Raw genomic sequence first — 72,089 nt, 5'->3', positions numbered from 1 at the left:
TTGAATAAAGGCATATTTATTCTTGAAATGATTTATCACATCACACATACAAGCTTCCTTATACAGTCTAGTTTGTAGAGATATTAAAGTTCTTTAAAAAGTTACCACATAACTAATTAAAAATGGCAGACAAACCTGTGACGTGGTGACTGTGGAAGGTAATCTGATGTAAGCTTTGTGGTGGTGAAGAAGATATGCAGATCCTCGAAACCTCGAGCCATGATGCCATGAGGGGTGTGGCCCAGGTCTAGGGTATGTGCCAACTCATGTAGCACAGAGCCCAGATGTGTGCCATAACATGCCCCCCATGTACCCCTGTGGAATGAATAGTTTAACAAAAGAGGGCCATGTTGCAAAGATAAACATACATAATTGAGCAAGGAGGTTTTAGAGTGGGTAGGGGATGTGTAGATCAAGTGTTTACATTGAAGTATATAAGTGAACAGTGTTTAAATAAAGGTAGGGAAGTTTTTATTGCATTTATGGATTTAGAAAAGGCATATGATAGAGTGGATAGGAGAGCAATGTGGCAGATGTTGCAAGTATATGGAATAGGTGGTAAGTTACTAAATGCTGTAAAGAGTTTTTATGAGGATAGTGAGGCTCAGGTTAGGGTGTGTAGAAGAAAGGGAGACTACTTCCCAGTAAAAGCAGGTCTTAAACAGGGATGTGTAATGTCACCATGGTTGTTTAATATATTTATGGATGGGGTTATAAAAGAAGTAAATGCTAGGGTGTTTGGGAGAGGGGTGGGATTAAATTATAGGGAATCAAATACAGAATGGGAATTGACACAGTTGCTTTTTGTTGATGATACTGTGCTTATGGGAGATTCTAAAGAAAAATTGCAAAGGTTAGTGGACGAGTTTGGGAGTGTGTGTAAAGGTAGAAAGTTGAAAGTGAACATAGAAAAGAGTAAGGTGATGAGGGTATCAAATGATTTAGATAAAGAAAAACTGGATATCAAATTGGGGAGGAGGAGTATGGAAGAAGTGAATGTTTTCAGATATTTGGGAGTTGACGTGTCAGCGGATGGATTTATGAAGGATGAGGTTAATCATAGAATTGATGAGGAAAAAAAGGCGAGTGGAGCGTTGAGGTATATTTTTTTATTTTTTTATTTTTTTTATTATCACACTGGCCGATTCCCACCAAGGCAGGGTGGCCCGAAAAAGAAAAACTTTCACCATCATTCACTCCATCACTGTCTTGCCAGAAGGGTGCTTTACACTACAGTTTTTAAACTGCAACATTAACACCCCTCCTTCAGAGTGCAGGCACTGTACTTCCCATCTCCAGGACTCAAGTCCGGCCTGCCGGTTTCCCTGAATCCCTTCATAAATGTTACTTTGCTCACACTCCAACAGCACGTCAAGTATTAAAAACCATTTGTCTCCATTCACTCCTATCAAACACGCTCACGCATGGCTGCTGGAAGTCCAAGCCCCTCGCACACAAAACCTCCTTTACCCCCTCCCTCCAACCCTTCCTAGGCCGACCCCTACCCCGCCTTCCTTCCACTACAGACTGATACACTCTTGAAGTTATTCTGTATCGCTCCATTCTCTCTACATGTCCGAACCACCTCAACAACCCTTCCTCAGCCCTCTGGACAACAGTTTTGGTAATCCCGCACCTCCTCCTAACTTCCAAACTACGAATTCTCTGCATTATATTCACACCACACATTGCCCTCAGACATGACATCTCCACTGCCTCCAGCCTTCTCCTCGCTGCAACATTCATCACCCATGCTTCACACCCATATAAGAGCGTTGGTAAAACTATACTCTCATACATTCCCCTCTTTGCCTCCAAGGACAAAGTTCTCTGTCTCCACAGACTCCTAAGTGCACCACTCACTCTTTTTCCCTCATCAATTCTATGATTCACCTCATCTTTCATAGACCCATCCGCTGACACGTCCACTCCCAAATATCTGAATACGTTCACCTCCTCCATACTCTCTCCCTCCAATCTGATATTCAATCTTTCATCACCTAATCTTTTTGTTATCCTCATAACCTTACTCTTTCCTGTATTCACCTTTAATTTTCTTCTTTTGCACACCCTACCAAATTCATCCACCAATCTCTGCAGCTTCTCTTCAGAATCTCCCAAGAGCACAGTGTCATCAGCAAAGAGCAGCTGTGACAACTCCCACCCTGTGTGTGATTCTTTATCTTTTAACTCCACGCCTCTTGCCAAGACCCTCGCATTTACTTCTCTTACAACCCCATCTATAAATATATTAAACAACCACGGTGACATCACACATCCTTGTCTAAGGCCTACTTTTACTGGGAAAAAATTTCCCTCTTTTCTACATACTCTAACTTGAGCCTCACTATCCTCGTAAAAACTCTTCACTGCTTTCAGTAACCTACCTCCTACACCATACACTTGCAACATCTGCCACATTGCCCCCCCTATCCACCCTGTCATACGCCTTTTCCAAATCCATAAATGCCACAAAGACCTCTTTAGCCTTATCTAAATACTGTTCACTTATATGTTTCACTGTAAACACCTGGTCCACACACCCCCTACCTTTCCTAAAGCCTCCTTGTTCATCTGCTATCCTATTCTCCGTCTTACTCTTAATTCTTTCAATTATAACTCTACCATACACTTTACCAGGTACACTCAACAGACTTATCCCCCTATAATTTTTGCACTCTCTTTTATCCCCTTTGCCTTTATAAAAAGGAACTATGCATGCTCTCTGCCAATCCCTAGGTACCTTACCCTCTTCCATACATTTATTAAATAATTGCACCAACCACTCCAAAACTATATCCCCACCTGCTTTTAACATTTCTATCTTTATCCCATCAATCCCGGCTGCCTTACCCCCTTTCATTTTACCTACTGCCTCACGAACTTCCCCCACACTCACAACTGGCTCTTCCTCACTCCTACAAGATGTTATTCCTCCTTGCCCTATACACGAAATCACAGCTTCCCTATCTTCATCAACATTTAACAATTCCTCAAAATATTCCCTCCATCTTCCCAATACCTCTAACTCTCCATTTAATAACTCTCCTCTCCTATTTTTAACTGACAAATCCATTTGTTCTCTAGGCTTCCTTAACTTGTTAATCTCACTCCAAAACTTTTTCTTATTTTCAACAAAATTTGTTGATAACAGCTCACCCACTCTCTCATTTGCTCTCTTTTTACATTGCTTCACCACTCTCTTAACCTCTCTCTTTTTCTCCATATACTCTTCCCTCCTTGCATCACTTCTACTTTGTAAAAACTTCTCATATGCTAACTTTTTCTCCCTTACTACTCTCTTTACATCATCATTCCACCAATCGCTCCTCTTCCCTCCTGCACCCACTTCCCTGTAACCACAAACTTCTGCTGAACACTCTAACACTACATTTTTAAACCTACCCCATTCCTCTTCGACCCCATTGCCTATGCTCTCATTAGCCCATCTATCCTCCAATAGCTGTTTATATCTTACCCTAACTGCCTCCTCTTTTAGTTTATAAACCTTCACCTCTCTCTTCCCTGATGCTTCTATTCTCCTTGTATCCCATCTACCTTTTACTCTCAGTGTAGCTACAACTAGAAAGTGATCTGATATATCTGTGGCCCCTCGATAAACATGTACATCCTGAAGTCTACTCAACAGTCTTTTATCTACCAATACATAATCCAACAAACTACTGTCATTTCGCCCTACATCATATCGTGTATACTTATTTATCCTCTTTTTCTTAAAATATGTATTACCTATAACTAAACCCCTTTCTATACAAAGTTCAATCAAAGGGCTCCCATTATCATTTACACCTGGCACCCCAAACTTACCTACCACACCCTCTCTAAAAGTTTCTCCTACTTTAGCATTCAGGTCCCCTACCACAATTACTCTCTCACTTGGTTCAAAGGCTCCTATACATTCACTTAACATCTCCCAAAATCTCTCTCTCTCCTCTGCATTCCTCTCTTCTCCAGGTGCATACACGCTTATTATGACCCACTTCTCGCATCCAACCTTTACTTTAATCCACATAATTCTCGAATTTACACATTCATATTCTCTTTTCTCCTTCCATAACTGATCATTTAACATTACTGCTACCCCTTCCTTTGCTCTAACTCTCTCAGATACTCCAGATTTAATCCCATTTATTTCCCCCCACTGAAACTCTCCTACCCCCTTCAGCTTTGTTTCGCTTAGAGCCAGGACATCCAACTTCTTTTCATTCATAACATCAGCAATCATCTGTTTCTTGTCATCCGCACTACATCCACGCACATTTAAACAACCCAGTTTTATAAAGTTTTTCTTCTTCTCTTTTTTAGTAAATGTATACAGGAGAAAGGGTTACTAGCCCATTGCTCCCGGCATTTTAGTCGCCTCATACGACACGCATGGCTTACGGAGGAAAGATTCTTTTCCACTTCCCCATGGACAATAGAAGAAATAAAAAAGAACAAGAGCTATTTAGAATAAGGAGAAAAACCTAGATGTATGTATATATATATATGCATGTGCGTGTCTGTGAAGTGTGACCAAAGTGTAAGTAGGAGTAGCAAGATATCCCTGTTATCTAGCGTGTTTATGAGACAGAAAAAGAAAACCAGCAATCCTACCATCATGCAAAACAGTTACAGGTTTTTGTTTCACAGTCATCTGGCAGGACGGTAGTACTTCCCTGGGTGGTTGCTGTCTACCAACCTACTACCTATTGAGGTATATGTGGAGTCAAAAAACGTTATCTATGGAGGCAAAGAAGGGAATGTATGAAAGTACAGTGGTACAAACACTCTTATATGGGTGTGAAGCTTGGGTTGTAAATGCAGCAGCGAGGAGGAGGTTGGAGGCAGTGGAGATGTCCTGTTTAGGGACAATGTGTGGTGTAAATATTATGCAGAAAATTCGGAGTGTGGAAATTAGGAGAAGGTGTGGAGTTCATAAAAGTATAAGTCAGAGGGGTTGTTGAGGTGGTTTGGTCATTTAGAGAGAATGGATCAAAGAAGAATGACATGGAGAGTATAAATCTGTAGGGGGTAGGAAGGCGGGGTAGGGGTCGTCCTCGAAAAGGTTGGAAGGAAGGGGTAAGGGAGGTTTTGTGGGCAAGGGGCTTGGACTTCCAGCAGGCGTGCGCGAGCGTGTTCGATAGGAGTGAATGGAGACGAATGGTATTTGGGACCTGACGATCTGTTAGAGTGTGAGCAGGGTAATATTTAGTGAAGGGATTCAGGGAAACTGGTTATTTTTATACACCCGGACTTGAGTCCTGGAAATGGGAAGTACAATGCCTGCACTGCAAAGGAGGGGTTCAGGATACTGGCAGCTTGGAGGGATATGTTATGTATCTTTATACGTATATGCTTCTAAACTGTTGTATTCTGGGCACCTCTGCAAAAACAGTGATTATGTGTGAGTGAGGTGAAAGTGTTGAATGATGATGAAAGTATTTTCTTTTTGGGGATTTTCTTTTTGGGTCACCCTGCCTCGGTGGGAGACGGCCGACTTGTTAAAAAAACAAAAAATCCACATCATGAAGTGATGAAGTCCTATAAATTTTAAATCTGCCTAAAATTGAAAGTACAAGTGACAAACTCTCTACTCTCAGAAAATGCAGGTATGCAATGTAAAGTTAACCACTATAGTCCAATACATATACAAAACTCATATGAAACAATATACAGGAATTTTTATGATTATCATAGTTTGCTTAAAGACAATTATCAATTATGATACTTATAAAAATATATATTCAAATTTACTAAAACAAGAGGCCAACAGTTACTAATTTTCTTAAACTTTTTAAACTGAAAATATAATCAAAAGCTCAAGTAAAAATCCCAGGACATTTTAATTCTGCTGCTAAACTATGTACAGTAATACACAAATAACTAATTCATCAGTAATCCTCATGTGAAGCCAAACAGAAATGTGGGTTCAGAAAAAAATATTCCTTACTAACCTATTTGAATTTTATGATAGGAGGTCTGAAATAAAGACAAAAAAGGGAAGCGTAAGGAGACTGCATATTCCTTTACTGTCAAAAGGTATTCTGTACAGTGCTGCAGATAAGGACAATCTATCAATTGAAATGTTTAGCATGGTAAATGATAGCTGAAAAAAAGGAGAAATTTTACTGGATAAAGGAATATCAGACCAATAGGGAGAAAATTACATTGTGAGAAGGGAGATAATGGATTTAGAAGTGACATCTGAACTATGATATCTGTGTGCCTCTGCAAAGACAGTGATTATATATGAATGATGGTGAAAGTGTTTCTTTTTTTGGGCAACCCTGCCTTGGTGGGAGGCAGCTGGCATTTAAAAAAAAAAAAAAAGTTACCTGGAGAGGGTTTCGGGGGTCAACACCCCAGCGGCCCGGTCTATGACCAGGCTTCATGGTGGATCAGGGCCCGATCAACCAGGCTGTTACTGCTGCCCGCACGCAATCTGACGTACGAACCACACCCTGGCTGGTCAGGTACAATGGACCCCCGCATAACGATTACCTCCGAATGCGACCAATTATGTAAGTGTATTTATGTAAGTGCATTTGTACGTGTATGTTTGGGGGTTTGAAATGGACTAATCTACTTCACAATATTCCTTATGGGAATAAATTCGGTCAGTACTGGCACCTGAACATACTTATGGAGTGAAAAAATATCGTTAACCGGGGGTCCACTGTACTGACTTTAGGTGCCTGTCCAGTGCCTGCTTGAAGACAACCAGGTATCTATTGGTAATCCCCCATATGTATGCTGGGAGGCAGTTGAACAGTCTTGGGCCCCTAACACTTACTATGTTGTCTCTTATTGTGCTAGTGGCACCCCTGCTTTTCACTGGGGGGATGTTGCATCGTCTGCCGAGTCTTTTGCTTTCATAGAGAGCGATTTTCTTGTGCAAGTTTGGTACTGATCCCTCTAGGATTTTCAAAGTGTATATAATCATGCATCTCTCCCACCTGCATTCTAGGGAGTACAGGTTGAGGAACTTCAAGCGTGCCCAGTAATTGAGGTGCTTTATCACAGTTAACCAAAGATCAGTTCCCAATTTCATTTTCTTTAGATATGGCAACGGCATGCCTAGAACAACTGGTTACTCCATGCAGATGAGAAAAATAAAAATGGAAGATTGCAGGAAACTGTAAATGAAATTGCAAGAATGGTTCATTAAATGAATCCCTAGGGATGTAGATAACACTAAACCTATTGCTACAGGCTTACATGGACAGGATAGTGAAAGCATAAACTACAATATTAACAGTACAATCTGAACCAATTCAGAATATATGCTCCCTAACTGACAGTAATATTAAAGTATGCAACACTAGTGTAGAGCCCACACTGCCTCAAACAGGTTAGGTAGGAAATTCGACCAGCTCAGAGATATGCCACCAGGCTAATCCCCAAGATTAAGACCCGGAGCTATGAGGACAGGCTTAAATAATCAAAATACACAACTACGGAGTAACAAAAAAGCAAAGACAGGAGCAGCACTAGAATTTTTGTACTGGGGAAGATTTAGGGGTGGCTATATAACTGGAGGGGGCCTGTTTTAAAGCATTATCATTATTACTATATAAAAAAAAAATATACATATACATTTTTTTTTTTTTTTTCAACAAGTCGGCCGTCTCCCACCGAGGCAGGGTGACCCAAAAAAGAAAGAAAATCCCCAAAAAGAAAATACTTTCATCATCATTCAACACTTTCACCACACTCTCACATTATCACTGTTTTTGCAGAGGTGCTCAGAATACAACAGTCTAGAAGCATACACATATAAAGATACACAACATATCCCTCCAAACTGCCAATATCCCAAACCCCTCCTTTAAAGTGCAGGCATTGTACTTCCCATTTCCAGGACTCAAGTCCGACTATATGAAAATAACCGGTTTCCCTGAATCCCTTCACTAAATATTACCCTGCTCACACTCCAACAGATCGTCAGGTCCCAAGTACCATTCGTCTCCATTCACTCCTATCTAACACACTCACGCACGCTTGCTGGAAGTCCAAGCCCCTTGCCCACAAAACCTCCTTTACCCCCTCTCTCCAACCCTTTCGAGGACGACCCCTACCCCGCCTTCCTTCCCCTATAGATTTATATGCTTTCCATGTCATTCTACTTTGATCCATTCTCTCTAAATGACCAAACCACCTCAACAACCCCTCTTCTGCCCTCTGACTAATACTTTTATTAACCCCACACCTTCTCCTAATTTCCACACTCCGAATTTTCTGCATAATATTTACACCACACATTGCCCTTAAACAGGACATCTCCACTGCCTCCAACCGTCTCCTCGCTGCTGCATTTACCACCCAAGCTTCACACCCATATAAGAGTGTTGGTACTACTATACTTTCATACATTCCCTTCTTTGCCTCCATAGATAACGTTTTTTGACTCCACATATACCTCAACGCACCACTCACCTTTTTTCCCTCATCAATTCTATGATTAACATCATCCTTCATAAATCCATCCGCCGACACGTCAACTCCCAAGTATCTGAAAACATTCACTTCTTCCATACTCCTCCTCCCCAATTTGATATCCAATTTTTCTTTATCTAAATCATTTGACACCCTCATCACCTTACTCTTTTCTATGTTCACTTTCAACTTTCTACCTTTACACACATTCCCAAACTCATCCACTAACCTTTGCAATTTTTCTTTAGAATCTCCCATAAGCACAGTATCATCAGCAAAAAGTAACTGTGTCAATTCCCATTTTGAATTTGATAACCCAAAATTTAATCCCACCCCTCTCCCGAACACCCTAGCATTTACTTCCTTTACAACCCCATCTATAAATATATTAAACAACCATGGTGACATTACACATCCCTGTCTAAGACTTACTTTTACCGGGAAGTAGTCTCCCTCTCTTCTACACACCCTAACCTGAGCCTCACTATCCTCATAAAAACTCTTTACAGCATTTAATAACTTACCACCTATTCCATATACTTGCAACATCTGCCACATTGCTCCTCTATCCACTCTATCATATGCCTTTTCTAAATCCATAAATGCAATAAAAACTTCCCTATCTTTATCTAAATACTGTTCACATATATGCTTCAATGTAAACACCTGATCTACACATCCCCTACCCACTCTGAAACCTCCTTGCTCATCCGCAATCCTACATTCTGTCTTACCTCTAATTCTTTCAATTATAACCCTACCGTACACTTTTCCTGGTATACTCAGTAAGCTTATTCCTCTATAATTTTTACAGTCTCTTTTGTCCCCTTTCCCTTTATATAAAGGGACTATACATGCTCTCCGCCAATCCCTAGGTACCTTCCTCTCTTTCATACATTTATTAAACAAAAGTACCAACCACTCCAACACTATATCCCCCCCCTGCTTTTAATATTTCTGTCATGATCCCATCAGTTCCAGCTGCTTTACCCCCTTTCATTTTACGTAATGCCTCACGTACCTCCCCCACACTTACATTCTGCTCTTCTTCACTCCTAAAAGATGGTATACCTCCCTGACCAGTGCATGAAATTACTGCCTCTGTTTCTTCCTTAACATTTAAAAGTTCCTCAAAATATTCTCGCCATCTACCCAATACCTCCATCTCCCCATCTACTAACTCCCCTACTCTGTTTTTAACTGACAAATCCATATTTTCCCTAGGCTTTCTTAACTTGTTTAACTCACTCCAAAATTTTTTCTTATTTTCATTAAAATTTCTTGACAGTGCCTCTCCCACTCTATCATCTGCTCTCCTTTTGCTCTCTCTCACCACTCTCTTTACCTTTCTTTTACTCTCCATATACTCTGCTCTTCTTATAACACTTCTGCTTTGTAAAAACCTCTCATAAGCTACCTTTTTCTCTTTTATCACACCCTTTACTTCATCATTCCACCAATCACTCCTCTTTCCTCCTGCCCCCACCCTCCTATAACCACAAACTTTTGCCCCACATTCTAATACTGCATTTTTAAAACTATTCCAACCCTCTTCAACCCCCCCACTACTCATCTTTGCACTAGCCCACCTTTCTGTCAATAGTCGCTTATATCTCACCCGAACTTCCTCCTCCCTTAGTTTATACACTTTCACCTCCCTCTTACTTGTTGTTGCCACCTTCCTCTTTTCCCATCTACCTCTTACTCTAACTGTAGCTACAACTAAATAATGATCCGATATATCAGTTGCCCCTCTATAAACATGTACATCCTGGAGCCTACCCATCAACCTTTTATCCACCAATACATAATCTAATAAACTACTTTCATTACGTGCTACATCATACCTTGTATATTTATTTATCCTCTTTTTCATAAAATATGTATTACTTATTACCAAATTTCTTTCTACACATAGCTCAATTAAAGGCTCCCCATTTACATTTACCCCTGGCACCCCAAATTTACCTACTACTCCATCCATAACATTTTTACCCACTTTAGCATTGAAATCCCCAACCACCATTACTCTCACACTTGATTCAAAACTCCCCACGCATTCACTCAACATTTCCCAAAATCTCTCTCTCTCCTCTACACTTCTCTCTTCTCCAGGTGCATACACGCTTATTATAACCCACTTTTCACATCCAATCTTTATTTTACTCCACATAATCCTTGAATTAATACATTTATAGTCCCTCTTTTCCTGCCATAGCTTATCCTTCAACATTATTGCTACTCCTTCTTTAGCTCTAACTCTATTTGAAACCCCTGACCTAATCCCATTTATTCCTCTCCACTGAAACTCTCCCACCCCCTTCAGCTTTGTTTCACTTAAAGCCAGGACATCCAGCTTCTTCTCATTCATAACATCCACAATCATCTCTTTCTTATCATCTGCACAACATCCATGCACATTCAGACTTCCCACTTTGACAATTTTCTTCTTCTTATTCTTTTTAGTAATCTTTACAGGAAAAGGGGTTACTAGCCCATTGTTCCCGGCATTTTAGTCGACTTTTACAACACGCATGGCTTACGGAGGAAAGATTCTTATTCCACTTCCCCATGGATATAAAAGGAAAATTAATAAGACATACCTGAAATCTTGCATGTGTATGAGACAATAAAAAGACACCAGCAATCCTACCATCATGTAAAACAATTACAGGCTTTCGTTTTACACTCACTTGGCAGAACGGTAGTACCTCCCTGGGCGGTTGCTGTCTACCAACCTACTACCTAAAATATATATCTTTCTTCTTCTTCTTCTTTCAACATACCAGCCGTATCCCACCGAGGCGGGGTGGCCCAAAAGAAAAAACTAAGGTTTCTCTTTTTAAATTTAGTAATATATACAGGAGAAGGGGTTACTAGCCCCTTGCTGCCGGCATTTTAGTCGCCTCTTACAACACGCATGGCTTACGGAGGAAGAATTCTGTTCCACTTCCCCATGGAGGTAAGAGGAAATAAACAAGAACAAGAACTAGAAAGAAAATAGAAGAAAACCCAGAGGGGTGTGTGTGTATATATATGCTTGTACATGTATGTGTAGCGGGGTAGGGGTCGTCCTCGAAAGGGTTGGAGAGAGAGGGTAAAGGAGGTTTTGTGGGTAAGGGGCTTGGACTTCCAGCAAGCGTGCGTGAGCGTGTTAGATAGGAGTGAATGGAGACGAATGGTACTTGGGACCTGACGATCTGTTGGAGTGTGAGCAGGGTAATATTTAGTGAAGGGATTCAGGGAAACCGGTTATTTTCATATAGTCGGACTTGAGTCCTGGAAATGGGAAGTACAATGCCTGCACTTTAAAGGAGGGGTTTGGGATATTGGCAGTTTGGAGGGATATGTTGTGTATCTTTATATGTGTATGCTTCTAGACTGTTGTATTCTGAGCACCTCTGCAAAAACAGTGATAATGTGCGAGTGTGGTGAAAGTGTTGAATGATGATGAAAGTATTTTCTTTTTGGGGATTTTCTTTCTTTTTTGGGTCACCCTGCCTCGGTGGGAGATGACCGACTTGTTGAAAAAAAAAAAAAATGTATATATATATATATATTCTTTCTTTCAACACACCGGCCGTATCCCACCGAGGCGGGGTGGCCCAAAAGGAAAAACGAAAGTTTCTCCTTTTACATTTAGTAATATATACAGGAGAAGAGGTTACTAGCCCCTTGCTCCCGGCATTTTAGTCGCCTCTTACAACACGCATGGCTTACGGAGGAAGAATTCTGTTCCACTTCCCCATGGAGATAAGAGGAAATAAACAAGAATAAGAACTAGAAAGAAAATAGAAGAAAACCCAGAGGGGTGTGTATATATGTGCTTGTACATGTATGTGTAGTGGGACCTAAGTGTAAGTAGAAGTAGCAAGACGTACCTGAAAACTTGCATGTTCATGAGACAGAAAAAAGGACACCAGCAATCCTACCATCATGTAAAACAATTACAGGCTTTCGTTTTACACTCACTTGGCAGGACGGTAGTACCTCCCTGGGCGGTTGCTGTCTACCAACCTACTACCTAGGATATATATCTTCTTCTTTCTTTCAACACACCGGCCGTATCCCACCGAGGCGGGGTGGCCCAAAAGGAAAAACGAAAGTTTCTCCTTTTACATTTAGTAATATATACAGGAGAAGAGGTTACTAGCCCCTTGCTCCCGGCATTTTAGTTGCCTCTTACAACACGCATGGCTTACGGAGGAAGAATTCTGTTCCACTTCCCCATGGAGATAAGAGGAAATAAACAAGAATAAGAACTAGAAAGAAAATAGAAGAAAACCCAGAGGGGTGTGTATATATGTGCTTGTACATGTATGTGTAGTGTGACCTAAGTGTAAGTAGAAGTAGCAAGACGTACCTGAAATCTTGCATGTTCATGAGACAGAAAAAAGGACACCAGCAATCCTACCATCATGTAAAACAATTACAGGCTTTCGTTTTATCACTTGGCAGGACGGTAGTACCTCCCTGGGCGGTTGCTGTCTACCAACCTACTACCTAGGATATATATATATATATATATATATATATATATATATATATATATATATATATATATATATATATATATATATATATATAATTTTATTTAGGGCAGGATTGTAGATGAACAAGAAGGCTTTAGAATAAGATAAGAGTAAGATGATGAGGGTATCAAATGAATTAGGTAAAGAAAAACTGGATATCAGATTGGAGAGAGGGAGTAGGTAAAAAGTGAATGTGTTCAAATGTTTGGGAGTAGACTTGCCAGCAGATGGCTTTATGAAGGATGAGGTAAACCATAGAACTGATGAGGGAACAAAGATGGGTGGTGCACTAAGGTATCTGTGGAGACAAAGAACAATAGCCATGGAGGCAAAGACAGGAATGTATGAGAGTACAGTGGTACCAACACTCTTATATGGGTGTTAAGCACGGGTTATGAATGTTGCAGCAAGGAGGAGGCTGGAGGCAGTGGAAATGTTGTGTCTAATGTTGTGGCATAAATATTATGCAGCGAATTCATAGTGTGGAAATTAGGAGGTGTGGAGTTACTAAAAGTATTATTCAGAGGGCTGAGGAGGGATTGTTGAGGTGGTTTGGGCATTTAGAGAGGATGGAGCAAAATAGGATAATTTTGAGGGTGTATAAATAAGGGTGTATAAAATAAGGATCTATGGGTAGATGAAAATGCATCACTGGAAGTTTACATACACAGACTAGGGCTGATACATATATAATGCCTTCCAGGAACCTAAGAAACAAGTATCATTCAGGGTTATAATCATCATTTATGTGAAGTCCACAATGGAATATGCAGTGCCTACATGGAATTAACATCTCTAAAAGCATGGGGCACTGTATTTTTCCCACAACTAAATAAACAATAAAAAACAAAACTTTCAAAAGTGCAGCAAAATGAATATCAGGAATTGAAAATTTTGATTTATGAGGATATACCACAATTGAAGCAGGGATAAAATCAAAGAGGTAGTGTGTGTTACAACAAAAAATTTAACAAATATATACAGTGGACCCTCGGTTTTCGGTAGTTCCGCTCATTGGCCAACTCACTTAACGGCCGGTTTTTCGGCTTCCGGTTATCGGCCGTATGGGACACGTCAACCCACCGCCACCAGCCGCTCATGCATCAGTATGGCTTTGTCTTTGGGCGTGGGAGGAAGCTTCTGCTCATTCATCCAAACATCTGGCTATAATCCATTGTTTTTTGTGGTTATCGATTAAGTGTAACCACGAAATAAGTAACCATGGCCCCAAGAAAAAAGTTCCTAATAAAGTTCCTTTGGTAAAGAAAGTGAGAACATGATGGAATTTAAGAAAGAAGTTGTTGAAAAATATGAGAGTGGTTTTCTAGTGATAGAACTTGCCAGGATGTATGGGAAAAAACAAATCAACAATCACTTCTATCCTGGCAAAGAAAGTACAAATCAAGGAAGCTAATGTTGCGAAAGGGGTAAATGTACTAACCAAACAAAGGTCACCGATAATGGAAGATATGGAGATGTTGTTGTTGTTGTGGATCATTGAAAAGCAATTAGCAGGAGATAGTGTTGTGGAGTCGATTATTTGTGAGAAGGCAGGGCAGCTGCATCCGGATCTTCGAAAGAAAATGCCTGGAACAAGTGCTGCTGTTAGTGAATTTAGGGCCGGCAAAGGCTGGTTTGAGAGATTTAAGAAGCATAGTGGCATACACAGTGTGGTAAGGCATGATGAGGCTGCAAGTTCTGACAAATGTGCGGCTGAAAAATTTGTGCAGGAATTCAAGGGGTACATAGAAGCTGAAGGATTCCTCCCCCAACGAGTGTTCAATTGTGACGAAACAGGCCTTTTTTGGAAGAAAATGCCAAAGAGGACCTACAATACACAGGAGGAAAAGGCACTGCCAGGATACAAGCCTATGAAAGACAGGCTTACTCTTTTGTTCTGTGGTAATGTTAGTGGGGGATTTCAAAGTGAAGCCTTTACTGGTGTATCACTCTGAAAAATCCCAGTGTGTTCAAGAAAAACAATGTTGTCAAGAATAGATTGTGTGTGATGTGGAAAGCTAATAATAAGGCATGGGTCACACAGCACTTTTTCAAAGAGTGGGTCAATGATGTGTTTGGCCCCAGTGCCTCCTGGTACTGGACAATGCTCCTGCTCATCCTCCAGACTTGGAAGACCAAGTGTTGAGGGACTTCCGCTTTATAACAGTGAAGTTCTTGCCTCCTAACATGCTCCTCTCATTCAGCCCATGGACCAGCAGGTCATTTCAAACTTCAAAAAACACTACACCAAAGCAGTGTTCCAAAGTTGCTTTGAGGTGACCTCGGACACTGACTTAACCCTAAGAGAGAGTTCTGGAGGAATCACTTCAATATCTACAACTGCATAAGCATTGTAGGTAAGGCTTGGCAGATTGTGGCCAGATTGTGTCCAAGAGAGGGATTTTGAAGGGTTTGGGGATGACCCTGAGGATCCTATGCCTGTTGTGGAAGCTATCGTGTCTTTCGGGAAGTCCCCGGGGTTGGAGGTTAGTGGCGAGGATGTGGAAGAGTTGGTGGAGGACCACAGGGAAGAGCTAACCACTGAAAAGCTGCAAGACCTTCAGCTGGAACAGCAACAGACTGTAGATGAAGAAATTGCTTCAGAGGAGGAGGAAGAGAGAGAGAAGAAGGTGCCTTCTTCAGTGATTAAGAACATGTGTGCAAAGTGGAATGAGTTACAAACATTTGTTGAAAAATATCACCCTGACCAAGCTGAAACAAGCCATATCTGCAGCATGTTCAGTGACAAAACCTTGTCCCACTTCAGAGAAATCTTAGAGACACACAAGAAACAGAGCTCTCTGGACAGATTTTTAGTGTGACAGGGGTCCAGTGACTCTCAAGCTGGTCCTAGTGGCATTAGAAAACAAAGAGGGGAAGTAACCCCAGAGGGCTTTGATACCCAAAGTCCTTATGGAGGGGGATTCCCCTTCCAAACAAATCCTCCACCTCTCCTCCTCCCTATCTTCCATAAGCCAACAAGAGTCTTCAATAAAGGTACGTAATAGTGATTTAATTGTTTATGTATTTATTTGATTTAGTTCTCATTGTTTTGTTTACCTGGAGAGGGTTTCAGGGGTCAACGCCCCCACGGCTCAGTCTGAGACCAGGCCTCATGGTGGATCAGGGTCTGATCAGCCAGGCTGTTACTGCTAGCTGCATGCAAGCTGACACATGAACTACAGCCCAGTTGGTAAGATACTGACTTTAGGTGCCTGTCCAGTGCCTTCTTAATGACAGCCAGGGGTCTATTGGTAATCCCCCTTATGTATGCAGGGAGGCAGTTGAACAGTTTTGAGCCCTGGACCCTTATTGTCTTGTCTCTCAATGTACTCTTAGCGCCCCTGCTTTTCATCGGGGGAATGTTGCATCTCCTGCCGAGTCTTTTGGTTTCATAGGTGATTTTCGTTTGCAGGTTTGGTAACAATCCCTCCAGGACCTTCCAAGTGTATATTATCACGAGTCTCTTTCACTTGCATTCCAAGGAATATAGATCAATGACCTTCAACCGTTCCCAGTAATTTAGGTGCCTTATCGTACTTGTGTGTGCCATGAAAGTTCTTTGTACACTCTCCAGGTCTGCAATGTCGCCAGCCTTGAAGGGGGCCGTTAGTGTACAGTAGTATTCCAGCCTAGAGAGCACAAGTGATTTGAAGAGAATCATCATAGGTTTGACATCTCTAGTTTTGAAGGTTCTCATTATCCATCCTATCATTTTCCAAGCAGATGAGGTAGATACATTTTTGTGGTCTTTGAAGGCGAGATCCTCTGACATTATCACTCCCAAGTAATCCGGGTGTCATCCACAAAGGAAGACATGGAGCTATGGCTTGCATCTCTATGTCAGAAATGAGGATGAGGAATAGAATGGGAGCAAGTACTGTGCCTTGTGGAGCAGATCTTTTTACCGTAACTGCCTGGGACTTTACTCTGTTTACTATTACTCTTTGTGATCTATTTGTCAGGAAGTTACAGATCCATCTATCAACTTTTCCTGCTATTCCTTTATCACGCATTTTGTGTGAGCTATTACACCATGGTCACACTTGTCGAAAGCTTTTGCAAAGTCTGTGTATAATACATCTGTATTTTGTTTATCTTCTACAGCATCCAGGACCTTGTCATAGTGGCCCAGTAGCTGGGACAGGCAGGAACGACCTGCTCTAAACCCGTGTTGCCCTGTGTTATGCAACTGATGGGTATCTAGGTGGTTGGCGATCTTGCTTCTTAGAACCATCTCAAAGATTTTTATGATATGGGATGTTAGTGCTACTGGTCTGTAGTTCTTTGCAATTGCTTTACTGCCACCTTTGTGGAGTGGGGCTATGTCTGTTGTTTTTAGTGTGTGTGGGATGACCCCTGTGTCCATGCTCCCACTTCATAAAATGCTGAAGGCACACAATGGGGGCTTCTTGTAATTCTTGATGAATATGGAGTTCTATGAGTCTGGGCCTGAGGCACAGTGCATGGGCATGTCATTTATTGCCTCTTCAAAGTCTTGTGGAGTTAGGATAATATCCAATATTTTTGAGATGACCAAATTTTGGGTTTCATTCATAAAGAATTCATTTGGATTGCTGACCCTTAGTCTGGGCAGTGGCTTGCTGAACACTGAGTCATATTGGGACTTTAGTATCTCACTCATTTCTTGGCTGTCATCTGTGCATGTCCCATCCCACCTAAGCAGGGGGCCCAATACTGGATGTTGTTGTAAGACTATAATTAATCTTTACAAAAAAATTTTTTTTGTAAATATTTTTGGGTGTCTGGAATGGATTAACTGTATTTACATTAATTCTTATGGGAAATATTATTTCAGTTTTAGGCCATTTTGGTTTTGACCCAACCTTCAGGAACGGATTATGGCCAATAACTGAGGGTCCACTGTACCTGAAATGATAAATTAAAAAAATGGGCCACCCTAACACAGCTCTATTCCTGTAACTACATCTAGTTAATTAAATCACAAATGTAATCCAGTAAGTTGAAAAAAAACAAACCTTCCACCACTAAAATCCATCAGTGATGTAGAATCAACAGGTGTAGGATCCTGCATTGCATCCATTACTTGGTCCACTTCTGTTGCCCATGAATACAGTGCTCCTGTTCCAACCAGAGCCAGACCACCACCTCCAAGTGACACCTGACCTTTTGTAAGGCCCATGATTTCTGTCTCATTCTTGAGTGATATTTTGTCTGGATTTGAAAACCTGGTGCCACCAAAGAATGCCACATACTTGCACATTTTGTCTGATAAATGAGAGGAAAGAATATGCAGAGCTGAAGTTTCCCACAAACGCTCTTCTGTGAATTTGTGTGCTTCCCGTATAGTTAGAGGTAACTGAATAACATGAACGATTGGATTTCCTTCCGTATCTAATTCAAAACGAAATGTGCGTCGACCCAATCCTTCTGCTGCTAATGTCTCTGCTACAAAGGCCTGCAAAACTAAGGCTCCAGTCTGAATCTTCCGAACTGCAGTGTTTGGAGAACGTTCCATCTCTTTTGGCCCCTGAAACTTATCTTCATTCATACATGTAATGTAAACTAGACGAATAAACCGGGGTATATCCAAAGGTTTATATACCACCTGTATTGTAGTTTCTTCAGTTCCACAGATAATTCTTAAATCATTAGTCCCTTTAACAAGTGGAACCAGTGCATTAAATCCTCCATGATGTATCTTCCATAATGCACCATTTCTACTGTTGTCACTCTGGTTGTGGATAGCAGCACAGGTGGCTTCTGGCTGTGTTCCCACCACGCGTAAAAGACACAGCCGATGTGGGAGAACCTCACCATTTCGTAAATTTGTTACTTCAAGCATTGTTAGTCTGGAATATATAAATGGGCGTTATCGATACTGGCTATGACAATATTAAATAATTTATTTTATCCCTTTATAGTTATATATTACTAATGGGTATATACCTTGCTGTATATAATGAGTATTGCACTGTCTCTCTCTCATACAAACCATCAATATAACAATGGTGATTTTTATTAGTTCTTTCAAAATTAGGGGTAGGGTAGTTTGGATACAATGCTGGACAGAGGTTCATCTCCTCCATCTAAATGCCTCACTCTGCATCAAATATTTAATATGTAAGAAAGAAAAAACACCTAACTTTTACTAAAAAATACTTATAAAAATTAATACATGCATGACAGCAGTAACCACACACATTAAAACAATACTCTGGAGACCCCATATCACTAAGAATTAAATATGAATAGATAATATTGCATAAGATTTTATAGACTTTTCAGAAAGAACTTAGCTTAATAATTACTACTCTGCAAACATGTACATTAGTTTACATTTTACAATACATGCAACCTACATATACCACAGAATAAGTATTTCTTGTGGAAACTGTTATTTTGGGAGACAGTAGCAAAAATGAACATTTATTTTGATTTGCAACACATTTGCAACTTAGGAATGTTGCATCACATACTGGATGAATGTAAATAGATATGCCAATACTGATGGTGAAAGTAATGTTAAGTTACATTAGGTTATTTTTGGTTGGGTTAGGTGTTTCATTAAGTCAGGCTACATTATTTACTGTTTCCATTAAATATCTCAACTGTAAAAGAAATGTAATATAGCACAATTCAGACTATAATTAATGGTTAAAATTCACAGAGTATCAATTGTGTACTTTTGCCCCCCCCCCCCCAAAAAAAAAAAAGTTAAGAGCACCTAAATTATTATTATTACAATCAAGGGGGAAGCGCTAAACCCGGAGGATTATACAGCGCCTGGGGGGGGATGTGGAAGGCATTCAGGCTTAATTTGGGGAACTGGAGCACAGATCCAATTCCCTAAATCAAGAGCCCCTCACCAACATCAAGGAACCTTCCTTGAGGGGAAGAGCACCTAAAGCATAATTTTAATCTCATTTAACCTCATGCACTGCATGCTAGTAGCTTTCTTTTGTGCCCATCAATATTTTATTACATGTAAATTACATTATCTGTATATTGCATAAGAGAAAAATATAAAAAAAATAATTTTAGTAAAATATCTGAATTGTTCTTTACCCTAAGATAAATTACATTAACATGAACTCTCCCAATCAAAAATTCAGGTTATTTCTTGATTTTGTTACCATAAGAATTAAGTATTTGGAAGACAGGAGCAAGATAGTAGCAGCGACATGAATTAATAAGCACAAAATAGTTTCGACCAGGCAGTAGTAACCACGCCCACTCCCGGAGTTCCCACCATCTCTGACGCCGTACCCGCTCAAGATGCACTGAAAGTCAGGGATCAGATGGCGTGCCGAGTCTCACTAACCTCCAGGAAATACACCAACGAGAGAAAAGGTTGCAGCTAAGGCAAATTTGCAGCCATGGAAGGAGGAGGTTGGCAACTACTGCATTGCGGTGACCACAGTTGTCGTCTGCTGCTCACTGTAAACACATACATCTTTTACAATTATTTTTTTTATTATTTATCCTTAGATGTATACAGATATATTTTTAGCCGTGAACACGGAGACACTGTACTTTGTAATAAGTAATATTCCTAGTTAAACTCGGGGTGTATGGGTTTTTAGGTTAATTTCAATAAATCACTTCTACTTTTTTTATTATTATCCTAATAATTTACACATATGTTACTATATATATGATAATTGTACTTATGTGGACCTATACCTAAATAAATTTACTTATTTATTTACTTACTCAAAAACATTTACTATCACATTTGCTTTTAGTAATCATAACTTTTTAAATAAAGTATAAAAAAAATAATCGTACATTCCCGAAATGCTGTTCATCCTATGTACTTTCAGATTATTGTATATTTTCTATCTAGTGATTTCAAATAAAGAATCTCAGTCTCTGAATTTAATACATTAGTCTATTTGAAAAAAAAAATAACCAACTTAAGTTTGCATAATTAAGTATATAATTTATTTTTCTTCCATGTCTTCTTTACAAAATCATTAATTAACATTATATCCCTAGCTAAGGACTATCGCATTTAAAGTTATTACTTGTTATTGAGCGAACATCTTGCTACCCTCTTACGGGTTTAGCGCTTCCATTTATTATTAGTAGTAGTAGTAGTACCCTGCGCTGTATAATTATTAACACAAATATTTTGATCCTGTGTGCGTGTGTGTACTCACCTATATGTGGTTGCAGGGGTCGAGTCACAGCTCCTTTGTGTGAAGGGTAGGAGAGGGGAGGTCCAGTCTCAGATCCTGGCACTGCCTCCTGAGGGGCGCCTGAGTTTCTCTGTCTCTTTAATATCATGTTGATTTTCCCTTATAATCTACCTTTTCCACAATTACCATCGCATTTACTTTTCTTTCGTAAGGTGAAGCCCAGGATCCTTCCTTAATTCATGGTATAACTAAATCTTTGATGACAGTTGTGTTGCAGAGGTGTGAGTTGTGCTCACACCTCTGCAACACAATTGTCATCAAAGATTTGTTAAGTTTTACCATGAATTAATGAAAGATCCTGGGCTTCACCTTACGAAAGCAGATAAAGCAAATGTGATAATAATTATGGACAAGGTAGATTATAGGCACAAAATAACATATTAGAAGACAAGGGGTACTGACGTGCCCCTTGCCACTCTTCAGATCCACTCTTAGCCTGGTGGGCACTATCGTACCTGCTCTTATAACTCCCTGTTGCTCATCTGTGACTTTGAACGGTGTCGCTGAGTTCATGTTTCTCACCTCTCAAATAGGCTATCCCTGTTTACCTTATCAATTCTTCTGAGTATTTTGTATGTTATTATTATGTCTCCCCTGTTCTGTCCTCTAATGCCATTAGGTCCAATTCCATTAGCCCCTCGTAGCTCATGCCCATTAGCTCAGAACGAGCATTATTATTATTATTATTATTATTATTATTATTATTATTATTATTATTATTAAGGTAAGCTGTAAACCCGTAAGGGTCATACAGCGGTAAAGGAACAAGCATTGTTGCAAACTTCTGCACTTCAGATTCTTAGCATGCTTTTTCAGGTGCTGGTTTCATACTGGTGCTGCAGACTCCACGATGGGCTTAATGTATGTTGTATAAAGGGCCGGCAGTGACTCTTCGTTGAGATGCCAGAAGACTACTTTGTACGTACTAGATTTGCCAGACGAGCATTGGCTGCAGAAGTTATTTGGCAGATGTGAGCCTCTGGTGTTATACTGGGCACTATGCTCCTGGAGTTAAGTAAGTAAGTTTATTCAGGTATACACAAATACAGTTACATAGAATTATCATACATAGCAGCATATGTGTAGAGAACCTAGGATAACCCAAAAAAGTCAGACAGAGTGACTTATTTCCATTGGGGTCCTTTTACCTTATTATTATAATATAAAGGTTATAATATTTTCTTATTATTCTATAATGAAGATAACATCTTATTATCATACTAAAAAGACTATCTACTACACGAGGGTCATTAAGACTATCTACAATACGAGGGTCATTACTAGGAATAAGGTAAAATTTACACGTATGTTAGATAAAAAATAGAAAATCATTCCCCTCCCTTTCTGTAGCTACATTCATCAGACACCTTTTGGCACTCTTCTTGAACTGGTTCATGCTATGACTGGCTTTGACATGTGCGGGTAGTCTGTTCCATTCCTTTATTGCTGTACAATAAAAGGTGTTTGAAGCCTGGCCAATGACTGTGGGTACTACAAAGTTGTGCTCTCTCCCCCTAGTACTATGATTGCTTTGGTTCCCAACCTTGACAAAATTGACAGCAAGATATTCTGGACATTGTTTGTGAGCAATTTTATAAACATGATTTAGCTTCAGTTGTTTTACTCTGTCTTCAACATTCAGCATATCCAACTGCTGTAATTCATCCTGGCCTACATGTTCTCTTGGTCCCAGCCCCAGGATGAATCTTACGATTTTGTTCTGGGTGATTTGCAGTCTATCTTTCAGTTTTTTTGTCAAGGCAGAGTACCAAGAAGAGCAAGCGTAATCCATATGGCATTGTATAAGGGCTAGACATAGGGTCCTGCGAGCCTCAGTAGGTAGACACTGTGCTTGTCTATACAGGAACTTCAGTCTGGCATTCGCTTTCTTTACTACACTGTTTCCTATCAATTCTCCTGACATGCATGGGTCAAAGGGGATTCCCAAATATTTTACTGATGAAACCAAAGTGATGGGCTCCCCATTACATTGAACATTAAAGTTGTTTACCCTTCTCAGTTTATGTTTCGTGCCAAAGAGAATGGCTTCAGTTTTCCCTAGGTGTAATGATAGTTTGTTGTCTACTAACCATTTGCTGCAGGACTCCAGTTCCAGTGTTAAAACATTAGCAATATCTTGTGGGTCTTTACCTGACACTAACAGAGCACTGTCATCTGTATACAGTAGGAGTTTGCACTTGACACTGATAGGCATATCATTGACATAACATAAGAATAATAAGGGACCCAGAATACTACCTTGGGGAACTCCACATGTTATCGGCAGGGGTTCTGATTCTGTTTTGTTGATTTTGACTATTTGTCTCCTGTTGCTAAGGTAGGACTTAAACCAGTCTACAGAACCTATACCGATAGCTTTATTATTATAATTATAACCAAGTGCTAAACCCATAAGGGCTGTATAGTCCTTGTGGCTTAGCGCTTCTTTTTGATTATAATAATAATAATAATAAACCCATAAGGGTCATACAGCACATGCTCACCTGTAGGTCCCTTAGTAGAGTTTGCTGCCTCTGTCTCCCTAGTCTATACCCCTGTTTGTGGTCTTCTTGCTCTTTCCCCAGTCTTCATGACCTTGCATTTACTGAAGTTAAATTCAAGCAACCACTTTTCTTAGGGCACTGAAGGAGAAGTCAGAAAATTCCTATGTGCTCTTTGATAAACCTGACAATTATGATTATTATCAGGGGGAAGCAGCGCTGTATAGCCCTTGTGGCTTAGCGCTTCTTTTTGATAATAATAATAATAATCAGGGGGAAGCCCTTAACCCAAAGAGGTTATACATCACCTGAATGCCTCCCAGTTTCCTGGGGAAATAGGAGGCATTCAGATTCATTCCAAAGAATGGGAGCACAAGTCTAATTCCTTAGATGAAGAATCCCTCATCTGCATCAAGTATACCTTGAAGGGATAAAACCTGACAAACTTCAAGAGTTCCCATGCCCCTATCTCAATATGTAGTCATGAGGGTACTAATGCAAATAACAAACAGCGATGAAAGGAGGATGGCCATTATTATTATAATAAAAAAGAAGCGCTAAACCACAAGGGCTATACAGCGCTGCAGGGCAGGAAGGAAGTGAGGGTATCAGGTGGCAAAAGGGAGAGGGATGAGTAGTAGGTTACGGAGAACAGCGAGTCAGTGGATAGCGAAAGGGTAGAGGGCAGCAAAAGATTGAGGTAGAAAGGGCTGAGGGGAGTGTGAAAGGTATCATAATCCGAGTTTGTGAAGTAAATCAGTCGTTGTCAAGAAGTCAATGAGAATCAGGACTCAAGGAGGGTCCATCAGCAAGAAGGGAAGCTCCTTCTCAGCACGTATGCCGTATTCTATTCAAGATTGATGGACTGACCACATCGACTCAAGGTTGAGGGACTGATTACCTCATTCTCCTCCTGTTCTTCAAGATTCTCCTTTGTATGGACTGATGAAGCCAATGTGTGGCGAAACGTTTCCTCAATAAAGATACCCAAGAGTTGCACATGTGTCTAATTTATCAACATGTCGGTTCTCTGAACCATTCATCTACAAAGAAGGGAAGGTAAAGAAAGAGTAGGAGAGCGGAGACGATGTTGGAGGTAAATTCTGTGTGCTCGTTGATAGAGAGGGCAGTCTAACAGAATGTGGCTTACCGACACTGGAACCTGACACTTCTCACAGAGAGGAGCAGGGCACTTTTCCATGAGATACCCATGAGTAAGACGAGTGTGGCCAATGCGAAGACAGGAGAGAGTAGTCTCCCAACCTCGACACTGATGACAAGAAGACGGCCAGTTACCTGTACTCGGTTTAATAGACTGAAGTTTGTTACCGAGCAGATTAGACCAACGTTGTTGCCAACGGGTGTGAAGGTGGGTAGCTATTGCAGCAAAATAGACGGTAAATGGAACACCTCTATATGAAACTGGTAGGTCATGTACTGCTGACCACACAGCCGTGTCTGCCTGTTCATTGCCCTGTACGTCAACATGACCAGAGACCCAACAAAAAACAATATCTTTATGCTTGGTAGAGATGCGGCGTAGCCGAAGTTAGATACGGAGAGCTAGGGGGTGAGGTGTATTAAATTTTCGTATAGCTTGTAGATTATTATTATAATCAAGGGGAAGCGCTAAACCCGGAGGATTATACAGCGCCCAGGGGGGGGGGATGTGGAAGGCATTCAGGCTTAATTCGGGGAACTGGAGCACAGATCCAATTCCCTAAATCAAGAGCCCCTCACCAACATCAAGGAACCTTCCTTGAGGGGTATAGCTTGTAGAGCACTAAGGGAGTCTAAGACAACCACAAATGATGACATAGGCATAGATACAATATAGATAAGTGCTGCAAGAATGGCATACAATTCAGCATTATTATTATTATTATAATCAAGGGGGAAGCGCTAAACCCTGAGGATTATACAGCGCCTGGGGGGGGGGGGATGTGGAAGGCATTCAGGCTTAATTCGGGGAACTGGAGCACAGATCCAATTCCCTAAATCAAGAGCCCCTCACCAACATCAAGGAACCTTCCTTGAGGGGATACAATTCAGCAGTAAAAATGCTAGCCGAAGATAGGCCAAAAATACAACTGCAATTTTATTAAAAACAACTGGTTGGCTATGAACTTGAACCAGCAATCTCAAGAGGCATTGGAAGGGTACTGTGAAAAATTAGAAGGCACTGGATCTCAGGGATATGTAAAGTTTGCAGCCTCATTACCTTGAGCACCAGAATGTCAAAGAACCCAGCAGAAAATCAGTGTACATCATTTTGCCTACACTGGATCCATGTTTACCTCTAGTCATTTAGTAAGATTTCATTTAACATTTGATTAATTTCTCACCATTTTATTGTCAGTACAATGTTAAGTTTAGTCATTCTACTACTGATTATTATTATAATCAAAACAAGCACTAAACCCACGAGGATCATATAGTGCAGCAGGGCAGGGGGTAGTGCAGGATCATAGAGCAGCAAGGGTGAACAGGATAACAGAGGAAATTAGAAAGGGCTGTGAGGAGTGCTAATTCTACTACTAAAAGAATAAGTCTAGGGTCATTGCTTCATAATGACACCTATGGCTGAAGAGATTTTTTTCTCTTACATATTAACAGTGCAGAATAATCTATCAAGGATCCAATATACAGTTTTTTTTCACTATCCTCCCATTAGCACCAGATCTAGGGATGTAGCCAGCACAGCTCTCAAGAGCATTTATCATTTTATTACAATTGGGGAGCACTAAACCCATATTATTATTATTATTATAATCAAGGGGGAAGCGCTAAACCCGGAGGATTATACAGCGCCTGGGAGAGGGGATGTGGAAAGCATTCAGGCTTAATTCGGGGAACTGGAGCACAGATCCAATTCCCTAAATCAAGAGCCCCTCAACAACATCAAGGAACCTTCCTTGAGGGGACTAAACCCATAGGGGTCATACAGCACCTGGGGGAGTGGGAGGCATTCAGGTTTGATCCAAGAGGAGAGCAGATTCAATTCCTTGGATAAAGAGCTCTTCACTGGTATCAAAGACAGTCCTCTGAGCATGTTTTGAGGATTTAACGTCAACAGCCAGGATTTCTAAAAGCTACGACATAATGGGAACTGCTGCTCTTCCTTGGTTAAATAGAAAGATTAGGTGATCTATTGTTAAAACACTTTAAAAGTGAGAGTTACCACTAAGAATGAAAACAGCATGTATGGAATGTCTGGTACCTTGATAATTACACTATTGTTTTGATATACCTGCGAGCATGCGGTAAACCCACAGGTGGTAATACAGTGCTTTGGAAATGAGAGCTAATCTTGTTTGATCAAAAGGAAATGTCGCTTCAATTCCTTTGACGAAGAACCCTTCACCAGCATCAAGGCACCCTCTTGAAGGGTATGCTTTAGTAAGCTTACACGAATGTAAGAGAAAATGCATTAAATATTCACAGCAAAGGAAAAAATAGCCAATCAAAGCTTTATCAATAATAGAAAGGGATTTATTTTCTCTCCTGTGAAGCTGTATCTGAGTGACCAAAGTCAATTTATGTATTGCCTTTAGTTTTGAAGCATATATTTATGAATAAATGTAATTCCATTAGTTACTTCAATAGAGTTAACATACATAAGAATGGAGGAACAACACAGCAGGCCTAGTGGCCCAAATAATATTTATTGCCTTATCCCTTACAAAGTTTCTCAGCTGACTCAGCACCAATGAAATTTATATTACTATGTTTGATAAAGAAACCCAGTTTAAATATTAAATATATTTATTTAGTTTTTTATTACACAGGTACAATACTGTACTGTGCAGAACAACAGCACTGAAAGCTAGGTGTACTTAAGTTGTACTTTGACAGTGAGGGTGAAAACAGTGATAGATCTCATCATGAGAAAATATAACCATGTATATACCTTTCACCGTAAAGGCCATCACAATCTGGATTAGTCAATTTAAGTTTCATATACTTTAATTGTACATGGATTGTATACATTAAGTGGGACATTCTCAGATGTTTCTGGAATATGTATGATTATGGTGACATTTTGTTAAAATACTGCTGAACACAGGAAAATAAAAAATCGCTAAAAGTGAATGACTATACTGCATGTGCATATCATATGCGTTTTTATGGTTTAATTACGTACTTTTTGTCCTGGCTGTTACTGGACATCATGTTAATATTCCCACTGTCAATTGGGAATCTGGCTGAGCTGAGTTTTGTCAAAATGTGCAAAGGCATACTGAAAATATTCAATTTTAAAAAAATATCAGGAAATATGTTTATGATTTATTGCAACCCTTGGGTTACTGCCAGCTCATTCAGTCAAGAGATAATACAAGCATCCTAATTTAATTCATTATCATAAGTAATCACTAATTACAGTAATATATATTAACTTCTTATACTAGCGAGTCACACATTGCACAACAACGCACCAACAAACTATACAAAATCTAAAATTAATGGTCCACGTTGAACTGAAATGCCGTCATAAGTTTCAGTCTCATAAGTGTGGGCTGTGTGTATTGTTCCAGTCCACGGTATTGTGCCTTTTTATTCTTCATTCTTGTTTTTTATTCTTAGTACAATTTAATATACAGTATATGGCTGTGCTTTGTGCGAGTCACCATTAACAATTTTATTTCAATCTGAGCAATAATTCTGGATGTTTTTATTCCTTATAGTATGCAATTTTGTTCAAAATGCTGTATTTTCTAACCTTTGGGCATTTTAGCCTGAGACACACAAATAATACAGTCCAATCCCAATACACTATATATATCCAGTGGTGGATTAACAAAAGGGAACAATATTCCCCAGGACCCTCAGATGTGACAGTCCCCAAAGCTTCATTATGTATGAAGAACATTGCTTTAATGAAACAAAATAAATTTAATTCTTAATTTCAAAATAATTTGTGTAATTTTATAATGTATAATTATGATTAAGTGACTATTATTATGAGCAGATTTTAATATATAAATACACTGTATATACATTACAGTACTGGTATATGTTTTTCCCTCAGGACTTCAATTGATCTTAGTATATTTTTTAACACACTGGCCATCTCCCACTGAGGCAGGGTGACCCAAAAAAGAAACTTTCACCACCATTCACACTTATCACTGTCTTGCCAGAGGTGCATGGATATGACAGTTCAGATGATCCTTCACGTATCAAATATTCCCAGCCCTCCTTTAGAGTGCAGGCAATGTACTTCCCACCTCCAAGACTCAAATCCAGCTAACCAGTTTCCCTGAATTCCTTCACAAAATGTTACACCGCTTACACTCCAACAGCTCGTCAAGTCCCAAAAACCATTTGCCTCCATTCACTCCTATCTAACACACTCAATACATGCCTGCTGGATGTCGAAACCCCCTTACACACGAAACATCCTTTACCCCCTCCCTCCATCCTTTCCTAAGATGACCCTTAATATGTTAATGTATATTTAAGAGATGATATTTCATAATAGCATTATTTTTTTATGTATGCCATGTGGTCACTTTCATGGAAAGGAATTTACAGTATAAGTTCTTATTCATATTTTGCAAAAACAAAATGTGTGCTGTAATACTTGGTAAAAAAAAAAAAAAAAAAATCATAATTACACATTTTCAAGAAATATTCAGTGAAAGCCCCTCTTGAGTTACCTAGTAAGATATTTTTAACTGGTTTCCCACAATGATTAAAATTCAGTACTGAATAAATTACTATCTTAACTGTAAAGACAAAATTTCTTTGTAATATGATTTATTTGCTAAGCAACTTTTTCAACTCATTGAATATTAAGTTCTAATGATGAAAACACATTTCACAATTACTATATTTTAGAGTCAAAATTTTCATATTAAGTCTAATAACTAACACCATTACTAGAGACAAAATAAATGAAACCAATGCATTCAACATTTTCAAACTAATGGTTGTAAGATCACTGTGATCATTTACAACATACAGCATCTGGTAAACTGCCATCACATAAACTATGTTTAATATCCAGAGTAGATTATGAGAAAATAATAATCATGTGCAATAGCCATGATAGACTGTGATCACACTGACCATCTAAAACAACCATGGTTGACTGTGCATCCACATTATCTATCTGCAACACCCATGGTTGATTGTGATTATACTGGCCATCTACTATAACATCCGAAGTCAACCATTACTATGCAAGCCATCTACAATTTTCGTGGGTGAACTAATTTCAACAAACTGTCCAAAAAGGACTGAAATCATAGGCTATCTATGACAGCTTTTACAGTTCTTTGATAAAATTAGATTCTACAAGCTTTTTCATAGTTGGCTGCCTGGTAGGAAATGTCTTTAAGGTCAACACATGACAATGTAGAATATCCATGACAATCTTCAAACTGACATGATCAGGTCGAACATTCACAATACAGTAATTCCTGTGCGTAATACTTTGATAACAGCTCTACAAAACTTATTCAGTTCATGACAGTCGAATAAACCCTTTGTCAAAAAAGAAAAATGTTCTTGGCATTATCTACAAATAATCACCCTAAGACCATGCCTTGATAGCTTTTAGTTATATAGACTAAGGAAGTAGCACATGACACAGCCATGAGCAAATAAATAAGACTAGTGTCTTTAAACAGGAAATAATAGATTCTCTTCATACTAACTGTGAAGCAATGAACAAAAAACTCTTAGACAGTAGAGAAAAATCATCTTATATTACAAATTTCTACTTTTCAAATTCAGAACTCAAGAGTACTAATATTATTGATTTGGTAATTAATCACATCATTACCAGTATACTGTAATTAAAATTAATACAGATATAAGGTAACATAACAGTACTGACAGCACTGAGGACAAATACAGAAAAGTCATATGTATTACCAATAACTGTTCTCCCAGTGATAATTTTTAGGAAATACCGTAAAACAAAAAACAAAAAATAATGGGTATTCACTGGACTTTTTTCAGCAAGTTGTGTAAAAAAAATCAGCAAAAGGAACACTGTACTATGAATATACAGTAAAATCATACATGTATATATTGAGATATACAACATATCATTTATGAGCAGCAAACTCAAAAGTTTTTCAATCAAAATTAAACAAATACAAATCTGGAACATTTTGTTAGTCATAACAAGAACTTCACCAGTTTCTCACCCAAAGTTTTTAATTATCAATGTCAAGCTGGAAAATAAAGTTGTTGGATGGCTCAAAAGTGGTGTTCTTTTTACTTTTCCTCTTCTTCTTGCTGGTTTTCACAACAAAGCCATCATAACTGTTCTCGTTGTTAATGCCATCACTGTTATTACCAATGATGTTTTTGTTGTTATTGATGTTCTCCTTCTCATTGTGATTTGAACTTTCTGGATTATTTGCATTACTGCTATTATAAATATGACTGTTGCTGTTATTGACATTATTGTTGTTCTTAACATCAAGGCTGATGCTATGAAGATTTATGTCATCAAGATCATCAACCTCTGTGGTGTCAGTGGTGGTGGCATCAGTGTCTTCGTCAGTGGAATTTGAGACTGCAACTGGAAGTGGATCACTAGACTGCTGACCTTGGTCATTTTCCCTGTCACTTTCTGAAGCACGGCGCTGCTGACCCTTACGTTTCCTCATTGCCTTTCGCTGGTTCTTGGCCCTCTGACCCAAGATTGAGGAGTTAGAGCGGAACAGTTGGCGAGACACCACTTCATTAAAGCGGACACTTTTCTTTTCTCCCAAGCTGGAAGAGATGCTTTCTTCAACGCTCTCTTCTCCTTCTTCCTTGTATTCTCTCTGTTTGTCTTCCAAGACCTTAAGGTCAGTGGAGGAACTCTCAAGCTCCAACGGTGCCACAGGAGTGAAAGAGCCAATGTGGGATTCACTGAGGGAACGGGTGCGACACTTCAGGATGCCACGAGGCCAAGAGCATGTAGGCCCTCGCAACCTAACAGTCTGGGCAGTGCCAGTCTCACACATGCTGACCGTTCGCGACATTCGTGGCACACGTGGCACCACCTTGCTGCCTTCACTGCCATCTTTTGTTTTCTCTTCTTTTTTTGCAGTGATCACATTCTGAAATATAGGAGGCAACTGTTATATTCATAATTATACAGCACAATCTTCATTTTACATATTTTATATTAAGTGTACAGATATTACCTCTATTTAAGAAGCAGAAGCAAGCTTTGGTATCTTGCCTTAAGTATATGTTGTATGCATGTATGTATTTTTGTAAAGCACATGTGCATATGTCATGCACTTTACAAAATCAATCAAATAAGTTGAACTATAACAGTATATCCTTCTGACAGAGTATATTACAATAAGTACTCACCTTGCTGTGCTTGCAGGGACTAATTCAAAACTCCTGACCCCACCTATTAACTCGTACACTCCAGTTTATGCACCAAGTTAAGATCTAATTTATAACTGTGTTACTGTGATGATGCTAACCCTATCCATCCACTTAAGAAGGGGGAGTTAATATGGAGAATATTTATCTTTATTGTGGGGGAAGACAAATCTGAGGACCAGTAAGACAAAAAGGGGTTGAACCTAGATGATAGCAAGGACTGGGAATGGTCACATGAAAAGATTCAGTAAAGCTGAGGCAAACTAAGAAAGTCCAATAGAATACCTTCTAACTGTGATTACTGTTTTAAGCACATTTTGTATCCCCCAAGTCTCTTAGAAGCATAGATCATTTGTGATACCCTCCCAATAATGCTTCTTTCACTGTCTTCCCAGTGACCTTGTACAGTATAATGGTAAAAAAAAAATTGTATACTTTACATACATTCAGTATTAGTATATAAGAAATATTACCTTTAATACTCTTTATGTTTGTCTCTAATATTTTCTTTGACATACTGGATGCACTTATGTGGGTGCATTTAAGTGGATGGAAAGTGTATCTGTAAGTGGACAAGATGTGATTAAGTATTGTACCAAGAGGTTAGGTAAGATTTGTCAGGAAACAGGACAAGCGTTTCCTGACATGGGTCTTAGATGACCCGCCATTGGAGCTTATGGTCATGTGACCAAGGCTGGCTTACCGGTCCACCCTTTTAAAAATTATGGTTATTATTATAACCATTTTTGCTCACAACTTGGAAGATCCATGACACAACTAGAACCCTCCATAACACACCCAAAACCCTTCACAACACACCCAAAACCCTTCACAACACAACCAGAACCCTTCACAACACAACCAGAACCCTTCACAACACAACCAGAACCCTTCACAACACAACCAGAACCCTTCACAACACAACCAGAACCCTTCACAACACAACCAGAACCCTTCACAACACAACCAGAACCCTTCACAACACAACCAGAACCCTTCACAACACAACCAGAACCCTTCACAACACAACCAGAACCCTTCACAACACAACCAGAACCCTTCACAACACAACCAGAACCCTTCACAACACAACCAGAACCCTTCACAACACAACCAGAACCCTTCACAACACAACCAGAACCCTTCACAACACAACCAGAACCCTTCACAACACAACCAGAACCCTTCACAACACAACCAGAACCCTTCACAACACAACCAGAACCCTTCACAACACAACCAGAACCCTTCACAACACAACCAGAACCCTTCACAACACAACTTCACAACACAACCAGAACTCTTCACAAGCCAATCAGAACTCTTCACAACACAACCAGAACCCTTCACAGCACAACCAGAACCCTTCATAAGATAAGATAAGATAAGATAAGATTTCGTTCGGATTTTTAACCCCGGAGGGTTAGCCACCCAGGATAACCCAAGAAAGTCAGTGCGTCATCGAGGACTGTCTAACTTATTTCCATTGGGGTCCTTAATCTTGTCCCCCAGGATGCGACCCACACCAGTCGACTAACACCCAGGTACCTATTTGCTGCTAGGTGAACAGGACAACAGGTGTAAGGAAACGTGTCGAATGTTTCCACCCACCGGGAATCGAACCCGGGCCCTCCGTGTGTGAAGCGGGAGCTTTAGCCACCAGGCCACCAGAACTCTTCACAAGCCAATCAGAACTCTTCACAAGACAACTAGAACCCTTCACAGCACAGCCTTGAAGATCAACAATACAATATGAAGCTTCATGAATAAAAAATTAAAAATCCAAAATACAAGGTGGAATATACACAGTGCTTACAGAACCCTCCACAACAGAACTAGAATCCACTACAAAAGAGCCAGGATCCACCACAAACAGAACCCGGGTCATCAACAAAACCAGGACCATCAATAAAAAAAATTACGACCTTGGTTAGGATCGTCTGGTCAAGGGGGCTGCTGCTGGCGGCCCGCTGGCCCACAACTTGTAAGAGCCACACCGCAATTAAAACATCGACAATGCAACCTGAAAAAATCTACAGCATAACTTGCATGATGCACACAATCTGGAACATCCATAGGACAACCTGAAATGTCCCCTACACAACTGGAATACTGTCCAACGATCGCGAGAGGGGGTGGGTGGGGGAATGATGGAAGGGAGGGGGCTAGGAAGACGGAGTGACAAGAAGGGAGGGGAGGGCGGGACGAGCGGGGGAGGTGAGGGGGGGGAGGTGAGGGGGCGGGAGGTGAGGGATGGAAGGTAAGGAGGGAGAGGGAAAGAAATAGAGGGAAAAAGAGAGACAAATAAAGACAGAGGCAAGCAGACACACACAAAGACAAAGCCTAACAGAGACATGGATTAGCAGTTAGTTTAGTTTAATATGTTTATTATGCACCCCATACCCATCCTGTGGGCGGAAGTCAAAAGATTACAGAGGTACATAATTGGTCCAGGGACTGTACTCCAAAGTTTTGATAGCTGAGCAAGTTACAGAGGTAATGAACTCACAATTTACAAAGGTAATGAACTCACAATTTACAAAGGTAAAAGGATTAGCAGGAGACGTGCATATTCAGCAAGCCCTTCGGTTTGAGGATCGACGACCCAAATGATTTCTTCATGAATGAGCCTCAAAACTCCATAAATGTATGCCAGATTTCCGACATTACCCTAACTCCGATAGATTTCGAAAAAGCCATTGACAACATGCCTATGCACTCAGCCCCGGGCCCAGACTCGTGGAACTCTGTTTTCATTAAGAACTGCAAGAAACCCCTCTCGCGTGCCCTAAGTACACTATGGAGGAGGAGCTTGGACATGGGTGAAATTCCACAGTCACTTAAAACAACGGATATAGCCCCACTCCATAAAGGTGGCAGCAAAGCATTAGCTAAGAACTATAGACCAATAACTCTGACGTCCCACATCATAAAAATCTTTGAAAGTGTGCTAAGAAGCAGGATTGCAAATCACCTGGATTCCCAAAATCTGCACAATCCAGGGTAACATGGGTTCAGGGCAGGTCGCTCCTGCCTCTCACAACTACTGGATCACTATGACATGGCCTTGGATGCACTGGAAGAAAATCAGAATGCAGATGTAATATACACAGACTTTGCAAAAGCAATTGACAAATGCGATCATGGCGTAATAGCCCATAAAATACGTGCTAAAGGAATAACTGGGAAAGTGGGGAGATGGATCTTCAACTTCCTAACAAATCGAACACAAAGAGTAGTGGTCAACAGAGTTAAATCGGAGGCTGCCATAGTGAAGAGCTCTGTTCCACAAGGCACAGTACTCGCCCCCATCTTATTCCTTATCCTCATATCAGACAAAAACAGAGATATACACCACAGCACCGTATCATCCTTTGCGGATGATACTAGGATCTGCATGAGGCTGTCATCTGCTGAGGACGCGGTTAATCTCCAAGAAGATATAAACAGTTTTCCAATGGGCAACGGTAAACAATATGATGTTCAATGAGGACAAATTCCAACTACTCCGTTATGGAAAACTGGAGGAGATAATAACTAGAACAGAGTATACTACTGACTCCGGCCATACAATAGAGCGGAAAACTAATGTAAGGGACCTGGGAGTAGTAATGTCTGAGGATCTCACTTTCAAGGATCACAACAGTGCCACGATCGCACGTGCAAAGAAAATGATAGGATGGATAATGAGAACTTTCAAAACGAGAGATGCCAAGCCCATGATGATCCTTTTCAAATCACTTGTTCTCTCTAGGCTGGAATACTGCTGTACATTAACATCTCCATTCAAAGCAGGTGAAATCGAAGATCTAGAGAGTGTACAGAGATCCTTTACTGCACGTATAAGTTCTGTCAAGCACCTTAACTACTGGGAACGCTTGGAAGCACTTGACTTGTACTCGTTGGAACGCAGGAGGGAGAGATATATCATAATCTACACTTGGAAAATCTTGGAAGGAATGGTCCCAAATCTGCACACAGAAATCACTCCCTACGAAAGTAAAAGACTGGGCAGGCGATGCAAAATGCCCCCAATAAAAAGTAGGGGCGCCATTGGTACACTAAGGGAAAACACCATAAGTGTCCGGGGCCCAAAACTGTTCAACAGCCTCCCATCAAGCATTAGGGGAATTGCCAATAAGCCCCTGGCTGCCTTCAAGAGAGAGCTGGACAGATACCTAGTCAGTGCCGGATCAGCCGGGCTGTGGCTCGTACGTTGGACTGCGTGCGGCCAGCAGTAACAGCCTAGTTGATCAGGCCCTGATCCATCGGGAGGCCTGGTCATGGACCGGGCCGCGGGGGCGTTGATCCCCGGAATAACCTCCAGGTAACCTCCAGGTAACCTTGTTAGTGTCTTGAGTCAGCCAGCAGTCTCTCCCAAACCACCACCTCCGTCGCCGACATTCTCTCCCCTTACCCTCACCATGTGTGGAATTGTGTATGGGAAAGACTATCCCAAGATAGGGCAATTCCCATGTAAGAGTGACTCCAGCTATGCTGGAAGCTGTCGTACCTGACGAACCCTTGCTGAAATGCTTGACGATATCCTCATTGCCCTACTGAAGTCTCCTAGCTCAGGATGACGGATTTCAACACCTTGTATGAGCCCCATCCTGTGTGATGGAATGACTGGGAAACATAGCTAGCTTATGTTCCCACTGTGTCATTATCATACTGAATAGGGTTGCAGCGCACTGCCGATGCATCGAAAATTGTAAAAAAGTTATGGGTACAAGACAAGGAAAACATGGCTACCTTTTGCTTCCACTATGTAACTATCATATAGAATGGGGGTAGCAGAACGCTGCTGATGTATCCAATTTAGGTAAATTAATAAAAAAGAACCTGCAAATAAATATTTTTGCAGTAATGATATACGGTAGCGTGCAGTTTTTTCACCGAACTTATTCGTGCTCAACTTATCTTGAGTAAGTCTAAATTTAATTGGTGTTGCTGAGAATCAATGAAGAATGCTGGTAGCGTATGGGTCTGCCGGGTTTGTTCCCAAGTATCTTGCAATAACGAATTTACACACTATGCATGTATGTAAATGCATAGAATTTGTTTCTATGTGATGAAACATTTAAAAATCCCATTTCCCTTGTGCGTCGGAGAGGCCCTCCTGATTATTATATTTTGGTAGGAGAAGTGTTCAATCCGTAGGTCATGCAGTAACTAGGACATGGAAGACAATCGGATTCGAGTAAGAACCTCTCACCACCATCATGACACCTCCCTTGATGGGACAGGCCAAAGATAGTAATTCACGACTCAAGAAATCGGGCTGGAGTTTTGAGACTCTTATGACCGCGGGTTCAATCCCGGCCGGGGGTATGGATAGTAATTCACACGTAACAGTAACTCTAGTTCTACAGGAGCTGAACTTTCAAAGCTACTTAGATCATAGTGGAATGATTGATATCCATCCACATCGCCCTACTGAAGCCTCAGCTCTGTCCGACAGATTTCATTACCTGATACAACATCCAATCTGAGCGAAAGGAAATATCTGGAAATTTAGGCATTTTTCCCCCATGTTTATCACATACAGTAGTATAGTAACTCACTGGTGGTGCGCCTAATTTTAATAAAAACTCATTCGCAGAATTACCCCTCATTCCAATCACATACCTAACCTTCCCACACTGTAAATCCAAGACAGAATATGATAGCTGCAAGCTGCGACTGTCTAATACTGTTAAAAAAGAGCAGTAACAGCCGTTCCACAACCACCAAGCACACCCGATAGGCTCTTCAAGTCACCATCAGTATTCATATGCTTCCCTCCCCCCATCCCCACTCCTTGTTTAACATGACATCCACCACCGTCACCCCTCACACCCACCAACTCCACTTATTGTCAGAATTTTTACGTAACTGCACACCCACACCCCACGCATGCGCGAGCAGACAAGAGTTCAACATAGCTGGCATATGAAGAATACGTCACAATACCTTCGCTGAACAAATAATTCACAGGCTTTAGACGGTGTTTCTGTCCGTCCTGAACCATTACTAAGTCATTTTATTTACTATATTTATAAACAAAACTTATGTGAGTCATTCTACGCAAAGTAGAGGCTCGACCCTGCATTCCCTGATAGCGAGGAAGAAACTATTTTCGCCACCAGGTTCTTCCCCTCTCCCTCATAATCAAGTCACACCTTGGATAATATCGCTTGAGACAGTCTCACTCCCGACTTACGAGACTAAGTGCTTTGATCAGTTCAGCAATCCGAGAAATTCATGGGAAGTTGCAAGTGATTAAGAATTCAGTAAACTGCTGGCATACCAGAAGTGAATCAAATATTTTGATTAGTACAAAAATATTGTTACACACACTGTTAAGGATTGCACAATTCTTTGATGTTTCCTCTCGCAATACAAATGCAGAGAAAATTTTATCGCCGACGCAAACACATGGATAAAGGAAAGGAACAACTTAAATAACTGATAAATTAGACACATGTGCAACTATTGGGTATCTTTATTGAGGAAACGTTTCGCCACACAGTGGCTTCATCAGTCCATACAGAGGAGAATCTTGAAGAACAGGACTGATGAAGCCACTGTGTGGCGAAACGTTTCCTCAATAAAGATATCCAATAGTTGCACATGTGTCTAATTTATCAACATGTCGGTTCTCTGAACCATTCATCTACAACTTAAGATAAGATAAGATAAGATTTCGTTCGGATTTTTAACCCCGGAGGGTTAGCCACCCAGGATAACCCAAGAAAGTCAGTGCGTCATCGAGGACTCTAACTTATTTCCATTGGGGTCCTTAATCTTGTCCCCCAGGATGCGACCCACACAAGTCGACTAACACCCAGGTACCTATTTGCTGCTAGGTGAACAGGACAACATGTGTAAGGAAACGTGTCGAAATGTTTCCACCCGCCGGGAATCGAACCCGGGCCCTCCGTGTGTGAAGCGGGAGCTTTAGCCATCGGGCCACTTAAATAACTGTTGAGTCGCGGAGAGGGATTCTGCTTGTACAGTAACATTTCGGATAAATCTAGTTTTCAAACTTTCATATCCTCAATCAATCACTGCTGAGAAACGTGCGATCCACATAAAAATATGACTAGGGACATCAGGGGAAAAAGGACTGGTGAAAAGAAAGAACTAGCTACACGTAAAATATATATATATATATATATATATATATATATATATATATATATATATATTTAAATTTGAATGACAATAGCTATTTATGAATATCAATGTACATGTTTCCCTCCGGAGTCCCCTCTAATTTGAAAGTTCATATTGGAAACCCTACCTAAATCTACGGCATGGCAAAACCCCTACAGTCTACCATAAGTGACTGGCTTTTCCCCTCTCCTCTTTCCCCACGACTGCAGAAATCCGTCCCTTTAAAGGAGGTAATTTGACGCCAGTGAGAGGCTCTTGATCTGTACTCCCCTTCTTCGAATCGAACCTGATTGCTTCCCATCCGCCAAGCGTTGCATGATGCCTACAACTTAAGTGTTCTCTCATGAATAGTACACAATAACCTGCACATAGGGGAGATAAACTTGCTACGTTTCGGTCCGACTTGGGCCATTTAACTAGTTAATGGTCCAAGTCGAACCGAGACGTCGTCATAAGCTTCAGTCTCCTGTGAGCGTGTTATTTGTGTATTGCTCCAGTCACGGTACTGCGCATCTTTATTCTTTATAAAATAATACTTTAGAAACCCGTCCGATTGCCCAGCGGGCAGCGGGACAAGCGTCACAAAGAAAAAACGAGTCCAGCAAGAAGTGAATGATGGGAACTGGGGAGTGTCCCAGGGAGAGAATGAAGTGCGCAGCGGGCACTGTATGATAAAGACAAACATCCCAGGAAGATATTAAGGGTAATCAATCACCGATGGTCGGGGCAAGGGCAGTGTTAAGGGTAATTAATCAATAAATGGTGCTCAGTGCAACAGCAGTGCAAGACGTCTGCACACCTAATCCGGCGTACATTCACTATATGGTTTACGTTCTTTAGCAAAATGGTCGGATATCCGGATTCGGTAGGTGGTGGTTGTTTACGTTCTCGGGCGCCGAGTCGGATATCTGGATTCTGAATGTTTACGTTCTTGAGCGCCGAGTAGGATATTCGAATTATGAGTAAGTTCTTAAACCGATTCTGCCGTCCAGATTCAGTATGTTCTTTATGATACTCAATGTAGATGTGTAATGCACAGTATATGCAACACTTTAATAGAGATCGAACTGGTAAATAAACTCTCCTCCCAACTCGATGGATTGTCATCCGTTTTGAAAATTCAAACTAAGGCCGGCCTTAAGCCGACTGGACAGATGCTCCGAATTGGGCCCCGCCCTAGTGTGTAATCTAATCTCGTCTTGTCAAGTACCCACAACACGAAAAAAAAGAGGGGGGGGGAGCATCTGGAGAAAGGAGTTTTTCCAAGCTGAAACTGATCAAAACTTACTTGAGATCATCAATTCAACAAGAACGTTTGAACAGTTTGGCGATTATGTCCATTAAATCTGAAATTAGCAGGAATTTAAACTTCGACAATTTTTTTTTGTTACTTGTAGGCTTACATGTACGCAATTTTATATTAAAATGTAGCTTACATCTGTTTGGTCTATTAACTTGCATGTATTTTTTAAGCGTACAGTTTGATTGCTTTCCATACATGGGACCCACCAAAATTGTTCCCAACTGGGCCCCGCACCTCCGAAGGCCGGCTCTGATTCAAATTATGGTAATCATATACGAATTTCTATACCTTCATACGACCATAATGAAAATCTAGTTAACTTTTTCTCGCACTTGGTCAAGCATAGAGAGAGAAAGAAAAGCCATGGAGAAGGGAAGGAAAGGGAATCCAAGGAGAGAAGGGAAGCCAAGAAGACGGAAGAAGGAAGCAAAGGAGAGGAAAAGGAATCAGGAAGGAAGGGGAAGCACTGAAGAGTACGGAGAGGGGTTAACCTGGAGGTTACCTGGAGGTTATTCCGGGGATCAACGCCCCCGCGGCCCGGTCCATGACCAGGCCTCCCGATGGATCAGGGCCTGATCAACTAGGCTGTTACTGCTGGCCGCACGCAGTCCAACGTACGAGCCACAGCCCGGCTGATCCGGCACTGACTTTAGGTATCTGTCCAGCTCTCTCTTGAAGGCAGCCAGGGGCTTATTGGCAATTCCCCTAATGCTTGATGGGAGGCTGTTGAACAGTTTTGGGCCCCGGACACTTATGGTGTTTTCCCTTAGTGTACCAATGGCGCCCCTACTTTTTATTGGGGGCATTTTGCATCGCCTGTCCAGTCTTTTACTTTCGTAGGGAGTGATTTCTGTGTGCAGATTTGGGACCATTCCTTCCAAGATTTTCCAAGTGTAGATTATGATATATCTCTCCCTCCTGCGTTCCAAGGAGTACAAGTCAAGTGCTTCCAAGCGTTCCCAGTAGTTAAGGTGCTTGACAGAACTTATACGTGCAGTAAAGGATCTCTGTACACTCTCTAGATCTTCGATTTCACCTGCTTTGAATGGAGATGTTAATGTACAGCAGTATTCCAGCCTAGAGAGGAAGGATACGAAAGCAAAACAGACGAGAGAAAGGAAGACAAGTCAAAAAGAAGAGGTACAAGGGAGTGTTGATAAATAAACCCTTCTGCTTACATAACTCACGGTTCAGTGGGATAAACGTGAGTGAATCGACATGAAGCCCGGCCAAACGAGTACCTGCAGTGTAGCCAGAATACGTTACCCTCCTAAAGACAACATAATAACCAAGTATTTAAACGCCAGCGCCGTCTCGTACACAGGCAGTACGAAATAACAGATATGATAAAACATAGGGTGGCAGCACGTTTTTTAACCTCTTATCTTATCAACGGTGTTATCAGTGTCAGCTTAAATAATAAAATACAAACATTAACGTATACACAGCCGTGCACGCATTAAAGCAAGCTTTCACGTACGTGTGAAAGCACATGTGCAAGCAACGAATTTAAAATGCATATCCACGAGGCAGTGTACATACATGTACAGCTCGCCTATTATTATATTGAGAAAAAGCGCACACGTGTCAATTAGGCGGTTGCAGTCAAGTTACCAGCACTAACACGGGGATGCTACGACACATGACCACTAACATTAACAGTGATCACTTTGATAACTTAACTGATAAGGTCTACTTCACGACTACAACATCAATAACACCTAACCACTTGGAAAAGTATCACCAACACCGCCCTCAGCTTGCAAATATACAGAAATATTAGTACTGTGAGTGAATTTAGAACTTATACTGAGCATATATTATATACACCCAGTGGCCACTTTATTAGAACTATACTGAGCATATATTATATACACCCAGTGGCCACTTTATTAGGTACACTTGCTCGGTAATGCAAATTTAATCAGCCACTCATGTGGCAGTACTTCAAAGCCTAAAAGGGTACAGACATGGTCAAGAGGTTCAGTTATTGCTCAGACTAAACATCAGAATGGGGAAGAAATATGATTGAAGTAACTTCGACCGTGGAATGATTGTTGGTGTCTGACAGAGTGGTTTTAGTATCTCAAACTGCTGCTCATCTGGGATTTTCATATATAACAGTCTCTAGAGTTTACAGAAAATGGTGTGAATAACACGAAGCATCCAGTAAGCAGTTCCTTGGGCGAATACGCCTTAACGACAGGTGTCTGAAATGGCTAGACTGGTTCCAGCTGACAAGGTGACAGTAACTCAAACTATGCTTTACAACAGTGGTACAACAAAAGAGCTTCTCTGAACACACAACACATTGAATCACGAAGTGGATGGGAGACTGAAGGAGACCATACCGGGTTCCACTACTGTCGGCTAAGAACTGAAAACAGGCAACAGTGGGCACAGGCTCACCAAAACTGGACAATTAAGATTGGAAAAATGTGGCAGGTCTGACAAATCGCGATTTTGCGACATGCAGATGGTAAGGTCAGAATTTTGGCATAAATCTTTGGGATGTGGTGGAATGGGAGATTCGCAGCATGAATGTACATCCGACAAATCTGCAATAACTGAGTGATGCTAATGTCAACACAGACCAGCATCTCTAAGGAATGTTTACAGCGCCTTGTTGAATCCATGCCACGAAGAATTCAGACTGTTCTGAGGGCAAAGGGGTGGGAGGCTACAAGGGTGTACCTAATAAAGTGGCTACTGCGTATGTGTTTAACTATCTGGATGACATATTCACTCACAGGATGTATCTGTATATATTTCACAGCTAAGCAATTGTCATCGTACCTCGGCTTACTTCAACTGATTATTTCAACATTCAAATATCAGTAGTTTTGCAAATCATCAATATCAAGAGTGCAAGCAAAACCCTAGTATAGTTTGTAAAATGTTTAAAATATTATCCCAAGTACTCACATGCCAGTCTCTTCTTCCCAGACCCCAGCTCCTATACCTTAGTACTACCAAACATAAATAGGATCTCCAATTCCTCAGAACATCCAAGCACAAACAGGAACTGTAATCCTATAATCTAAGAGCCATACATGTTGGATCAAGAAGCCATCTATCTAGTTGGCCAGACAACTCAACATACATATATATACAGTGTTGAGTATACATATATCCAACTTATCCTCTAATTATATCTAGATAACCTTGAGACAGAGTCCCATCTCGTCAAAACACAAGTGCTAATGAATAAGTTACACTGAGAATTATGAAAACATCACGCTCGTTAGCCCACTTGGCGCCTTTTCTACTCCGTCACCTTATTACTGTTTTTGTTACCGGAAGCAGCATAGAGCACTGGAAAAAGAAAATACATCTGGCAGAAACAGTAGCTAAAGAAATAACTTATAATGATAAAATAACGATACAGTCCATTCATCCTTATAAATAGAAACCACAATACCGTGGCTACAGCAACTCACTGCTACTGACTCCACTAACTCCACCTTTCTCACCACACTTGATACCCGTACAGATTTGGTCATTGTTTGGGTTTGCCCAGTTACTGCGCTGCTAGACATTCCGCAGCCATCTGATTTGCTTGTTAAAAGTTGAACATACAACTCTGTAGATTTATATAACCTAACAAAGATTGTTTTTAACTGTTTACCTGGAGTTTACCTGGAGAGAGTTCCGGGGGTCAACGCCCCCGCGGCCCGGTCTGAGACCAGGCCTCCTGGTGGATCAGAGCCTGATCAACCAGGCTGTTGCTGCTGGCTGCACGCAAACCAACATACGAGCCACAGCCCGGCTGATCCGGAACTGACTTTAGGTGCTTGTCCAGTGCCAGCTTGAAGACTGCCAGGGGTCTATTGGTAATCCCCCTTATGTGTGCTGGGAGGCAGTTGAACAGTCTCGGGCCCCTGACACTTATTGTATGGTCTCTTAACGTGCTAGTGACACCCCTGCTTTTCATTGGGGGGATGGTGCATCGTCTGCCAAGTCTTTTGCTTTCGTAGTGGGTGATTTTCGTGTGCAAGTTCGGTACTAGTCCCTCTAGGATTTTCCAGGTGTATATAATCATGTATCTCTCCCTCCTGCGTTCCAGGGAATACAGGTTTAGGAACCTCAAGCGCTCCCAATAGTTGAGGTGTTTTATCTCCGTTATGCGCGCCGTGAAAGTTCTCTGTACATTTTCTAGGTCGGCAATTTCACCTGCCTTGAAAGGTGCTGTTAGTGTGCAGCAATATTCCAGCCTAGATAGAACAAGTGACCTGAAGAGTGTCATCATGGGCTTGGCCTCCCTAGTTTTGAAGGTTCTCATTATCCATCCTGTCATTTTTCTAGCAGATGCGATTGATACAATGTTATGGTCCTTGAAGGTGAGATCCTCCGACATGATCACTCCCAGGTCTTTGACGTTGGTGTTTCGCTCTATTTTGTGGCCAGAATTTGTTTTGTACTCTGATGAAGATTTAATTTCCTCATGTTTACCATATCTGAGTAATTGAAATTTCTCATCGTTGAACTTCATATTGTTTTCTGCAGCCCACTGAACTTTCGGAACTTTCGGAAATTGACGCGTGAATTGCGTAAGAAAACGATAAACTGGTGCTAAAGAAACATCTGGGCCGCACGAAGACAACATCCTAGTAAGTATCAGTGAAATCAATATAACAGGTGCCGTTCCACAGTACACTAACTCGTGCAGACTTGACAAGGAAACTTACCTGGAAGCCATCAGCACTTACCAAGAAGCAGCCTGTCCTCCAAATAGAATAGGAGTTTCCGCATATTACAATTTGCTGATTTCTGCCGATTCTAAGCCTCGACATATATTTAATATTTATTCTAGGCTTGGGGAACGTAAATCGTTTAGTCAACAGACAATAACAGAATAACATAAACGGACAACTTACATCCGACAAGGATATCGTCCTTTAGGGAACAGATTTCTAGCGTTGGTGTTTCCATGCTGTTTGAGTCGGATGTGTTGTACTGGGAGAAAAATACCCCTCAACGCAAACTGCTTTTATCATGAAGAGTTGACTGATTATATTATCTGGGTTGCTGACGACTTATTACGACACTGGAAGATTTCCGTTGATTATGCAGCAGCAGGTCTTGGTTAATTATGCAGTTGTTTGGTAATATGTTCACATAACGATGAGGGGCCGAGAGGCGAGTACTTGGAGTGCCAGTGATGACAGGCCGTTGCCCGCCTCTTTGTAGGTCACAGCCAACGCTTGAAACACGCAAGGCACTCCCAGCCCCCCACTTCCCTCTCTTTCCCTCCCGCTCACTTCCTCTCTCCCTCATTCTCCCCCACCAAACACTGATTGACCCCTGCAACCACATATAGGTGAATACACACACACACACAAACAGGCGAAGGCAGGAGCTGTGACTCGACTCCTGCAACCACAAATAGGTGAGAACACGCGCGCGCGCACACACACACACACACACACACACACACACACACACACACACACACACACACACACACACATACACACACATACACACACATACACACACATACACACACACGCACACACACGCACACACACGCACACACACGCACACACGCGCACACGCGCGCACACGCGCACACACACGCACACACACACATGCACACGCATGCACACACATGCACACACATGCACACACACACATGCACACACACATGCACACACACATGCACACACACATGCACACACACATGCACACACACATGCACACACATGCACACACACATGCACACACATGCACACACACATGCACACACACATGCACATACACATGCACACACACACGCACACACACACAACTTGTTGCCAAGCTGACAACCCAGTGCTACAGGGTCTTCTCACACTACTGGTGGCATTTTCCCACCAACAAAGCTATAATTTCCTTGCTGGGTGGAACCATCATTTCCTTGCTGGGTGGAGCCGTCATTTCCTTGCTGGGTGGAACCATCACTGCCTTGCTTGGGAACCATCATTTCCTTGCTGGGTGTAACCATCATTTCCTTGCTGGGGAACCATCATTTCCCTGCTGGGTGGAACCATCGATTACCTATGTCTAAGTGTGGCAATTTCAGTTTTCAGTGACATACCTACATTTTTTAATCGTTAGTAATAAGTAACATGCAGACTCAAGTTTTCGTTATAATACTAACAGTTTTAGATTAAGATTCTTTATTTCAGCATGATACACTCTTGTACAGAGGTGAATGATATTTAGATGTGCATGCAGAAAGCCCCTTATTATGTAGAATATTATTGTGAGTAACTCCACTCATAACTATATTCTCTGATATAAATTCTTATTATGAAATTCAGGGGGGAGCTCTAGAGACGAACTGGTCGTACAACACTTAAGGAATGGGAGGTAGTTAGGTTCTGTTCAAGGAAAGGGAAAATAGGCTTAGTTCAGTTAAACGACATAAACGATGAATAATAAACAATGTGTCGCGTAGCTCGATTGCTAGCGCACTTAGCTCACACACTAAGGTCCAGGGGTCGATCCCCGGTATGGGCGGAAACATTAGGATGTGTTTCCTTAAGACACCTGATGTCCATGTTCACCTATCAGTAAAATAAGTAGCTGGGTGTTAGTCGGCTGATGTGGGTCGCATCCTGGGACAAAACTGACCTAATTTTCCCGAAATGCTCTACATAGTAATGTCACTGACGTCAGCTAGGCCTGTACACCTAGTACGTACTTGTAGAAATAAAGATTAAAAATGACGGTATTTCCTCTGGTGACAAGCGTAACCCTCCCGTTCATGTCACGTGGTTTTTGGAGGGTGATTAACCTACGTGAGAAATTCGGGACACTTACTGTTAAGAGAAACTGACGCATGTATATGCATTAGAAAACGAACGGTGTACAGCATTCTGGAGGACGGGTTGTTCTGCACATGTGCAACTTTCAAATCTGAACGTGCATCAAGTGTGAGGACGAAGTCTTACAAAATATATATGTATTAGTATGTTCCACAGAGGTCTAAGTAAAGCTGAAGAAAATGTATGTCGATGAATATATTGGATTAATAAATGCTGCTTTTAAAAATTCTTTAGTGACTCCAAGAGCTCAAAATGTACTTATTAAGGACGCTATTTTTTTTTCCTATTGTGAAGACAATCTTCTGAAAAGAAAGTTTTCTCCAACACTGTTATCAAATTTCACATGAGTTGTGCATTCTGATTCTAGCACAAGTGCTACACTGGGGGGTAACCACTATGAACTATACCAGTTACATATTGTTCATCGTAATTTGTGGCTCAGAAAATGAATATATAGTGCAAAACCAGCAAAAATTGTCTCCCCCCTAACAGTGATGCCGCAAAAGACGTACCGACAGCTACTACTACTGTTCATGTAGCAGCAATAAATAGGCAACTGGGTGTTAGTACGAAGTTGTGGGTACCATCCAAGAGAACTAGAAATAAACCACAGTGTTTGGCTTTCTTTCTCCCTCCGAGGTTAGTAACTTAAAGAATGCCTCTTTCTCACTCGTTAATTATTCAAATGTGTCAATACATACGAATCGCAGTGTGAATATAAAAATGACTAATACAAATGTCAAGAGAACAATAATTTATTATAATTTTACACCAAGAATTCGCCTATCAAATTAGTCACGGATACTATTTCACCAACTCGAGCTGTCATACTCTTCCAACCTGGATATACTAAAATGTAATCTTAGACCATCCGCAACAACTCCGAATGATGCAGTCTGTCCTCCCAGCTGCAAGACGAGTAACTCCTAGCAACAAGATCAACTGTGATCAAAAATCATCCCTGTGATATCGTTCCTATACAGTGAAAATCGCGTGCTTCACTTTACTAAGATATACATACTATGCTGGTACACAAATATGCATTATAACACTGTATTACTACGGGAGACCTGCCACATCTGTCTATCTTACTCTTGTACCACAATGCTTATCATTATATAATAATGTTTGTCATATTTACGTGGATATTCTTATAATTTGATGAATGCAAAACAAAATCACAAAATACAACTTGTACTTTATATGAAGAGCATTTATAGTATTTAAGTTTCAGATGACCAAGTGATTAATGAATATAACAAAACATAACTCATGCGAATCTCTCCAAACACCAGGCAGTGCACACTGAAGAACTTCACATGAGCATGGCCTCTTTCTAGGGCATATACCTGTGACATATGTGATGTTTCGCGTGCGTGCGTGTGTAAAGTACATACATTATATATATATATATATATATATATATATATATATATATATATATATATATATGTGTGTGTGTGTGTGTGTGTGTGTGTGTGTGTGTGTGTGTGTGTGTGTGTGTGTGTGTGTGTGTGTGTGTGTGTGTGTGTGTGTGTGTGTGTGTGTATGTGTGTGTGTGTGTGTGTGTGTGTGTGTGTGTGTGTGTGTGTGTGTGTGTGTGTGTGCGTGCGTGCAATAAGATCACAGTAAACAGGTGATTTTAAAATATGCAAAACAACCACTCTGAAAGAATAGAGAAATTCCAAGCGCTTTCATGACTACTCACATTATCAAGGAACTTGATAATGTGAGTAGTCACGAAAGCGCTTGGAATTTCTCTATTCTTTCAGAGTGGTTGTTTTGCATATATATATATATATATATATATATATATATATATATATATATATATATATATATATATATATATATATATATATATATATATTATATTTATATATATATATATATATATATACATATATATATATATATATATACATACATTATATATATATATATATATATATATATATATATATATATATATATATATATATAATTATATTTGTAAAAACGCGCACTCCAGGCTTTTCCGACAGACGCAGAAGTCAAAGTAAATAATCAGTTCCCAGCCACGCAACCCAACACCTGAATCGCTGTCAACGCCCTTACTCCCGTTCCCTCCTCTCGCATCACAATCATCAGTCTTTCATATTCATCCGGCCTCACCCATGAAACGAAATAGCTCCCGTATCTACTGAATCTACAGTGGAATGTTTAACAATAGCCTCAGTATGGCCCTAATACTCAGTACTGGTCTCCATATTAGAGAATGGTTATAAATGTGCCGGTTAAAATAGTATATAGAGAAGGATAAAAAAAAAGTTGATCCCATGAAATAAAAAAGACAGGCTGAAAGCAATGAATTTGCACTCTAGAAAAACGTAGAATTAGGGGGGAATATAAATGAATTGTATAAATAAAAAGCAGGAACAAAGAGGATACAAATAACTTGCTGAAAAGCTCTAATCACGAAAGGATTTGCAGTAATGGATATAAAGTTTAACAAATTTAGATTTAGAGAGGATATAGGGAAGTACTGCTTTGGTAACAGTTATAGTACATGAATAGAACAAACTACCAAGTGGCGGCGTCATTGGGGCGAAAACTTTAGGTAGCTGTAATTAATTATAGGTTGGAAGGGTATACGAACTGTACCTACGTAACACAAATAACCCGCACATAAAAGAGAGAAGCTTACGACGACGTTTCGGTCCAGTCACGGTATTGTGCCTTTTTTGTTTACCTACGTAACATGGGCTAATAGACCTACTGAAGTTATTCTTCATTCTTATGTTCTTACCAGCTCAGGCTGACAGATTTCATTACCATGAGAATGCAATCCATCTTGTGTAATGTAACTAACTTTTATTTCCACATTAACTTAAAAAGGTAAACGAACACTGCGGTTGTATTCAATACCCTTTACTAATATATATATATATATATATATATATATATATATATATATATATATATATATATATATATATATATATATATATATATATATATATATATATATATATGCATGCAAGACAAGCCATAGGGGGGGTGGAATATACATACATCCACATACCAACCTTTTATCTACATCCCTCCCTACTTATCCATCCCCCTTAACCCATCAGGGTGACGAGAGGTCATTGGCTTACATCCACTTTGAGATCGACAGACAGTCACCTGTGACGCCAACGCAAGTAAATCATTAATACTTTCTCCAAGCGGGTTACAGTGCTCGGTAATGATGAACCGGGTGTAGAGCTCTGGCCACGAATACAGCATTACGCTCTACAATGCTTGTTATCGTTTTTTTTTTTTTTTTTGCCAATACAGTAGCATCATTTGGGAATATACCTCCCTTATATTATCAGATGAATAAATGTGAACACTGAGACCTATCTTTTTAATGTTATGCTTCCCTTCCAAAACTAGATACTTTTTGAACACAATGCTTCCTCCACGACAAGCAACACTTAACATAACACTTTCACCTTTTCTCTGGCCTTGAACGCCACAACGACGCCATATTAAAAAAAAAAAAAAAAGGCTGTACTGCCAACCCAGGAATCACACTAATTTTCCTTTTTCACTCAACGACCTACATTTTGTATAAAAAAAAATGGAATTTTAAATAATATACTGAATATAAAATAAAAGTAACAACAAAAGCATGAAAGAAGCTCGAGATAAGCACTGACACGCTAGTAAATGTATAGTTGCCTTTCCTGAATGCCAAATTTGCCAGTTCCTGATACACTACAACCAGAAGCAAGGAATAATTTGAAAACAATCTTCAATACATCAAATGACACTAACACAACACAACTTAAAAACGATCATCGCAAAAAAAAAAAAAAAAATAAAAAACAATAACCCAAAAAAAAAAAAAAAAAAAAAAAAAAAGACTGGAAAACTGTCACTAATGTTTGACAATTATACATTTTTACACTGAAAAAAATCGTAACAATTATAACTCATAAATCTGATTCTATAATAAATAGGGCAAAATAACAGCAATGCTACTCTGGCAACTACGTTTTACAACAGGATGTGTGAAGACGTGGGTAGCACTCTACACCCACACTAGGCACCAGCACATAGATGAACACGCCAATTCATTCGCCTGCCTCTCCAACCTTCAGTACCAGATACTTACTCATTAAAAACATAACTGACTCTTAAGTATCCTGTCAAATGGAGGATAAGTTTTCCTGTCACATTCCAAGTCCTAGCTTCATTGTGCTGCTATAAACTTTGGTAACTAATACCAACAAAGTAGTGTAAAAAGATGTGGTCTGAGACCACGAATGCTTCTACAATTGTGCACACGGCGCTGCACAGTGTGCAGATTTGGGACTAGGCATTCAAACACCTTCCTCTTATATAAAGTATTATGTATCTCGCCCCTCCACACCAGCGAGCGCATACTTAGCACTTTAACGCATTCCCAGTAATTTAAATATCTTATTGGCGCTATGCAGGCCGTAGATGATCTTTGAATCTCTTCCAGGTAACCACCCTGAACGGAGTTGTCAATGCTGAATACTCTCAACGAGAGAACAAGAGCTATTTAAATAGTTTCATCATAAGAACATAACCTGGAGACCTGGAGAGAGTTCCGGGGGTCAATGCCCCCTCGGCCCGGTCTGTGACCAGGCCTCCTGGTGGATCAGAGCCTGATCAACCAGGCTGTTGCTGCTGGCTGCACGCAAACCAACGTACGAGCCACAGCCCGGCTGGTCAAGAACCGACTTTAGGTGCTTGTCCAGTGCCAGCTTGTGCCAGGGGTCTGTTGGTAATCCCCCTTATGTATGCTGGGAGGCAGTTGAACAGTCTCAGGCCCCTGACACTTATTGTATGGTCTCTTAACGTGCTAGTGACACCCCTGCTTTTCATTGGGGGGATGTTGCATCGTCTGCCAAGTCTTTTGCTTTCGTAGTGAGTGATTTTCGTGTGCAAGTTCGGTACTAGTCCCTCTAGGATTTTCCAGGTGTATATAATCATATATCTCTCCCGCCTGCGTTCCAGGGAATACAGGTTCAGGAACCTCAAGCGCTCCCAGTAATTGAGGTGTTTTATCTCCGTTATGCGCGCCGTGAAGGTTCTCTGTACATTTTCTAGGTCAGCAATTTCACCTGCCTTGAAAGGTGCTGTTAGTGTGCAGCAATATTCCAGCCTAGATAGAACAAGTGACCTGAAGAGTGTCATCATGGGCTTGGCCTCCCTAGTTTTGAAGGTTCTCATTATCCATCCTGTCATTTTTCTAGCAGATGCGATTGATACAATGTTATGGTCCTTGAAGGTGAGATCCTCCGACATGATCACTCCCAGGTCTTTGACGTTGGTGTTTCGCTCTATTTTGTGGCCAGAATTTGTTTTGTACTCTGATGAAGATTTAATTTCCTCGTGTTTACCATATCTGAGTAATTGAAATTTCTCATCGTTGAACTTCATACTGTTTTCTGCAGCCCACTGAAAGATTCGGTTGATGTCCGCCTGGAGCCTTGCAGTGTCTGCAATGGAAGACACTGTCATGCAGATTCGGGTGTTATCTGCAAAGGAAGACACGGTGCTGTGGCTGACATCCTTGTCTATGTCAGATATGAGGATGAGGAACAAGATGGGAGCGAGTACTGTGCCTTGTGGAACAGAGCTTTTCACCGTAGCTGCCTCAGACTTTACTCTGTTGACGACTACTCTGTGTTCTGTTAGTGAGGAAATTATAGATCCATCGACCGACTTTTCCTGTTATCCCTTTAGCACGCATTTTGTGCGCTATTACGCCATGGTCACACTTGTCGAAGGCTTTGGCAAAGTCTGTATATATTACATCTGCATTCTTTTTATCTTCTAGTGCATTTAGGACCTTGTCGTAGTGATCCAATAGTTGAGACAGACAGGAGCGACCTGTTCTAAACCCATGTTGCCCTGGGTTGTGTAACTGATGGGTTTCTAGATGGGTGGTGATCTTGCTTCTTAGGACCCTTTCAAAGATTTTTATGATATGGGATGTTAGTGCTATCGGTCTGTAGTTCTTTGCTGTTGCTTTACTGCCCCCTTTGTGGAGTGGGGCTATGTCTGTTGTTTTTAGTAACTGTGGGACGACCTCCGTGTCCATGCTCCCTCTCCATAGGATGGAAAAGGCTCGTGATAGGGGCTTCTTGCAGTTCTTGATGAACACGGAGTTCCACGAGTCTGGCCCTGGGGCAGAGTGCATGGGCATGTCATTTATCGCCTGTTCGAAGTCATTTGGCATCAGGATAATATCGGATAGGCTTGTGTTAACCAAATTTTGTGGCTCTCTCATAAAAAATCCGTTTTGATCTTCGACTCTCAGTCTGGTTAGCGGCTTGCTAAAAACTGAGTCATATTGGGACTTGAGTAGCTCACTCATTTCCTTGCTGTCATCTGTGTAGGACCCATCTTGTTTAAGTAGGGGCCCAATACTGGATGTTGTTCTCGACTTCGATTTGGCATAGGAGAAGAAATACTTTTGGTTTCTTTCGATTTCATTTATGGCTTTTAGTTCTTCCTGTGATTCCTGACTCCTATAAGATTCCTTTAGCTTAAGTTCGATGCTTGCTATTTCTCTGACCAGTGTCTCCCTACGCATTTCAGATATACTGACCTCTTTTAGCCGCTCTGTTATTCTTTTCCGTCGCCTGTAAAGGGAGCGCCTGTCTCTTTCTATTTTACATCTACTCCTCCTTTTTCTTAGAGGAATAAGCCTTGTGCATACATCGAGTGCCACCAAGTTAATCTGTTCTAGGCATACGTTGGGGTCTGTGTTGCTTAGTATATCTTCCCAGCTTATATCAGTTAGGACTTGGTTTACTTGGTCCCACTTTATGTTTTTGAAGTTGAATTTGGTGAATGCTCCCTCGTGACTAGTCTCATTATGTCGGTCTGGGGCTCCACGCATACATGTCTGAACCTCAATTATGTTGTGATCTGAGTATATTGTTTTTGATATGGTGACATTTCTTATCAGATCATCATTGTTAGTGAAGATGAGGTCTAGTGTATTCTCCAGTCTAGTAGGCTCTATTATTTGCTGGTTTAAATTGAATTTTGTGCAGAGATTTAAAAGCTCGTGTGAGTGTGAGTTTTCATCAGAGCTGCCTCCTGGTGTTATTACTGCAACAATATTATTTGCTATATTCCTCCATTTTAGGTGCCTTAAGTTGAAATCCCCCAGGAGCAAGATGTTGGGTGCAGGAGCTGGAAGATTTTCCAGACAGTGGTCAATTTTTAACAACTGTTCCTGGAATTGCTGGGATGTTGCATCCGGAGGCTTGTAGACTACCACAATGACTAGGTTTTGGTTCTCGACCTTTACTGCTAAAACTTCCACTACATCATTTGAGGCATTTAGCAGTTCTGTGCAAACAAGTGACTCTGCAATGTACAGGCCAACCCCTCCCCTTTTGCCTGTTCACTCTGTCACATCTGTATAGGTTGTAACCTGGGATCCATATTTTGTTGTCCAAGTGATCCTTTATGTGGGTCTCAGTGAAAGCCGCGAACATTGCCTTTGCCTCTGCAAGCAGTCCACGGATGAAAGGTATTTTGTTGTTTGTTGCTGGCTTTAGACCCTGTATATTTGCAAAGAAGAATGTACATAAGAACATAAGAAGAACATAAGAACGAAGGAACACTGCAGAAGGCCTACTGGCCCATGCGAGGCAGGTCCAAGTCTCCTACCGGCTTAAGCCAATGCACCCAACCTAGTCAGGTCAGGTCACATTGACTTAAGGGAGGAACACGGCAACCGACCTGGTAGCACAAGCTAATCAGGTCCAACTCACACCCACCCACATCCACTCATGTATTTATCCAACCTATTTTTAAAGCTGCACAACGTTCTGGCCTCTATAACTGTACTCGGGAGTTTGTTCCACTCATCCACAACTCTATTACCAAACCAGTACTTTCCTATATCCTTCCTGAATCTGAATTTTTCCAACTTAAAACCATTGCTGTGAGTCCTGTCTAGGCTAGATATTTTCAGCACACTATTTACATCCCCTTTATTTATCCTGTCTTCCATTTATACACCTCAAATCATATCCCCCCTAATTCTACGTCTTTCTAGAGAGTGCAGATTCAGGGCCCTTAGTCTATCCTCATAGGGAAGGTTTCTGATACATGGGATCAACTTTGTCATCCTCCTTTGTACATTTTCCAGAGAATTTATATCCATTCTGTAATACGGTGACCAAAATGTGCAGCATAATCTAAATGAGGCCTAACCAAGGATGTATAGAGTTGAAGAACAACCTGAGGACTCCTATTATTTATGCTTCTTGATATGAAGCCAAGGATTCTATTAGCTTTATTGCGAACACTTATACACTGTTGTCTTGGTTTCAGATTACTGCTAACCAGAACTCCTAAATCTTTTTCGCAATCCGTAATATTAAGATCTACATTATTTAGTTTATATGTGGCATGGTTATTGTCCTGTCCAACATTTAGAACTTTGCATTTGTCTATATTAAACTGCATCTGCCACTTCTCCGACCACTGCATCAGTCTATTCAAATCTTCCTGGAGTGCTCGAATGTCCTCGTCAGAATGAATTCGACGGCATATTTTTGGTGTCATCGGCAAACTTGCCGATGTCGCTCTTTATGCCCTCATCTATGTCGTTTATGTAGATTGTGAACACCAGGGGGCCCAACACTGACCCCTGTGGAACACCGCTCGTGACGCTTCCCCACTCTGATTTCTCCCCATTTATGCAAACTCTCTGCTGCCTATTTGTCAACCATGTCTCTATCCAGGAAAAAATTTCTCCTCCTATTCCATGTGCCTTAATTTTCCTCAATAGTCTCTGATGTGGGACCCTGTCAAAAGCCTTACTGAAGTCCATATACACAATATCATATTCATTACCATGATCTACCTCCTCAAATACCTTAGTGAAAAAAGTTAATAAATTCGTAAGGCAGGAACGCCCCTTTGTAAAACCATGCTGAGATTCGTTGATTAATTTATGCTTTTCAAGGTGGCTACGAACTGCCTCGGCAATTATTGATTCCATAAATTTTCCCACTATGGAGGTTAGGCTTATTGGTCTATAGTTTGAAGCTAAGGACCTGTCACCTGCTTTGAAAATAGGTATCACATTTGCCATTTTCCACTTACCTGGCACCATGCCAGTTTGTAGTGATATGTTGAAAAGATTAGCCAAAGGTGTGCTAAGCTCCTCTTTACATTCCTTTAGAACCCTTGCATACAGTTCATCAGGGCCTGGGGATTTGTTAGGTTTTAATTTATCTATTTGCCTAAGGACCATGTCACTTGTGACCCTAATCGTGCACAGTTTATTATCGTCCTGTTCTACATAATTTATCATTACTGGAATATCGCTGGTATCCTCCTGTGTAAAAACTGAGAGGAAGTATGTGTTAAAAATTCTACACATTTCCTTATCACTGTCAGTGAGCTGACCCAAGGAACTTTTGAGTGGGCCTATCTTGTCCCTGATCTTACTTCTGTATACCTGAAAGAATCCTTTTGGGTTAGTCTTCGATTCTCTTGCAACTTTAACCTCATAATCTCTTTTTGCTTTTCTAATTCCCTTTTTTATTTCTCTCTTTAACTGAATATATCGATTTCTTAATTGCCCCTCTCCTCTTTTGATTTGCCTATATATTCCTCTCTTTTGACCAGATATTTTAATCTATTGTTCATCCATTTAGGATCATTTTTGTTTGATCTGATTTCCCTATTTGGAACATAATTTGACTGAGCAGCTAGAACTATGCCCTGGAAAGCATCATATCGGCAACCATCACCACCTACCTGACCCTTAGTCAGGTCATTCCAGTTCAGCCCACCTAAGTAATTTTTCAGTCCTATGAAATCAGCCAAGCGAAAGTCAGGGACGGAGACTTGATTGCCATTATTAGGGGAATTCCATGATATATTAAAACTGAGTGATTTGTGATCACTTTCCCCAAGCTCATCATTAACCTCAAGATTATTAATTAGTGTTTCCCTACTGGCAAGAACCAAGTCAAGGAGGTTATTTCCTCTAGTTGGCTCTGTCACAAACTGTTTTAAAAAACAATCCTGGATCGTATCAAGAAAGTCACCTGACTCTAAATTTCCTGTCAAATTGCTCCAGTCAATCTGTCTATAGTTGAAATCTCCCATTATCACAACATTTTCGTATGTAGATGCCTTACGAATTTCATCCCATAGAAGTTTACTGCACTCCCTTTCAAGATTTGGGGCCCTGTAAATCACACCCAAAATTAGTTTTTCTCGGCCCTCGAGAAGCTGTAACCAAACAGATTCAGTGGCTGACGCTTCTACTTTTATATCTTGTCTAACACAACAATTTAAATTGTCTCTGACATACATCGCTACTCCACCACCCTTCCTGTTGACCCTGTCAGTGTGGAATAATTTATAGCCTTGTATGTGACATTCAGAGGGCATCTCTCTATCTTTCAGATTGAGCCAGGTCTCTGTTATAGCAATAATATCTATGTTTCCTGCACTTGCAATTAATCTTAGCTCATCTATCTTATTTCTTACACTCCTGCTATTAGTATAGTAAACCTTAAGGGAGCTAGTCCCTTGCTGTCCTCTGCTGTCCCCCTTTGTTTGCTGACCTGATCTATTGTCTTTATTTATAACTTCATGCTGAATGTCTTTTATACATTTACTGATTCCAACCCTAGTGTTGCAACCTGCTTGTTTCCCACACACACCCATACCTCTATCTTCTATCAGTTTAAAATCATAGGCATTTCACCAATGGCCTTCTCAATTGAGTTTGCAAGTGCTACCACCCCAGCCCCAGAGAGATGTACCCCATCCCTTGCATACGTATCATGTTTGCCATAAAAGTTGTTCCAGTTGTCAATGAATGGGATTGCAAGTTCCTTGCAGTATCTGTCTAGCCAGCAATTTACACCAATTGCCCTAGACAACCATTCATTTCCTACTCCCCTTCTAGGCAAGATGGTACATATGATTGGGACCCCTCCCTTAGACTTAATGAAATCTATAGCTGACCTGTACTTACCTAGCAGCTCTTCTCTCCTACCCTTCCCAACATCATTTCCACCAGCACTGAGACAAATAATGGGCTCGTTCCCATTACCTGACATGATATTATCCAGCCTGTCAACTATGTCCCCAACACCAGCTCCAGGGAAGCACACTATCTCTCATCTTCTTATTCCTATTACAAAAAGCACGGTCAATATATCTTACCTGAGAGTCACCAACCACAAGAATGCGCTTATCTCTGTTAGCAGGGGCAGTAGTACCCTTACCTTCACTGGCCACTGAAGTACATTCATCCTGAAGAACAGAGAAGCGATTTCCTACCTTCAGATCTTCACTCTTAACTTTCCTTATTCTGATTCTCCTCCCATTACTGGTTACCACTCGCCACTTGTAGCAGGTGCTGGACTGCACCTCACTGCTGGTAGCCATTGCTACCTCCCCACCTACAGCCTCCTCACAGCGAGAGACAGACTGCACCTCACTGCTAGAAGCCTCATTCCCCACAACTCCAGCCACCTCACACTCTCTCCCAGACCCACTGAGGTGGACCTTCAGCCTCCTAATCTCCTCCTGGAGAAGCAAGACCTCCTCCTTCATCTCTCCAACCTCAGTTTTTAAAACACTGCAGAAGCAAGCCATGCTTTGTAACCGTCCACGCTAATCCCCAAAGCAGCTCAGGGTCTGTGACCTCACGTGACGACTGACCACGGTATTGTGCCTTTTTTGTTATTTAGCAACAATCTAGTATTACTGATCAAGCAGTCAAGAAGGAAGTGCAGCCTCTAGCTGGATTGCGAGAGCACAACTCGTGAAACAAGTCAAAGACATGGCTCCATATGTTTGAATGGATTATTAACAAGTCTTGGACCCAGTGGCATTGCTAGGGTTGGTGTCACCCCTATGAAATCCAAGGGCGGGGGGATGGGGGGAGTAAACTCCAGTTACGTTACTACTGCATACCCAGTAACTAATGTTTAGCAATGAGAACGTTTAAGGGCCATAAACCGAACAGGAGAATACTTCTCAACTTTAATAATGATAAAATAAATAATCGTAGTAATACTGAGGAAACAAACTCAAATACCACTCTGAGTACAGGCAACAGATCCTACATTTATTCATCTTCAATGCAAAAAAAAAAAAAAAAAAAATAAAAATAAAGAAAAACATTGCAATATAAGAGAAACACTAGTCCTGATTTGACCTCGAGTACAGGTAACATCTCAATGAATCTGATCTTACATTTCCTTGCCTTCAATCCTGCAAAATCATCTAACGCATCATCAAAATCAATGATTTTCCTTATTTAGGCCTATTTGTACTCTGTAATCATATAACAGGCTATACAGAAACAAAGGATTTTTCTCTTATGTTGGTGCAGCACTGTTTTGGGCATTAGTGTCATCTTTAGAGGCTCTATGGTGTTACCCCTTGATGGTGTCACCTGCGGGGGACATGGGGGGGGCCGCCTGGGGCCCGTCCGCCCCCTTACGACGCCACTGCAAGTTGGACCCTTTATATTTACTAAGTTGCATAGTACAGTGGACCCCCGCATAACGATTACCTCCGAATGTGACCAATTATGTAAGTGTATTTAAGAAGTGCGTTTGTACATGTATGTTTGGGGGTCTGAAATGGACTAATCTACTTCACAATATTTCTTATGGGAACAAATTCGGTCAGTACTGGCACCTGAACATACTTCTGGAGTGAAAAAATATCGTTAACCGGGGGTCCACTGTATATCAACAGAAGAATATGCCGACAAGTGTGTAAATAAGACACAATAAGTGGTTTATGATATTTTTTCAATAAAATACATAAGCCACATTTTGTTTTACTTACATACATACTGGGTTATCCCATGATGTCTTAGTGTACCCCTTTTCCTGTGCAGATATTTTGCACCCTCTACCAAACCTATTGCTCTCCTAAGTTTTTCCAGTGTGCAGTATTTTCCGGCATAAATTACTTTATAGTTTTTGTGGTAGCACTGTATATTTGACTTGACTGCTGCATAATTCTTGGAGCTTAACTCATCGCAAAATTTTAAAATCTCCTTAATGTTATTATTATTCCTCAAGTAAATATTTTATCAGCTATTGCTCAATAATCGTTCATCCCTCTTTAATGAAGTTCAAAAATTTAATCTTTCACAATTTAGCTCAATCTCTTCCAGCCTTCAGTGGCAGTTCTAATATCAATACTTTAAACACTATTACAGTTTAATATGCAAGTTTCATTAAAACAGCCTGAGAAGACCTGGTTGTAACAGGTAAGGTTATTCAGGTTATTCACTGATGGCGAGTAAGATCACAAGCACAATGAAAACAATAGCAGTGTAAACTCTGAAGAAGTCTTAACAAAAAAGAAGTTAAGGAGACAATGCTCTTCCAAAGTTAAAACAATCAAGATGTTAAGGATGACTTGTACTGTACTTGAACCTGAGAAAGTGACTGGTTTTGTAAATAAATATCGAGGCAATGACTGAGCTATAACATCATTTTTTATTATTAAAAATACAATGAAGAGGTTATAAAACAACCCAGGCCAAACTGCTTGGGTAGAAATTCTCTGGAAATCAGCCACAGGTCTTCTAAATTGCAAAGTTAATACAGTATATTACAGTAATATGAGTAATTAGAAAAGTTTTCCTACTCCTGCAGACTGGCCTGGGGCCAGGCTGGTATTTTCATCCCACCTGGAGTTCCCAATTGCCCCTACTTGTATATGCTGCACTGGTTCCCTATCAAGGCAAAAATTGAATTCAAACTCTGTAAACATTTAAAACTATTAAGTTTAAAGAAACCGAAGTACTTTGCTGATATATTTATGTCCTTTATATCAGGCTTGGGAATGTGTTTATGAACTGCTGCAGACCCTTTTAGAATAAGCACATGCTGTTGGGGAGAAATCACTTACAGAGTCTTTTCTTATGAAGCTCACAGACTGCCGTTACCGAACAAATTTGTTCCCATAAGGAATAATGTAAATTAGATTAATCCGTTTTAGACCCCCAAAATACACTTACAAAAGCACTTACAATAATACACTTACATAATTGTTCAAGTTGGGAGCAGTACGAAACTCAGGGTACCACTGTACTACCATGCAAAACCAATAAGAGAAATTTTTTTTCCATTATTAATAAATATATGTGCTAGATCAACCAGGCTGTGATGGATATGTGGCCCAGCAGGCTGCCAGCAACAGCCTAGTTGACCAGGCAAATACCAGACAAGCCTGGCCCAAGGCCAGACTTCAGGAGTAGAAAACCTCATCAAACTTATCAAAGGTATAAAAGTAAAGGTAAAAATATTCAAATTTCAGTGCTTATAGTTTGTAAATAATACAAAATACAGTGTGCTTAAGGATTGTTTAATCTACCAGAATCTTAATGGTATCATTGCATAATTGATTGGTTGACTAAGTTTAAAGGCTATCAATTGCACAAGGGTCATTCTTGCTGTGTATTATCTGTACACTACCAGTTTGTGTACATCTACTGAGATACATATTTCTGTGTATATACCCTGGCCTAATAAATTTTTCTGGCTTATGCTATAATTATTGCATCCTGAATATCTTCCTCTTATTGGTGCCCATACTGAATCTGTCTTACTGGTTACCGTGTTGCTATACACTGCCTTTAGAAATGTAATGAATCTGCCTAGATAAGACTTTCTTTGGAGTTTTAACCCCAGAGGGTTAGCCACCCAGGATAACCCAGGAAAGGCAGTGCATCATCGAGGGACTGTCTGTCTTATTTCCATTGGAGTCCTCCATCTGGTCCCCCAGGATGCAACCCACACCAGTTGACTAACACCCAGGTGCTTGCTTGCTTGCTAGATTAACTGAACAACAGGTGTAAGGAAACATGTCAAATGTTTCTGTCCTTGCCAGGAATCGAACCATGGACACTCAATGCGTGAAGCAAGAGCAATCTTTTAGTTGAGACCATGTAAAGGGTACAACTTTGCTTTTACTAGGACACTTAACACCCAATATTCACTTGGTATAAAACAACTGAATGATTGGTAGTCTTACAATCTTACTAACACAGTCAACTGTCTCTTAGTAATAAGAGGATTTAATCAAGACATGCACCATGCAGTGAAAGAACAGTTTAAGTGACAAGACACAATGTCAGTCCCAAGCACTCAGAATATAGTTAATCAATTTAACACTGAATTACAGCTAATGAAAAGGACAAGATTCAACCCCATAACATGGCAGACTTAAAATTAGCAGTGTTGTTCATTTTATCTTGCTCACATCAAATTGTGACTACTGGCAAGCCCTGCTTTACAGAAGTTTTTCAATTATACCCATTTTTTATTTACAGTGGTGTCATGTGGGTTCGATAACGTGGATGGGGTAAAAACACTCACGTAGGCTGGTTAGTATGTATAATCATAAAGGAAAAAGAGGCTGCAACAGGCTTGCAGGCTGGAGGGACACAGGGTGGTAAGCGGTTAGCTGGAGGTGGCGAGACAGTTCACCTCTGACCTGCTGGCACCCCACAAACAATCTTCTAACGTCAGAAATACCCGCAATCCACACCCACACTGCTGCCACCAAATTGTCATGTGGGTTTGATAATGTGGATGGGGTAAAAACACTCACGTAGGCTGGTTAGCACGTATAATTATAACGGAAAGTACGGGAAGCACCAACAGCCACCCTGCCTCTCTCTGCTCTCTATCTCAGACTGACCCACCAGTGCCTAGGGTGAGCGACGTTCAAAAACATGCTATGGTCAGCAGCAACATGAATAACAGTCAGTGATTCACACAGACAGTTGGTAGTGAGTCATCTACTGGTAACTGGTACTACTGAGAGTGGAACCTTGGTTTACGTCTTCGTTCCAGAAAGTCTGATAAAATCCGAATTCGCCGAAAACTGAAGCAATATTTCCCATAAGAAATTATGTAAATCCAATTAATCCGTTCCAGACACCTAAAAGTATTAACAAAAAACACATTTTATAGAGAATAACTATAGTTTTGCACACAGAAAACAATGAAAAATAATATAAAGGACTAATGAAATGGATAAATGAACATTTAACATAACTTTTACCTTTACTGAAGACCCTTACTGACGTATGGAAGACGGCGAGGAGGGGAGAGGGAGGAGAGGTTACTGTTTGGAAGGGAAATCCCCTTCCATAAGGACTTCAGGTATCAAGTCCCTATCTGGGGTTACTTCCCTTTGTCTTTTACTGGCACTAGAACCAGCATGAGAGTCACTGGACCCCTGTCACACAAAAAATCTGTCCAGAGAAGTCTGTTTCTGGTGTCTCTAAGAATTGCCTAAAATGAGACAAGGCATTGTCATTGAGCATGTTGCAGACACAGCTTGCAACAGCTTTGTTAGGGTGATATTTCTCCACAAAACTTTACAACTCACTCCACTTTGCACACATGTCCTTAATCACTGAAGAAGGCACATTCTCCCCTCTCTCTTCCTCCTCCTCCTCTGAAGCAATTTCCTTGGCTGGCACTCAGAACTTTCTTTGGCCCCATGGTGGCTTATTTAGCAGTCACACTCAATAAACAAGCACACAAAAAATGGATTATTACGAAATGTTTCATATAAATGCTCAGGGTAATTTTCACTCGATGAGAATCAAAACCACACTGACTCAGAACGCATGGGATGCTTTGTGTGGGAGCGGACAGGTGGACATGTTCAGTACGGTGGATGAAAACCGAAGTGATGAATGAAAACTGGGACAAAATTTTGACAAAAAAAAGTCATTGAAAACTGAATTCGACAAAAACCAGGGCAAACAAAAACTGAGGTTCCACCGTATTCAAACATCCTTCAATAAACATTCACCACTCACTATAGGCTAAGGACAAAAATATTTTAAAGTAAGTAATGTGTACTGTATATGCATTTTTTTTAGGTCTAGCTGTATTGCTCACTTAATATATGATAGAATAAATATTTTATCAGGCTTTTATATGCATTTGAAAGTGAAAAAAAGACTTTCACTTTACAGTTATTTTTCACTCTTCAGCAGTAGCCCTGCTTATATAGCCCCTGCTATATAAGCAGGGCTCTCCTATATATACTTTATCATAACATACAAAAAAAAAATATGGTTAAGTAGGAAATTAATTTACATCTATAATGCAAACTATATGTTTAGCTAAACTAGGCATACTATACACAATCCAGCTTGGAAATAATTTCCACAAATATCACTGAATTCCAAAGCCATCTAATAAAGATAAAGATTACGAAATCTTATCTTATCTTATCTTATAATATTATACCAAAGCAGTTATGTGAGTGTCCAAATTTTCAAACCCACAATATTATTATTATTATTATAATCATAATGAAGTGCTAAACCCACAAGGGTCAAACCCACAATAAATATTTTCAAAACAATGACAAATGAAAATTACCAATAAATTGCAATATGTTATTCAACACAAATTGCTCAAGGACAATTATAGTGAATAAACTAGAAAATAAACAATACTTCCTTGTTTGATCAGACATATTAACTGGTTCTCATGAAAAGGATTTTCATCACTTATACCTGCTAAAATTTATATACAGTTTTTGTAATTTTTTTGTCCACCTAATGGCATTAGAAACATTTTTTAAAAAAAGTAGTGTATAGCTTTATACCATTTTCTAAATTCAGCTTTAACTACGAATGTAAATAATGGTAGCTCACCTTGTTTGTGCAATCTTCAGTGTCTTTTGTTTGCTTTTGACTAGATTTTGTGTCAGTATCCAAGGCACTAGCTGGTGTTGGAACCACTGTGGTAGTATTCTCACCATCTCCAATCTGGCAAGACTCCCACAGCTCAGCCACAGCCTTCTTTATAATTATTTCCACAGTGCCATTTTCAAGTTTATAAGTCACTCCAGACTTAGCTATGTGATTTGGACGGCTAACAATTTTCAACCCATAATGGAGCAGAGTATGTCCTCCACCAATGCTGGATAACTCCACACTGACAGTTTGGTCATCAATTTGCTTTGCAGTAACACTGCTTGGCAGAACATTACCACAGTGAAGAATAACATACAAGCTTTCTAGTGACTGTTTGACAGAATAACCTGGGACAAGAGTTGCTCTGACTTGGGACTGTGTCTCAAAGACACTGTCATCCTCTTGAGCTGCATTAACTTCCTTTAACCTATCTTCTTGTGATGACACTGACACCTCAGAAGAATTATCCCCGTCACTGTTAGTTCGGTAATCGGGTTCACATTCAATGCCAGAGTCTGAAGAAGGGGAGTAGTCATACACAGAGACCTGATCTTTTTTCCTTGCTGGTATAACACTAAGAGTAAGAGTTAACTTTTGCGTTGATAAATCAAACTTAGCTGCACTTGAATCCTCATCAACTGGATAAGGGAGTGGCAGATCAAGCTTGTACTGAGGATCAGAATTTGTAGAAAGTAAAATCGACTGCGGCCACACGTTGGCATTAACCTGCGAGGCCCGTGCCACTCCAGGAAGTTCAACCTCAACCTCCAGAGCTTGAGGGCGCCAGGCTGGACCACACTGAGGTATCAACTGCACAGAAAAGTCCTGCAAGTCTACTTTGCTAACATGCTTTATCTTGTACTGTGGTTTCAATGGCCCAACTACCTGCATCACAGAATTTGTACTTTTTTCCAAAGCCATTTTATTTTTATTTTCAGTAGTTTTGAGACCCCCACTAGTCCTTTCATCGTGTTGGAAACTCATTTTTTCACTTTCCTCAAACAGTTTCATATCCACTACTCTCTTTATCACAGATCTTATTGGCTTCCCCACATACTTCACACTGCCAAGCTCCTGTGGCTGACCTATCTTCAACTGGAAAGTTTTGCTTAAGCTTTCCACTGCAGTCTGTATTAGCGTGTGCTTCATGAAAGGATTAGTTGAGGCGAGATGTAGAGCTTCTGGGTGAAACACTACATCATGGACCATAGCCTGACCACAGACCCCAGACACTCGTACTTTATTACTCAACCATTCCCGTCGAGGCTTGGGCAGAGCATGTGGTAATGACCAATTCTGACCCACCATCACCCCATCGTCGACATTGACAAAGCTGGGCCTCTGAACCACCTCACTAGCGCAGATATTCACAAAAACGGGGCCGCCGTCCTGGCCTCCCACTGCCAACACAAAACCGGGACTCGGGTGGATGAAAACAGCCTCCACCCCCCGCTCTTTTTCCATTTGTTTCAACTCTCTCTCAAACTGTTTCTGGTTTTCTGGCTCACAAACCTCCTTGGCATACTCGCTAAAGAGAGCACGGAACTGCTCATCTTGCAATGATCTCGCCAAGAGGGATAAATCCTCTTTAGAAAACACATCCCCGCAAGAGTACGTATCACGCGAAGCCATATTGAATAGAATGTTACGTCGCTTACAACGTCAACACTACCACAGTATCTGCTGTCATAAAAAACGTAATGTCAAACTATTGATTCATGTATGAGGTTTTGCCTCTTATTTTCTCTGTGTACCATTAACAGACAAATTATAATAGGGCTAGAATTCGCAGATGTATGGGAAAGATTACAAGCAGCAACTATAGCATAATTAATATTTAGAGAGGCAATGTGAGTTAGAAAACAGAGGCTTCAGTTCTCTGACCCGTGGGAAGATGACGTGTTGCTATGGCCCTTTAAATCCCCCATACCCAGCCCTTCCCTTTAAATGTTCGGGTAAACATCAGCTCAGGCTTCTCCAGGACTTCTTAAAATGTTATATATATCATGGTAGCTGCACAAAGCGGTGTATCTAATGTTGCTCATTAAACGCACACACCGCTTAAAAATTACAGAAAATTAATTTTTCTACCTACAAGTAATAATCGATAGAATACACTGCAGATCCACATGCCTGGTGAACACCTAAGTCACTTTGGCTTTTTTGGGTTATCATAGGAAATTTGCACATATGTTACTAGGTATGATAATTGCTGTTATTTGTACCTATACCTAGATAAACTTACTAATATACTGTATTTCAGTCGCTGCGCCAGTGAAATATACTCAGAAGGAACACAGTTACATAAATTACCATAGATAGCAGCAATGTAGATTACCTATGATAACCCAAAGAAGTCAGTGGCTTATATCCATTGGGGTCCTTGACCCCAGCAAAATCTAAAAATATATATTCATATACAGTACGTATTTGTGCATGTATGTAGCATGCACGTATATACGCTTCTCCGTATGTACGCATTTGCGTATGCATGTATAAAGAATAAAAGTCAATACGGTGGCTGGAGCAATACACAAATAACTCACACTAGGAGACCGAAACTTAGAACGATGTTTCGGTCCAACTTGACCATTAACTAGTCACACTAGTCGGATCGAAACGTCGTCCAAAGTTCCAGTCTCCTAATTTTGGGTTATTTATGTACCGTATGTGTTTATATATGTATGGATGTACACTTTTTTAATATATACGTGTGTATGTACGGTATGTGTGTGCATATATATGAGTGCGTATTAATGTATGAATTTATACACGTATTTTTGTGTATGTGTGAATGTGCGTATGTATACGTTCAGAATGTCTAAAATATACTGATTTTCTGGGAGTTTGGTCTCCTGTTTATATCAAGGATACCGGTAATTTTTTTGTTAATTTCAGTAAAAATTTGAAATTTTACCAATACGGAATAAATTTAAATTTATGGGAAATCATCCTTATAGAATACATCATCAGTAATATTTTAAAATTATCATTATTATAATCAAGGGGGAAGCGCTAAACCCGGAGGATTATACAGCGCCTGGGGGGGGGGATGTGGAAGGCATTCAGACTTAATTCGGGGAACTGGAGCACAGATCCAATTCCCTAAATCAAGAGCCCCTCACCAACATCAAGGAACCTTCCTTGAGGGGTAATATTTAAAAAAAAAAAAGCGGTCAGAAAAGTCATTCTCCAGTTATGGCATGAATAACAATGATTCCAAGTTTTTAACTATTTTACTATATTGACAAATTTGCCAACATACAAATGAAACTTAATGGGCACTATTCTGGCCATAAGATACCTCATACATTAACTATTTAACCATAAGAAATTTTTCACACTACAGTACACGTACAATGGGCAAATGTTCACTTACAATACTGGAACTTCACTCAGTGCCATCGATGATTTTAGAGCCACATTTTTCGAACATTTGAAGCTATGAAGCTGAAGGGTTTGGAAATTATCGAAACCATTCCAGGATGCTGGGAATGGGCTCACCAACTCGGATTATGTCACCTGAGCATACCAGTTGCTCTAAGAATCTTGTCCTAGTCACCGTGCACCAGCATTGAGAATTTGAAGCCAAACAGATGACCGCCTCGATTTATGGGTGAAAAATAGTTGAGAAAAAAAAAATGGCAAGGTCCCCCTTCGGGGATACTTAAATATATTATTACTATTTCTACCCAATGAAACTTCTTACTCTGCCAGCGGTAGGTGTGGGACTGGCTCCCCTTTGTTTACATTTGATTTATATTTGTTAACATTCACTGTCATTACCCACGTCCCAAAGCAAATGTGTTATTTTTACAAATTTCTCCCAAAATAATTTTCACAAAAAAAAAATAAGTCTGTGCCGTAGTATAGACAGCTTGCTTATATATTAAAAAAAAAATGGGTGAATTCTCAAAAGGATCGAATCTTCATATTAGCTTTATTATTTGTGTACTCACTTATTTGATATTGCAGTGGTCGAGTCACAGCTTCTGGCCCTGTCTCTGAACTTGCTACTTGCTGGGTTTGCTCTCTTCTAGTCTCGTGTGTAATTAAGTTTATTCAGGTATAGGTACATATAAATACAGTTACATAAATTATCATACATAGCAGCATATGTGTACAGTACTCAGGATAACCTCCAAAAAAAGTCAGACGAAGTGACTTATTTCAATTGGCATCCTTGTAATATCTTATTATTTAAACCTTGAGTTAAAACAGAAAACAGATAAGTAACTCAGCTATGTGAAAAGCAGTTACAATAAAAGTAGATATACCAGGAATAAAGTAAAGTGAGTTATTTACATTAACATTAAAGAGAGGATCAGATCACAATAATAGGTACATGTATATTAGCTATACAAGAAACACTCTCCTCCCTTACTGTAGCCACATACATTAGGTACTTTTTGGCTCTCTTTCTGAACTGACTCGTGCTATGACAAACCTTGACATGTGCAGGCAGTCCGTTCCACTCCTTTATTACTGTACAATAAAAAAGGTTTGAAGCCTGACCACCTACTGTGGGTACTACAAAGTTGTGTTCCCTTCCCCTAGTACTGTACTGGCTTATGTTTCCAGCCTTGACAAACTTGGCAGCAAGATATTCTGGACACTACTTGTGAGAAATTTTATAAACGCGATTAAATTTCACTTGTTTTACTGTCTTCAACATTCAGCATATCAAATTGTAATTCATCCTGGCCTACATGCTCTCTTGGACCCAGGTCCAGGATGAATCTCACCATTTTGTTCTGAGTGATTTTTTGTTAAGGCAGGTACCATGAAGAGCAAGAGTAATCTATATGGCATTGTATAAGGGCTAGACGGTCCTGCTAGCCTCAGTAGGTAAACACTGTGCCTGTTTGTAGAGGAACTTTAGTCTGGCATTCGCTTGCTTTACTACACCGTTTCCTATCAATTCTTTTGACATGCTTGGGTCAAAGGGGGGGATTCCCAGATATTTCACTGAAGATACTGAAGTGATAGGTTCCCCATTACACTGGACATTAAAAGTATTTACCCTTTTTAGTTTATTTTTCGTGCCAGTATGACTTCCGTTTTCCCGAGGTGTAATGATAATTTGTTGTCTGCTAACCATTTACTGCAGGACTCTAGTTCTAATGACAGTACATTTGCTATATCTTGTGGGTCTTTACCTACCACTAAAAGAGCACTGTCGTCTAAATACCACAGAAGCTTACACTTGACGCTGATTAGCATGTCATTCACATATAAGAACAAGGGACCCAGAATACTACCTTGGGGGAACCCCACATGCTATCGGCAGAGATTCTGATTCTTTGTTGTTGATCTTGACAATTTGTTTCTTATTGCTTAGGTAGGACTTAAACCGGGCTACAGAACCTATGCTGATAGCTTGTAGTTTCTTACATAATATATAATGGTTGACTGTATCGAAGGCCTTTGCAAGTCTAAGGTCGCCATACCTATGAGATTCCCTAGCGACATTTGAGTTTTTAGGTAGTGAATGTGTTTAATAACATTAGTCTCACAGAAAATGAGAGGCAAGGATAATCAGATTATTTTATTCCACAAAACGACCTATAGTTAATTATAAATATTATTCAGAAATACGTTGAATATGATAGAATCAACAAAAAAGTTTAGCTCAATGCCGGTAAAGTATTATTATTCTTGGTATTACTATTATTATTATTATACATTAAGCATTATACCCGTGTGGCTTACTGAGCACTCAAATGTATTTTTTATAAACTGAATGGAATATCCTATACAAATGCAGTATCGTCTTTGCAAGCCTTCCTTATAAGAAAACGTATTTATATCAACGATGGAGATTTACGTGGAATGAAGATATTTTTTTTTTACTCTCTCTTCTCTTTTCTCCTTTGATGAAGGCTCGAACCTCAGTCAGGCTATCTCTCTGAGGAGATCCTGGAATTCCTGCGGACGCCTGAGAACCTTGTAACTCTCGGGGCCGTGGACCATAACTTCGAGGGCGTGCGGGCGGAGGTTGTAGTTAGAAGCCATGGAGGAGCAGTAGGCACCGGTGCGCCAGACAACGAGGGCCACTCCAGGGCCGGCAGGAGGACGCTGAAGAAGGCACCGACGGGCCAGGAAGTCGCTACTCTCGCACACGGGACCCACCACGTCCACCTCCACCAATGGCTGCAACACAGCATAAAACCATAAGACCAGATGAGCACTGTAAGAGGCCTAGAAGAACAGGATAACAGCCACCTAACCTAACCCAACCCAAGCTAGCCTTTCGTCCTACTTTACAATTTAACCGAGGGCTTTTGTCCAGACCCTGATGCACTGGCTCATGTTAGGCAGGTCCTGCCAACAGCAATAAGTCACATAATGATTTTATTGAGTTAGCTTAGATTAATTTACACGCTTTACAAGACAATTAAAAAAACTAAGTGTTTGTATTGAGCCTGAATATTATTATTATTATTATAATCAAAAAGAAGCGCTAAGCCACAAGGGCTATACAGCTTGAGCCTGAATAAAACTTACCCACACTAAGCTTTAGAAAGTTAAAACACGGACTTTAAACAAAATTACTGTTATTAACTACTGTTATTATCGTTGTTACTGTATCAATAATAATCATGCGAGATACCTGATGGGCGGGCGGAGTGACGTAGGTAATGGGGTGGTGGGCGTGGTAGAGGGCGGGCCGGATCACTTCCGTCATGGCAGCGTCAACCACCACATATTCTTTTCCACCGTTAGTTTTGACCCCTAGCACCTCTGTCATTACCACACCTGTCATGATCACACCTGTCATTACCATACCTATGTCATTACATGCTCTCATCACACTTGTCATTACCATACCTGTCATTACATGCTCTCATCACACCTGTCATTACCATACCTGTCATTACATGCTCTCATCACACCTGTCATTACCATACCTATGTCATTACATGCTCTCATCACACCTGTCATTACCATACCTGTCATTACATGCTCTCATCACACCTGTCATTACCATACCTATGTCATTACATGCTCTCATCACACCTGTCATTACCATACCTGTCATTACATG

The 72,089-nt window shown here is 40.5% G+C and overlaps 3 protein-coding genes across 9 annotated transcripts in view; all 3 read right to left on the bottom strand.

Annotated features, from left to right (window-relative positions):
- Positions 1-20,415, bottom strand: part of LOC128702335 (uncharacterized) — a 49,253-nt gene extending 28,838 nt beyond the window's left edge. For 3 of the 5 annotated variants that reach the window (XM_070102153.1, XM_070102157.1, XM_053796544.2), the window contains exons 1-3: positions 20,278-20,415; positions 17,972-18,805; positions 136-315 (exon numbers count right to left, since the gene is read on the bottom strand). In XM_070102153.1, the coding sequence (XP_069958254.1) occupies positions 136-315; positions 17,972-18,798 (1,007 nt within the window). In that variant the 5' untranslated portion in view covers positions 18,799-18,805; positions 20,278-20,415. Of the gene's footprint in view, positions 1-135; positions 316-17,971; positions 18,806-20,089 lie in introns of all 5 variants that reach the window. The other 2 variants (XM_070102154.1, XM_070102155.1) reach the window with 2 other exon arrangements.
- A 6,990-nt stretch (positions 20,416-27,405) lies between these two features.
- Nop17l (Nop17 like) lies at positions 27,406-66,721 on the bottom strand. Its single transcript, XM_053796542.2, has 2 exons — positions 65,000-66,721; positions 27,406-31,724 (listed from the first exon to the last, which is right to left on the bottom strand). The coding sequence occupies exons 1-2, from the start codon at positions 66,671-66,673 to the stop codon at positions 30,828-30,830; spliced, it is 2,571 nt and encodes an 856-aa protein (XP_053652517.1). The 5' UTR covers positions 66,674-66,721; the 3' UTR covers positions 27,406-30,827.
- A 2,246-nt stretch (positions 66,722-68,967) lies between these two features.
- LOC128702332 (uncharacterized) overlaps positions 68,968-72,089 on the bottom strand; it is a 53,370-nt gene continuing 50,248 nt past the window's right edge. For all 3 annotated transcript variants that reach the window (XM_070102148.1, XM_053796539.2, XM_053796540.2), the window contains 2 exons: positions 71,655-71,800; positions 68,968-71,194 (listed from right to left, as the gene is read on the bottom strand). In XM_070102148.1, coding sequence (XP_069958249.1) covers positions 70,937-71,194; positions 71,655-71,800 — 404 coding nt within the window. In that variant the 3' untranslated portion in view covers positions 68,968-70,936. The remainder of the gene's footprint in view (positions 71,195-71,654; positions 71,801-72,089) is intronic.

This window comes from Cherax quadricarinatus, chromosome 80 (assembly GCF_038502225.1).
Source record: "Cherax quadricarinatus isolate ZL_2023a chromosome 80, ASM3850222v1, whole genome shotgun sequence".
Classification (NCBI taxonomy): domain Eukaryota; kingdom Metazoa; phylum Arthropoda; class Malacostraca; order Decapoda; family Parastacidae; genus Cherax; species Cherax quadricarinatus.
Note: the sequence above shows the minus strand (reverse complement) of the source record. Positions and strands in the feature narration are given on the sequence as shown.

Bases quoted from the DNA above. Each gene is read 5' to 3' on its own strand.
- Nop17l (XM_053796542.2), bottom strand. From the start codon at position 66,673: ATGGCTTCGCGTGATACGTACTCTTGCGGGGATGTGTTTTCTAAAGAG. The intron at 31,725-64,999 runs GTGAGCTACCAT...CCTATATTTCAG, and splicing joins CTGAAGATTGCACAAACAAG to AATGTGATCACTGCAAAAAA.